Below are 72,089 nucleotides of genomic sequence, written 5' to 3'. Positions count from 1 at the left end.
GCAGCAGACAGCAGCCTCGGACCCCTGAAAGGCCTCCCATGGAACCATGCAACCTCGACATACAACGGGATGCATCCAGCCCCTAAGCTGCCGTCGCTGCGGAGACCGGGCCGTTCTCCGCGGGAGGAGGACAGCAGCACTGTGGGAGGCCAAAGAGGTCATTTCCGCAGCATCGTCCGCGGCGTGGCTCGGTGTCATCAGCACGGCTCAGGGAGCCGGGAGTGTGGGAGGTGGTCCAGGAGGGGCTTCAGAGCTTCTCCTAGTGACACACAGCCCACATCTGCCGCCTGACCGCTGGCCCTGGCCGGTGCGCACAGCCAAGGTGCACTGTCCTCTCACTGGATGTTGTTCCCTCTCCTCGTGGTACTAAATTGACCCATAGTGACTGTGGCAAGTTCATTTTACACACATTTGTCTCCAGGATGTGTGGAAATGCTGCATTTCTCTTTGGAGCTGCCTAATGTAAGAACCTTTGGCAGGTATGACCTCTGGTTTCAAGATGTGGTTGATAAATGAAGGCGGCAACTCCTTTTATCTTTTAGGTTGATTACCCCTGATCTTTAAGATAAACGGATTCAATTATCACCACTGACTTTCAGCGCTCAGCCACAAGCCACACCAGTCCATCTCTGACGCTGCTTTGGGATCAGATGCTCCTGTATACTGGCCCTTTATCCATGTAGGCTGTGGCTCCAGAGAGGTTTCCAAAACCCAAGGCTGCGTCCTTTTTAGAGTCACTCTTTCCTTCTCGGCCTCTACTTGGTCCACGGCAGGAATACCCAACTGAATAAATGGAGTGTGTCGGCCACATTTTTTAGAAGACGTGCGCCTGCATAGCTGTCCTTCGTTTGTGATCTAGTCCTTCCAGACACTGAATGACATACCACTGTGCTCAGCTCAGAGACCCTCTCGACTGGGACATTTCGGATGAATGACAAGGAGGAGGTGGCGCCTCATTATCAAAGGCAGCACGGCCATCCCTCCCCAGATTCCGCCCCAGCTCCTCTCCGCCACTCAGCCTCCTCCTGAGCCCCGCTTCCCAGATCCAAGTCCAGGATTCATCCTTACTTTTGACTTGTTTGTATCCCGCGTAACATACTGGGAGTCGGGACATCTTTTAATGACATAAAGATGAGACCCTGGTCTCAAGGAATTTTCATTAAAAAAAAAAAGCAGCTTAAATGCAAAGAAATTAATTTCAAACACATGAAACATAGGTTAAGGATTTTAAAACAAAAGATACGGTTTCATCTATAAACATGTCTTTAGGTCTCTTTTGAGGTAAAACGCCTATTGCTTTTCTGGATTGACTTCAAAATCATCCTGTTTTCTCCAAAAGCTCTGTTTAAGAGAAGCTCTATGTTGGTCTGAGCTCTTGCACTTTTCAGATTCAAACTTAAGCAGACTGGCATATGGTGCATACACCATGCGTATAAATTTCTTATAAATTTCTAAGCGTGACACTTTCTTGAAAATTGACCTCAAAAAAAAAAAAAAAAAGGCATGGGAATGGGCCTGGTACCATGGCTAGCAAATAAAAACAACAAGTGCTTGACACATATGAAAGACGAATTCAAACCATTTTGTCATAAATCGTAATTTACATTTTTCTATGAAAGACTGTACAAGAGGGAATGATTTTTTTTCTCGCATTAATTATAGAAATTCTAGCTCCAGGAAAAAAAAAAAAAAAAAGGAACCTAGAGTCAGGGACACTTACAAATGTACCAAGAGGAGAACAGAAATACGGGCAAATTCTGTAAGAACAACCTGCAAGGGTGAACCTGTTACAACCCCCTTTTCTTCAGAATTTCTATAGCACTTAGAGACCTATTTTCACCGAGCAAAAATAAAAAATCATAGAAATTGCCTCTAAAAACATAAAATCCTCTCAAGAGAAAAAAATTAAGACAGAGTCTTCCTCCAAGACCCTCTGGCGGCCATCTTGTTTGCCGGGCCAGCGCATACAGTTGGCAAACAGTTGGCACTTCTCGAACAATAGAGATGGGACGGGGAAACTCCGGACTAGTGAAACACTTTAAATGAGCTCCCTAAATACTGGAACGAGCCTTTAATTTCTTTTTAATCAGGTGCTTATCATTTGTTAAATAAATTCCAAAGGCCCCAGGACTCCACCGCCCTTAAGACAGGCGAATCTCCCATTGCGAAGCAACACATATTAAATAGTTGCTAAACCTTGGTAAATACACTTTTAATAATTAATTCTAGAAGTATTTAACTTGTAGTGATATACCGGATATTTCAGCAATACTGTAATCCATGGGATATTGCCGAGGGATTTCTCAGATTAACACATTTGGGTCCCCGAGTCCCATCTGTATACCTCTCTCTGAATTAACAGCAGGTGATTCAACACATGGCCACCAGGCTCGGCGCGTCTGAGTGGCCAGTGATTGTATTACCCTATCAGTGAGATCAAATCAGCGAAATGCATCAGCCGAGGAAACGCTTAGTAAGGGATGAGACAGACGGGGGCTTACAAGTCAACTCGGGTTTTCGAAAGTGATAACTACGGCGAAGAAAAATTACTTTTCCTGTTGAGATGTGTAAATATTATGGAGATATTCTAACTCAATCTCTATGATGGATGGTGCTCAATTTTAAACATATTTCAGTAATGCCTTAATTTAATAGAAGGGAAGATGCGCAAGATGTTGAAGGACCAAGGTGAGAAGAAATTTCCTTGCACAGATGGTTTCGCCTTGTTCTAAAAATCCCTGGGATTCTTACACGTCTCACTCCGTAACAAGAAGGCTTTGCTTTCTCTCCGTCTTTTAAGAAAACGTGAAAGGCCAGCTGCGTAGCTATTCGATGTGGCCCGTCCAGTTCCGTGTAGCGTTGTTCCCCGACGGGCCTCTAGCTTCCCCCTCCCCTGACTGGAGGTCAACTGCAAGAGGCCGAGGGTCCAGCTGACGTCAGGCAGTGACCTCTGCCTGGAGCACCGTCCGCTTCCCCGCGCAGACGAGAGCGAGCGCGCGCCGACCAGCAGATGGTGCTAGAGAGCAGGCAGCCGCCGGGGCTGAACCTGGCGCTCCGGCCGCGGCCCGACTCTCCCCCCGGGGGTCTTCCAGCCGGTCATGCAGCCCCTGAGGAAGGGCGTCTCTTTCCCCATCTCCTTCTCCTCCGTTATGTTTTCAGTTTCATAAATGTGTTCTCCGCAGTCTTAAAACACAACCACGGCCTGTCCCCGGCCCCTGCTCCCCCGGGCGTGGAGGAATACCTGTGTCAATGCGCCTTTTCCCTGAAAAAGAGGCACCTGCTTTCCGCCCTGGCTAACGCAAGCACGCACCGCGACGATGCTGCAGGAGTGATAAAAAGCAAACATTTTCTGGAGCCAATACAGTGTAAAACGTTAATGCGGTTTACTTTTAAAAATGTGATCGATCGATGGGGGGAAGTGCCCATAAATTACTAAAGGCAAAAAAAAAATGCTCTATTAACACGCCGTGGATTTTGCAATATCTGTCAGCCTGTGTTTTCCTCGGGGGGGGGGGATTTTTTTTTAATTTACTGGAATCCTGAGTTTTGTGTTGTTTCAAATACCTGTCTTTGTCTTCCTCTGTTCCGGGGGGATATTTTTACCATGAGGCGTTTAGGAAATGTAATTCCAATGCGGTGTAGCCATAGGTTTCAATTAACGATCTACCTTTTTCTGACAGCTTTTACATTCCATGCTTTATGAAATCATTAACTATTGTCATATTTCTATTATGATACTATTAGGAACTAAAGAGACTTATGTAAATGGAGACGTGAGAGAAATGTATGACAGTTACTCGGAGCAACATCTGTGCACCAGCGTACACGCGCACACTAATTTTCTAAAGATTGTTCCATTCATTATACAGCATTGTTAGCTGCCGTGGCACAACCCTTATCTGCACGCATTTAGGGAAGGAGGCCGAGAGTGGGTAAATGAGAGCCTAATCAATACCACTTTTCATTTTGCTTCTAACGTGCTGCCTTTCCCTTTCTTCTCCTCATGTGCACAAATCCAAAAAAGATCCTGACGTTACAGTCATAAAATGTAATTCTTCTGCAGAAACACAGACAATAATGCTTTCTGTATTCAGGCGTATTGCATATTCTAATGGCATTTGGCTAAATTGAGTATGGATTTAACATCAAAGGCTTCATGAATTTTTCAAATGAGATATTAAAGTCAATATTTCAAGTGAAAGATATTTCAATTTAGTTGCATACACAACAATAAAAAACTTCTACAAGGTGGAGGGTCCTAGTGGCTGTAGCAGTATTAGTTCATTCAAGAAATTATTAGTTTATAAGAAAATCAAACACAAGGTTGTGATATGGCCCCGGCTCTGAATAAATTAGACCGCCGCTCTGCGCTGGTGTGCTTCATCTCCTGCAGGCTGAAGCCGCCCACTTGCCACGGGCATGTTCAGGGCTCCTGGCTGGTGTTTTCTAAAAACTCTGTTGACGAGCGGGAAGATCTGTATGGCCACCTCATTTATCTCCTGCTGTTCATGTGCATGAGTGGGAGACGAGACCGAGAAGAAAGAGCAGCCTTTCACCTTGCCGTGAGGTGGATCTTGCGCCAAGGGGCCCGGCCCTGAAGTGGCGCTGCGCCCGGATGCTGCCCGGCGTCTCCCGGGCAGGTCGGAGGGTCTCAGACGCGGCGCCCTGCGGGCCCGCAGCCCTCCGCGCCCTGGCAGGCCGCCCGAACACCACCTGCCGGCTGGGCTCTCTCCGGCATCTTTGCCGGGAAGGACTCGAAGCTCACCCCCACGCCTTCTCCTCGCTGTCGCCACATCCCCGGCGAGGAAGGGAACCGCAGCGGAGGCGGCCGTCCCCGTCTCCCCGTCTCCCGCGGGGCAGACGGAAGGCGCGAACCGTGAAAGCCACCTGCTTTCCTGCTGACCTGCGGCTTGGGGGACATGCTGTACCAGAGAGGTCAGCTCCGCAGCTAGAACCGGAACCCCGTCTCCTCCTTTCCAGACCAGAGAGCTCAGTTCTGGACCGACCCACGCAGGCCTCTTGGGCCGTGACGCCCGCAGGCCGGTTCCCTGGGGGTTGTTGCACTGCCTGCGGCCTTGCTGGAGGCACACAGAAAGGCCACCGCTTGAAATTTCTGCAGAATGGTCCCCGTCTCCCTTCTTTGTTTGGACTCTTGCAAACTTACAGTGCCGTTTATTCAGTATTTTCAAGCCCGTCATCAGTTTAACCATGATGGAACTCCCAACCTCAGATAAACACTCGGTATTCTGACGCTCTGGGTACCAGAGTAGAGCCCCTCACCCCCGCCCCCCACCGGAGAAGAAATGACCGCTTCTGGATGATGACAGGCAGCCACCCAGCGGACCTGTACGGAAACATCCCTTCCTAGAGCTCGTGGCTGAGGCAGACACCCCACACTGCACGGGCACTCAGCCCTGCTCCCTGCCTGTTAACCCGGCTGCTACCAGAGCATTCCTGAAACCAGCCTCAGTGTCAGAAGCCCTCATTTTATGGAGGTCTCTTAGACGAGATGGCGTTTTAAAGACCCAGCAACCCTGAAGTGCATGAAAATTTCATTCTGTAATTTGAAAGATGATGGCCCATCTTTAAAGCAGGAACAACTCTAACTCCATAAATAGTCTGGAATGAGGAAGACGCACACCCACTACAAATGCTGCCTTTTTTTTTTTTTTTTCCCAAGAGCAAACTATTAGAGCCATTGCTTCTTGCTGTTTCAAATGACACAGAGTCCCCTAGGAGAGGGTCTTCCTTCATTGACCTACCACACACTGTACCCGCAAAACGCTTCCTTCACCTGTTGAAGTTAATACAGACGCCCAAGACCCGGCGGCTTGTGCCACTGGACCGCACAGAGCTATTTTTTAACACGTCTCTTCTCTCCCCATAACAACAAAAAGCCTGCAGAACGGGCGGTTGTTTCTTTGCTTCATTACGTCTAAATGATCAGACTCATTTCGGCCTCAATTCTCAAACTTCCCTCCCTCCTTTCAAGCCCCTTTCTTTTGAAGGGACCCTATTACAGGAAGGAAAAACAAACGGGAACAAAGCTACAATTCACTGCTCCTTGCAAGGTTTTCAGTTATAACAGTGCTCCTGGGCATGACCATTCCACATTGGCTTCTTTGGAAAACTGTTGATCTTTTGATGTTTATCATTTCTTTCTTTAAACCGTAAAAGGGAGCTTTGTGGAGAACTAGGCTTGTCTCTAACCGAGGTCTGTGTTAAAGCTCAGCCCAGGCCATGAAGGAAAGTGGCGAGGCTGTGGACCCAAACGACTCCCTCATCAGCCCCTGCCCACATCATAAACCGAGGAAGCGACCTGGCACAGGCGGGAAGAGAGGCGAAAACATGAGAACCAGAGCCGGGGCCGACCACAGACCTAAAATCCAGGGACATAAACGCAGAAGGAAGTGTTAGCGTAGCTCTAGAAGGTGGCAAGGGGGACATCAGAGGTTTATGTGATAGTCAGTGTTCATATTCCTAAAAGAAAGTGCGCATGTTAAAATTTTCACTGCACATCTGTGCATTGCTCCATTTTTAAGGGCCTGCTAGGACGGGAATTACAGGAGATTTGAAGCCCACAACTGAGCCGCTCTGGCAAAGCTGCATGGGGGAGGAAGGCTACTGAAAATCATGGGGGGAGAGGCAGAGCCTGTGCCAAAGAGGGACATTAAAAAGGGTTCTAGCCGAGGAGACTGTCAGCTTTATATATGGGAACTTGAAATGGAAAAATTGGTAGAGCCGCTGAACCGAACAGCAGCTGTGAAATCAGAATTTACTCCCTCATCTGAATTAACTCATCAAAACCAGGTCACTCCTCCGCTTCCCTGCCCTACCCGGCACATCGCCCCCGGGTTATTGCTCATGACCAATCGCCTTGGGCAGCAAAATAAATAAAGAGCAACAAAACCAGAAATACGAAAGGTCAAAGTTTCCCCGCAAGACCCAATGCACTTGAGATTTATCAATGGAGGAAAAAACCTAAGTTTTCTCCCTTTTGTCTCTTCACCTTTTGTGGTGCATGGGCTTCGGAGAAAAAGAGCAAGGCTACAATCTCATCACCGACGGGCTCAAACGGAAAAAAAGCAGGAAGGATTTTTAAATGATGACTTCTGCGATCTAGGCTCCAAAGAAAACCAAAGGGAAGGGCTGCACGAGCCAAAGAGACCACGGTGCTGGTCATTTTTTTTTAAATTCAGATTTGCGGCTAATTTCATACACAAGTACTTTTTGATCAGGCATAAGCATTAAATAAAATTGTACTGGTAAATTATCCAAAGAAATACATTAAAGGGTGTACACTAGCCAAAGCACGATTTGAAGCTCTTATTAACTGGTGATTATCTTCACGGATTCGCATTACCATTCCACGGCAGATGGTACTGACATTAAGATGTATGATGCGGAGGCTGGAGAAAAAGCCCATTTAAGACAGGTGAATACTTAATAGTAATTCAACATACGCGGCACAAAATGTCTTTCACGGGAGTTCAAGGATTTTCCCTGTTTTCTCCTTGCAATTTTATGTGCATGTTTATAAATAAAATGAGAAATGAAACTCCACTTGGTGGCCATTTGACTTGCTCAAGTTTAACTGCCATCTAAGACTTCGCAATTTATCACTGCAGGCTTCTTTTTCATCTGGCTTTATTTATTTGCTTGCTCGTTTGCTGGTTTGTTTTTAAACTCTTTCTCTCCTCCTAATTCTCTTGGAGGAGCCACACTGGAAGCAGGCAGAGAGCAGCTGCTTAGCTTTCAGTTTGGTAACTCCACAGCCTCGGTCCATGGACGCAAAACCTGGAGAACCTGTCTGCGCGTCAGCGGCTCAGGGTCCAGAAGGACCCGCCTTCGTGCCCCTGGCCCAAAGCAGGCGGAGAAACCGGTCTCTCCTACGTTTCTGGGTGCAACAGAACAGCCAATAGATTATTAGGGATGCTTTCCTCAAATGACTTTTGGGAACGAGAACCCAGATATCTCAGTAAGAAGTAAAGACACGGAAAGTACAGAGGTTTGAGGGGAGAAGTCCACACAGGTGGAAAAGTGCAAGCGCAACTCAGGCCAACAGCGCACAACCTTCCGCAGATACAGACGCCCACAGATCACTCATGTTCTATGCAGGCTCCCCTCAGACAGACCCCAAGCCGTTAGCAAACTGCAAAGCAACCACGGCTTCCTCAGCAGCCTCTCCTTCCTGGACAGATCTGACTTTTAAATGCACAGCTGTCCAGGACAAGCGGTGTCACACCGCACCTGGTCCGTCTCTTCCTTCCGAATCCAACCTAAACAACAGTCCCCCAGACCCAGCATCTCCTCTCTATCTTTTATCCTCACTGAATCGTTTTGGTCCTGCACTTCCCAGGGTGCCCTGATCTGCCTCTCTGCAGGCTTGGTTAAAAATAAAATACTAAAAGTCCATAATGGCAAACTATTCGCCATAACCCAGTAGATATTTCTTTTTCGACAATCTCCTTTACCCAAAGGAGTAAGTAATGGGGGACCCAACATTTGCAACAAGGCCAGTGGAAAGTATATTTTGTCTGAGGAGGTTTTTTCCTAATCACACAGCATAAGCATCTACTTATTCTGCATAAGCATAATTCTGATCCTATAAACAAACATACACATATGTGTATTCATAGTTTTCCTTCCCGTATTTGGAAATATATGTGTGTTGCTAGTTATTGTTGTATATAAACAGAAATTCTACTGTCTTTAGGGGAATCTGTATTATAAAATATCTTGCGCCTTCAAACGTGGAGTTTCCAATATTTCTCTTTGATTCCATCGGCCAAAATAAAAGCAGAGTGACTTCTTTTCAGGCTGAGGGAAAGGAGTCCCCAGGATTCTGAGTCACCGCTGTGCAGACTAGACTGAGAGAGTCTGTGCGGGTCCGCTGAGGCGTCCGGGCAGAGACCCGGGGAGAGGGATGGAGAGCAGGTGTGGAGAAGGTCCCGTCCTCTGACCCCCCTTCTTAGCCAAGGCAATGCCACGTGTATCGATTTCACGTAAAAGAAACGTGTGAAAGGTTAGCGATGGGTCTCCCCTGGTTAAAGGCAGAGGATTAGCCTCATTCGAGAAAGAAGGCACCAGTGAGGTGAAGACTGACTCCACAGCCAGAGACAGGAGACCTCCTGCCCCGCCAATCACCTCTGCCTTCAGGCTTCCGCACACTTCCCCGCGCTGGCTGAGGATTCCGCCAGGGACCTTCCAGATACGAGGCCCCACCTGACCGTCTCTTTCTAGGGCTCTGCCCAAAGGCCTTCAACAGACCTGATATATCCTCGGACTCCTTCTCAGGAATAGCAATGAATATACAAACAACCTGTGCTTATTTTATTTCCAAAAGGACTGAATACCTGGTGGGTAACGTCTAATTTGTTTTCAAAATCAGTGAACCAAGATGTAATCTAAACATCCTGCAAAAATACCACGAACGAGACGGTGGTTCTTAGCCCAAGCTGGTAAATGTCACATTGCCAAGTTCTACCTGACTCGAAAGGGCCCTTGCCGGCAGCGTTAGACACGCCTTGTTCGGTTGTGGCAAAGGCCATGACAGGTTTTCTAGGTTCCTTTCCTAGAAGACAGCCTGTTAGCTGGGTGGGAACGTACACACAGCTGGGCTCAAGAGAACACAAGACCCCGAACTCATGGCAAGTACATCCAGCAAGCCAGGGTCATCTCCCGCTGTATGGTCCGTCGCCACTTCAGCGTTTTGTTTTTTTTTTTTGGTTTTTTTTTTTTTTTTTGTCTTTTTGGCATTTCTTGGGCCGCTTCTGTGGCATATGGAGGTTCCCAGGCTAGGGGTTGAATCGGAGCTGTAGCCACCGGCCTACACCACAGCCACAGCAACGCAGGATCCAAGCCGCGTCTGCAACCTACACCACAGCTCACGGCAACGCCGGATCCCTAACCCACTGAGCAAGGGCAGGGATGGAACCCGCAACCTCATGGTTCCTAGTCGGATTCGTTAACCACTGAGCCATGATGGGAACTCCCACTTCAGCGTATTTTGCCTTCCTCATCGGACGGTTATTAAAATAATTACCTCAAATTCTGAAAGTAGGGGTTAAAGAGACAATGAAAACATAAAATAATAGTAATGAGGATTAAATAATAATAATAAAAAACAGGTCCTCCCTTTGTCAGAATCTGAGCAGTTTCCATTTAGCAAAAGCTGCCATACGTCCTACATCCCTACGTAACATATGGTGTCTGTCCAAGTGCAAGTTCATGTGTGACTGTTGAGTCTCCCTCTTTCAGAGGCTGGTGGCAGGAAAAGGTGCACACGCAGGTCTGAAGCTACCAGGGCACTGTCAGTCCTTCATTTAAACTGATATGCCATCCATTAAGTTCAAATTTGAAATTGCATCAAAAGTACAGGAAGAGGAGTTCCTATCGTGGCTCGGTGGAAATGAACCCAACTAGGATCCATGAGGACACAGGTTCAATCCCTGGCCTTGCTCAGTGGGTTAAGGATCCAGCATTGCCATGAGCTGTGGTATAGGTTGCAGATGCGGCTTGGATCCTGTATTGCTGTGGTTGTGGTGTAGGTTGGTGGCTACAGCCCTGATTCGACCCCTAGCCTGGGAACCTCCATATACCACAGGTGTGGCCCTAAAAAGCAAAAGAAAAAAAAGAAAAAAAAATGTACAGAAAGAAAACGCTACCCTTGGGTTACTGAACTATGCACGCTCTACAAAATGCTCCCTTGGGGTCTCTATTTGATGAGAAGGCCTGTTGTCCCTTTTCCTACCACAGGAAGGCAAAGGGCTGGTGGAATATGCAGGACACAGTGTTTCCCTTGTGAAGGCGGGTCCCTGGTACAGGAGGAACTCTGTGTCACCAGGCTGCTGTATCACCACCCAAGAACGCTCTTGTAGAGGAAAGCACTGCTTACATGCAGTAATTACTGTTACCGTGTGTGCACAGCAACGTAAAACCATATCTAGAGCTCTACGTGGTACCCAGAGTCGAGAAACAGCTGTAATTTTGGCTTTAAATATGTTTATGAGCATTTTGAACGGTTTCAGCTTGCTGTGCAGCATATGATTTTAATTTTCTTTATGGATATAGGGGGGCCATGAAATGCTGACTTTTGATGTACTAATCTTTCAGGTTTCAGAGCAACTGTAGGAGGCCAGTCAGTCCGCATGCTTGCCCTCTTAAATCTCAACTTATAAATTTCTCGGTGGCGGAGGTAAGTTTAAAAAATTACGCTGCACATTACCTAGTGCATCTTATGTCTCTGATTTGAATGAATACTTTCCATTGACCACTTAGGCCTGGGAACTCAAAGAAGACCAGTAAATGGAGGCACATACCTTATTTACCGAATCGTGACTCCTTCCTTTGAAACAGAAGAAATCGAGTATTCCAAAGGAAAATCCAATTTCCTTATTTACCATATACAAAACTCAAGGAATAGTTGTTTTTATACTGAAACTCATATTTAAACACACTTCAAAGCAAGTGTTAAATCGGTCACTTCTTAGGAACTGCTAGAGCAGACTTGCTTACAATTAAAAAAAGAAAAACATTTGAATTGCCTCTAGTTATTGTAAGTTAATTATGCCTCCTTTGGTTTGTTTCATTTAAAAGGACACATCCCAGACCAGTTCGTAGTTGAAAGATTAGTGATGGTGAAGAAATGGATCCTACAAAAAAGATGCACTTAATGAAAAAGGAATGATGTGACTTCCCTCAAATGATTTCTATTCTGAGAGCCTTAAAAATACCCATTTGACTAAAACTCGAGAAAATAAGCCTTGATAGACAAGTATTACTAGCCAAGACATGGACTCAGGCAGGTAATTTCATCTGCTCTTTAAAAATATTTTTCTGCATTGTAATTTTTTCAGCAACATGTCTTATTTCTGTCATTGATGGACCAAGTTACTTCTCAAATAAAAAAAAAATACATTTGTCAATCAAATATCCCTACCAGCGTCTGTTCACGTCAAGAGAGTATATAATAAATGACACACTAAGAGCCCAAGAACATGTTGACAATTAAGTCCCAAGTAGCTAATAGCCAAATTGTCAAGATTTTTTAGATATTTATGTTCTATAACCCATTGTATGACAGGAGCTGCTAGAGTCTATGTTTCCTGGATGGCAATGTGGTGGTTGCCAGGCTGGGTTAACCCTGCATTTTACTATTCTCATGGCATGAAACTAGATGACATTTCCAAATCTTCCTTCCAACTAGTTGGAGCCATGGGACTAGGCTCTGGCTAATAAAATATGGTTGAAGGTACATGCGAAACTTCAGGCTTTCTCATTCTTTCTCATTTCCCACACCCTTGAGGAGATGGCAGGGCCACATGAAAAAGCACCTCTGGTCCTGAATGACTGCATGGAGCCCAGGTATGGAAGAAATCTGCCCTTATTATGTAAAACCCCAGAGATTCTGACTAATGAAAGCGGGGACATTGTTGTGTTTCCCACGTATTAGGACTCAACTGAAAATCACAATAATAATGGAAATCCTAGGTCTTCTTAAGACCCCCCTCAGAGACATAGTGAGTATATTCATTTGAAATCCTCTATTTCAAACTTACTCCAGGCACAGGATAGAGTTGAAAGATGCAGGCTCTTCTCTCATGATTCTTAAACTGTAGTGGTAGGGAGGAAAATGTTCCTGGGATTATAAAGTAGCCCAATAAAAGGATATATTGTATCAGGTGCTGCCCTATGCACATAGAAGAAGCTTCTAACACGGGCTATAGAGGGATCAGTGAAGAGCCACATCAGCGGTTACAGTTCAAAAGAAAGGGCTAGTGGGGTGAGCAAATGGGGGGGGGGGGCCTAAGGATGTACTTGGTTCTGTGCCATGCTGAGGTCCAACTTAAGGAATTTAGAGTCTAGTGGAATTCTAACACATCAGAGTTACATTACAGGTTCCATCAACCAGCTTCATCACAGAAATACCTATTTTGCTACATATAAACATATAAAATCTCTCCAGGAAAAAAGCTATAAACAAACAAACAAAAAGTCTATAGGAAGGTGGTATGATTTTCCTGAATGTGCTAAGTCTGACCAATTCCCTGAAAGGAATGAAGATGAGGCAGCGTGTGAGCCTTCAGTTCTAGAAGAAACATCTTACGGCCTGCCTAGAGTACATGAAGTCTTATTTACTACTTCTGAAAGTAGCAAAAGGGTTATTTCTGTGTTCTTAAAATCTACGCTAACATTTGTATGTAATTATAGAGATATTGCTGAAAGACGTTCAGTTGCATTCCTTTTTGAGTCCCATAGGTATGAAATTCAGATACATTAATTATCAATTAAGTGTGCTGCAGGGTTCGTTTAGTTATTTATTTATTTATTTTCAGTTTGGGAAGGAGAGGCTACTTTTCAGTTATGCATGTACTCTCTTGACCAGAAGATGAAGGGAAGCAAAATGGTACAGTTCAATTCCGGGTTTAAAGAAAATGGTTTAGAGAAGGGATCTCCTGCAAACACTGAGAATGGAAGTTCCTCTGAATCAGAGAAATAGACAGAGAAAGAGAATTTTTAAAAATAAGAAAACTCTCTGTTTAGACATGCCAGCAGATGAACGTGGCCAAGGGAACATAAATAAGCAGACAGTACATCGCAAGACATTAGTCGCCAGCTTTAGGAAACACACCAGCTTCAGACAAATGCAGCTAACGAGATGTGCTTCAGCCAATGCTATGTTGCTTATGTGCAGAAATTTTCATAAGCTTTGGGCATCATGGAAAATAGCAAAGGAGACAGTAACACCCCAGGACACAACGGTAGGCCTTGTATATCATCCCCAAGCCACCTGCAGTGCTCCTCATCTAAACCTAAGATAGAAAGGCCTCGATTATTCTGATCACGTGGAAAGGCTTATATAACATTCTGAGCAACAGAAAGACCACAGTTGCATGAAACATAAAAGAAAGTTTTCTTAATGTAAAGAATCTCAGTCTGAATCTTGTCTACGTTGGGTTTTAAGGCTCTGAAAGTGGAAGGCATTGTGGGAGAATGGAACAGGTACCTGTCAAATCCACAGACAATGAGTAAAATAAGAACAGAAAATCCAAAGCTCTGATCAGACGTAATACCAAGGTTAGGTCTTTTGAGCTCCAAAAGGAGCAAAAATGCAAAGCTGCGTGCTGAGCTGAAGCTATGCATTTACTCGCTTGCAGGTCTGGAAGCAGCAATGGGGTTTGGGAGCCCAACTCTGGAGGGTAAGTGGGAATTAAAGTGCTTCAAACGAGATTGGGGTTTGGGGATGAGGCGTGGAAGATACTATGAGATGAGAAATAGCAGGAGGGGAAACTAGCTACTGTGCCTGATAAGGATGACTTAAAGCATAACAAATAGCACAGCATAGGTTAACATTACAAGCAAAAATATATTGCTAACCACTGCGGTCAGGTATTGAATCAAGTCATCCACTGGCTCAGTGAATACATCTGAGATCCCCAGCCTCACTGTAGAACATAAAAACAGAAATAGCATGAGGAGTTCCTGTCATGGCGCAGTGGTTAACGAACCCGACTAGGAACCATGAGGTTGCAGGTTCGGTCCCTGCCCTTGCTCAGTGGGTTAACGATCTGGCTTTGCCATGAGCTGTGGTGTAGGTTGCAGACGCGGCTCAGATCCCGAGTTGCTGTGGCTCTGGCGTAGGCCGGCAGCTACAGCTCCGAATGGACCCCTAGCCTGGGAACCTCCATATGCCATGGGAGCGGCCCAAAGAAACAGCAAAAAGACAAAAAGTAAATAAAGAAAAAGAAAAATAGTTTTTTTAAAAAAATAAATAAAATAAAAATAAAAGGTAAAATGATTTCTATAGAATACATACAAAGGCTAGTGACAACCACATAATCATAAAAAAAAAAAAAAAAAGAAAAGAAATAGCATGAGAAGACATGGATCTGGAAAAGGTTAGAAGTGACAGTCACAAAAACAAAAAACAAAAAGCAAAAACAAAAACAAAAAACAGGCAGATAGAGGAAGAGAGAAAAAATTAAAACAGAGAGACAAAAACAACAACCAAAGCTCTCTTTCAGGTTTGAGTTATTAAACCAAAACTACAAAACCCATTAAGAATCACAATGGAAAGAAAGAAAGCTAACAAAATAAACATTCAGAATAGTCATTCTAAAGAAATTATTATATGGAGAAGTCTGAAAAAAACTTTAATAATGTGTATTTTGAGGATCCTCAGAGAGAGAAATGAAATAATTGATTAAAAATAAACAAGTTATTTTTTAAAGATAAAACAAAAACAGATGGACTTGTAAAAGAACAAATTAGGAATCTGAGAAGGAAGAAAATTTTACACACAAAAAATTAATAGCAGATAAACTCTGCACTGAAAATAGTTGAAGAAACAGTTAGAAAACTGGAGAACAGAACTGAGAGATTACTCTAAACGAAGCATACAAAGAAAAAAAGTTTTTTAATATAAAATATTAGATACAAGACATAAACAATAAATAACAAGACCTAACTTATGTCTACTAAACATCACAGAAAATGGAAATATTATGAAGAAGCATTATTTAAAGAATTGATAATAACTAATTTTGCAAAACTAAAGAAATCCAAGCATTTGAGGATTTCTCTGGGTATTGAGCAGGGTAAATAAAGATAAATCTAGCCAAAAAGCGTCTTATCAAATCTGTAGGACATTGACTATGTTTTTTTTAACAAAAAAAGAAGGAATGATAAACCTATAGCAAAAAAGAAGAGATTACCGTGAAAATTATACTGAAAATAAACCTGTCTGTAGTAAATAAATGCCAAAAAAAGAATTAACTAATATCTTAAAAGTGCTCGGGGAAATTTTGTGTCAATTCTCTAGTTTTTACCCAGTTAAGCTATTTTTCAGGAAGGAAAGCAAAATGGAAGAATTTTCAGATATACAAAAGCAAAAGGAGTTCACTACTCATATGCTTTCTTTTTTTGTTGTTTGTTTTACTGTGATAACTTCTGCGGTACAAAATGACCCAGTCTTACATATACACACATCCATTCTCTCGCAGATTCTTTTCCCGCATCGATGGTCACAGAATAGTGGGTAGAATTCTCCGTGCTAGACAGCAGGTCCCCACTGGCCAACAGTCCATATGCCAACCCGAACCTTCGGTTATACTTTCACTAAAAGATCTACCAACGAATGTAATTCAGGGGAGTTCCTGTTGTGGCTCAGTGAGTTAAGAACCCTACATGGTGTTCATGAGGATGTAGGTTCAATTCCTGACCTCGTTCATCGAGTTAAGGATCTGGTGTGACCACAAGCTTCAGCGTAGGTTGTAGATGCAGCTCAGATCTCGCATTGCTGTGGCTGTGGCGTAGGCCAGCAACTGCAGCTCTGATTCGACCCCTGGCCTAGGAACTTCCATATGCCACAAGTGTGGCCGCAAAAAGGAAAAAAAAAAAAAAAAAAAAGAAGATTATAATACAGGAAACGGCAACACAGAAGAAAGTTGCAGAAATGAAGGAACAATGTTGAGACGAGAAATTGATAAAAGTATATCAATAAATTGTAATCAATGACTATCTTTGAAAGCACTATTTGTGTATACACGCGTAAAACAAAGCAAATGAAAAACTGCCATGATAACAAGGAGTAGTGTTGCATGTCTGTTGGAGGGCAGGAGAGAGGGTGATCAGTGAATGCTGAAAACTTCATCAGCCCAAAAGTTAACAGAAAAAGGAAAACACAAACAGAAATCCACAATGCGATTACAGACATAGGCCCAAATATAGCAGCCGTCTCAAAAAACGAAAATGGAGAAGAGAGAATGTCTGAAGAGACTGAAAAAAAACAACAGGACTGCACTGCTTACTAGACACATCGAAGATAAGAGCACCCAGAATGGTTAAAATAAAGAAACTGGAAGATGTCAGAAAAACATGAATTAATACACAAGGAAGTCATGGGGATTAAGGGACAAGGCTGAGACCACAAATCAAAATACACTGGTCTATCTATACTTTTTTTTAATCATAAGCACATATGGCAACGTGTTAACATTTGATCAAGCCAATTATTATTTTATTTTATTGCTCTCTAGAACTTCCCATACAGTAGTAATAGTCTCTAATAAAAACGTTGCTTAAAAAATGTTGTTTAAAAAAAGTATATTGGATCCAGGGAGCCAGGAGCTTTACAATAAATTCTCAGCGATGTCACTAATTTTGGCACCGCTATAGCCTTGAGGGGGTACATATTCTAAATGAGAATTCTGGATTTTCAGTAGTTCATGCATCTACTGCATCAATATCATTGTCACATATCAAAAAACACCTTCCAAGTCAGAATCTTCAGATGCTGCTCAGATTGCTGGAGGGCAGCATGTCTGTTTTGAAAAGCCCACTCCCATCCCATGAAGGACACATGGATTTGGAACCAGTGACAGACAACCTCTCATTTCAAAGGAAACTCTGGCTGTAATTTGTCATCAGCTCCAAAGCAGACTGTGAGTAATCTTCCTTTTATTGGGAAAAGATTCAAAAAGAAACCAAATTAAAGGCTAAAGACATGAGATTTACACGTATTAGCAAAAAATCAGAGCAAACTAATTATTTGTAGTAAATAATGCTTCAAAAGCTTTCTTTCTATCACTTACTGCAGAGGTTTTAACCAGAGTAGAAACGAGTTCAGAGGGTCCATTGAACCCCCTAAAATGTGGGCAATTTTGTGTGTATATGTGCATTTTCAGGGGGACAGTGTCATTAGCTTTCATTTACATTTAGGTTTGTAATTCTAAGTAGATTAGAAAAAACCACTGATTTAAGAAATGACGTAAGAAACTAAAAGGACGAGAAAGAACCCTCCCCACATCTTGAGGCATTTCAGAGTTAGAAGTCATGACTAGGTGTAGGGTTAAGGTCAGCACCAATTTAATAGGTGGCAGTGACCAAGGATCCAGTAGAGGTAATTTACCATGAGGTGCCCTGAGACCTTGAAATGCCATGAATGCAGGAGCAGCTTCTTTAAGCAGGTGCTGTGCAGAAAAGCACAGCCAGGAGTTCCCGTCGTGGCTCGGCTCGAATCGGACTGGGAACCATGAGTTGCAGGTTTGATCCCTGGCCTCACTCAGCAGGTTAAGGATCTGGCGTTGCCATGAGCTGTGGTGTAGGTCGCAGATGCGGCTCGGATCTGGCATTGCTGTGGCTGTGGTGGAGGCCGGCAGCTACAGCTCTGATTGGACCTCCTAGCCTGGGAACCTCCATATGCCACAGGTGTGGCCCTGAAAAGACCAAAAAAAAGACAAAAAAAAAAGAAAAAAAGAAAAGAAAAGCACAGTCAAATAGGATAGTGTTGTAGGAGGCTAGGAATTGGGTTTCAGCCCTGCCTCGCCCCACAGTAAAGAAGGGCCTGGGCAAAGCCACCTGGCCTCTCATGAAAATGAGAAGGTAGTAGCACGTTACTTAAACATTCCTTCCTGTTCTAGATTCCAAAATTCTAGCAGGAACAGCATTCTCTCCTCCAAAATAGAAGATAAACCAACATCACACCCCAAGTACAGACCTAAATGCAACCCAGAAGCTACAATAAAAGATCAGAGATAGAAAAAATAATCTAATTTTAGAAAAAAAATTAATTTTCCTAATCCAGTCATCAGAGCATTAATTCCATGCAAATCTAGCACAATACATCGTACCCCTTTGAGCAAATAATTTAGTTTCACAAGCAAATAAAGGCCATTAGGATGACTAAAAGTAAAGGCTGTGATTCTCCTTTCAAGGTGTTCTCATTTCTCTTGAAAGTTCCGAATCAACAAATTAGATAAGCTTGGGCAGACTTCAGTTCACTGGCAGCCAGCCCAAACCACCATTTATCCTAAAAGTCCCACACTCAAAGCACAGTCCTATGAGTCTATGCCCCCTGGAGCCCTTGAGCCCTTCCTGACCCAGGCTCTTAGCGTGTGTTATTCCTAAAGGTCTCTCTAGTTATAGTCCCATGATTTCCAAACTGTGTGCCAAGCCACCACAGAATACCTGCAACAAAGTCACAGCGCACAGGGATATTTTAAAATTTCAAGGGACACACATCCATATTCCACCAAGCTCCCTCACCCTGGTAGCATGGTTTCAGCTTTAAGTGTTGCCACGTTCCTTGCATTGACTATGAATATTTGCAAAGGTAGGTTTTTGATGATGGCTATGAAAAAAAAACTAAGTAACACACACAATTCATTGCGGAATAAGAAATGAGATGGAGTTCCCAACATGGCTCAGTGGCTAACGCATCCGACTAGGAACCATGAGGTTGTGGGTTCGATCTCTGGCCTCACTCAGTGGGTTATGGACCCGGCGCTGCCATGAGTTGTGGTGTAGTCCCAGATGCGGCAAATGACAGAGGCAATGTCCATCCTGATTCCCACGTCTGAGAAGTTGTAGGGTATCCCCCACATTCCACTACTAAGTAGTTGTGGTTATTAAAGAATAAAATGAAAATATGATTTGCATTTTAATTACTGCATATTACTCCTTTTCAAATGTTCTGCAAGGACATAAATACTACGTTATTTGGATGTACCTACTGAAAAGGCCAGTAGAAGGAAAATCCCCCTCGTCCGGACTCGGAAGAGGCGACACCCCAAATCACTCACGAGAAGCGGTCTTGATGCAAACAGCAAGAGGATTTTTATTCCAAGCGCGCTGGGGCCCACAGTCGCACGCCACGCAGGGGTAGAGGACTGCGGCCCCGAGTGCGGAATCGGGACAGCTTTTATGGGGTTCACAACAAAGCCGGCGCTTCGCAAACCAATCATTTTAAAGCATCGAGAGCCCGCGCTCCGTGGGCCAATCATTTGAAAACATCGAGAGCCCGCGCTCCGTGGGCCAATCATTTTAAAACAGCTCCGGAGGTCCGCATTTGCGCGGGCTCCTGGGCAGAGGGACAGATTGCAGTTGAGACGGGTCACCAGGGCTTTCGATGTGTAATCATTTCTTCTACGGCGCCAGCAGTCTCACAGGATCCAGATGAGCGATGAGTCAGCTCATTTCCTGTTATCTTACTTAGGCCAGGATCACGCACTCAAGGGCCTATTTTACGTCCTTTCACCTAGTTTCATACAGAGAGCAGGCCCTGGAACAGCAAGAAGTGTGACCTTCTACCTATTTATTGGCAGGGAGCAGGGTCTGGAATTCGGGGGCATCTAGGGCTTTTTAGGAAGCTGGAGTTAGGGCTTTTTACTACCTTCTTGGGGTCTTGGAGGGTTAGGCTGCATTTTCATCCTTTCACTACTTAATGAGCAGAAAAATCACTGGTACCAAGGGTCCTGGGCAAGTTTGGGAAGAACAAGAACTACTTCCAAGAGGGGTTCCAAAACTTCGATGGGAAAGAAGTATCACATTTGCAGTTGGAGGGACTATATGTGTTCTTGGATTATAGCGCATACGGCAGCGGGGAGGGAGAAGGAGGAGGGAGGAGGCGGAGGAGGGGGAGGGAGGAGGGGGAGGGAGGAGGGGCAACACCGTGAGGCAGGGGCTTTGCGCTCAGATTTGATGTTGATCTTGGCTCAGGCCTCTGGGCGTCCCGGGTCTGCCTTCTCGCCACCGAGTGCAGGTCGCGAGGCGGCGCGGTCTAGCCAGACGGCCCACATTTCCATCACAAGCTTGACCCACGACGCCTCAGTTCCAGCGCCTGGAACGCCTTGGACCTGCAGTTGCTTCGCCTTCCTCTTGACGTGAAGGCCAGTCTTAAACATAAGGGACTCTTTGTGCTGAAGCTCTTGATTAGCAGCTATCAACTTTCCAACTTGCAAGCAGACTTTTTAATATTCTATAGCAGAATTTTAAAAATCACTAAACATCATCTCTTCTGCAAGAGGCAAACCACATGGTATAAATCTCACAGTTTCCCGCTTTTCCACAGGAAGCGGAAAGAACCATCCTAGCGGCGGGTTTTGCTGGCAGGAGCAGCTCCCACAGTCAGCTGTACCTTCCCGGGGGGCGGGGGGGCAGGGGTGCTGGCAGAAAGGCCCTCTCCTGGCCCCAGGGGACCCACTGTCCCAGGGGACACACCATGTTACTAGAGGGAAGTTTCTGATGCGACACAGGAGGACAGCGTCTCCAGAAGACGGCTTATCCACCCATTGAGAACCGTGTCCAGCAGGGCCTCCTGCCTTCAAGGAATGAGGGCTGGATCCCCCGACACTGAGATCAGTGGGAGGAGCTGTCAAGAGCGAGTCCCCTGTTTTTAAATCAACTATACTTCAACTCAAAAGAGCAGTGGCTCTGCTTTTAACTAAGGACAGATGAGGCCCCAGCCCACCACAGAGCCGCTGGCCACCAAGCAGGGGACAATGCCTTCCTCCCTCCCCTCACCCGCCCTTCCTTCAGACAGGCCTCAATGTGCTCCTATTAATACCCCGAGGTTCTGGAGGCAACAAAAGCAGCCCTGCCCTCCTGGGGGCAGGTCTTCACTCTTCCTTTGGTATTTGTTCCCACCCATCCTAGCCCTAATGTAAATCTGAATCCTTCTTTAAAACTGAAGTGGTTATAAAACGAGCAGAGTAAAACACAAAGCATCAGGCTGGATTTTGTGTGAATAAGCACCTTTCTGGAAACACAATGCCCTTCACCTCCCCAGGCACTATTAAGGACAATTCCTCTTCCAGGGCTCTAATCAGCATCCTAAAAGGGCAAATTCATCTCCTATGGGTAATGATTTGCTTCCACCGAATAGTTTAATTACTTCAGCTCACCAAAGGTGCAGGTCCAGCGTAATTAGAATTCCATAAACTCCAAGTGGGTGTAGCAAGGACAGTCGCTTGTATCTTTAATCTGCCCTAATTTTACAAGTTCTCAAGGTACGGTTTCAAAACTCTGGATATTCGGAGCCAGATACTCAGAGGACATTTGCTTGAGGCAATCCGGGAAGGCCTCGCCAGGCTGGGAAAACGGGAGAGCGGCTTTGTTGATCAGGAGAGTATGTGGTGTCCAAAGGTAGGGATGAATCGATACCTTTGTATTTTGGGGTAGCCAACACACGTACACATTAGTCCTTGCGTAAGAGTAAAATAAATATTCAAATGATCATATTTTAGAGCTAACAGGCTCTAATCAGCTTCCACATCCTCAGTTTGAAGTGAAAACAAATTAAGGTTGGTGGAGGTCGTCGAAGGCACAGAGCTAGTTAACGGTTCAAACCCACGTCTCCTGCGTCTCAGGTTCCCGTTATTTCCCATACACGCAAATGATCTAAAAAGAAAAGCTACACTTTTTAACTTAACTCTTTGTATATTTTTTAATGTAAGAACAAACAACCAAGTCCAAACATCCAATTTCACTCAAAATCAACTTACGAAACAATTTCCATGTGCAGGATATTATGCAAGATACTAAAAAGGGTCTGGAACATTAACCAAGACCTGTCCTCTGCCATCAAGGAACATACAATTCAACAGTAATCTAAGAGTGTTGCCCTTTTTACTGGAGCTAAATAGTTAAATTACCCAGCCTTATCCTAGGTTAGTGGCTAACTTTTTACCATGTTTTGCAAACAGGTTTATGTATGTATTTATTTATTTGCTATCTGACAGCTTTTAGCAGGCTATGCTCCTTCCTGATGCGTACTTTTATTCTTGGACAGATCTTGTCCTTAGAATGAAGCAGTCCCCTTCCCGTTTTGCAAATGTGGAAGTCAATGTACAGGAGCCACACCTGAATGAATTGCTAACAGCCTATTTAACTATTGCGACTTTGCCTTAGGTCGTGTGATGAACCTCCAGGATAAGATCTTTTCCTAAATACAGAGCAGAGACTCTGGAATGGCAAGAAGCCAGCTGGATGCCAACGTTCTCCTCAGTTCAGGAGGACAGGGCCGGGAACACACAGATGTCATGCAGCAAAACTGCTCAGGATTTTAACGAGCTCTCAAACAACCCCGTCCACTCCCTGCAAAAGGATGAATGGGTTTCTTGGTGGAGATGGGAAACAAAGAGCTTCCACTGATGACAAAGCTCCCCTTCCCCAACGTTTTGGGTATTTATGAATTTTATAGATAGAAACGATGTGAGAAAGAAGATAGGCAAAAATCATCAGAACTCCAAGAAGGAGTATGCATATTTTTAATTCCGTCATTAACTTAGTGAAACTGAGTGGGAGTCCAGCACCCCACCTGACTGTAACACAGACAGATGCATCCTATGCCTGCTAAGAGTCAAAGAATAAGAGAAGCAATTAAGGACAATGATGTCTATGCTGGAGCCTTCGCAGGACAGCTTAAAGACTGGGAAGCTTAAGAAGGTGAAAATCAAGAGCACACGATGTCAGCAGAGCTATAAAAATCAAAGGAGCTGAGAGTACGAGCAAGTTCAGGACAGAGCTGACCCTTCTTATTCACAAACTTCAAATGATGTGTCGAGACCTATTGGAGACGCACAGGCCAACAGCTCTGACTCCCTGTGTGGCCTAAGAGCATCTGGCATGACACTGCGACGGCTCTGGCTCAGACGGTCTAATGTTGAATCACACCCTCAGGGACTCAGATTAGGCCAGGATCGTGTCTCATGGTGCTTTATCTTCTGTGCAGCCAGCCCAGGGTATCTATTTTCTCCTTCCACCGCCATGAGCTTTCTCATGTCAGGAAGTGCCGGTCCTGCCCGGCTCACACTGAGCAGAAGGACCGGGAGTCAGACCTTCGATCATGTGGTGCATATTCGGTGAGCACCTGTACTCGGATGTGGAGCGCAGGACACTGAGAAAGCGGATAAATGAGACCATCTCACGCCTCTGCCACCCACCGCGGTAACGATCCCACCCGCGGGACGCCGAGACACGCCCCCTTCCAAATATTCTGTTCCAAGGTCAGGCAACATGTCCTGCCTCCTCATTCATTAAATACAGTCGCCGCACAGCTCCTAAAGAGTCAGTAAAAGCGGAGATGTTCTGGGATTTAGAGATTTGAAGCAGGGGACGAATCCTTGTACCTTTAAAAGGTAAGATGGCCTGGAATTGAAAAGCCCTTGGTGGTGGTTAAAGGCAACCAAGATCCGTGACATTTCAGACGATGTTAAATAAACTTCTTCCCCCCACCCGCTGGACCAAATCAATTAGAAAACATGTAACAAGGCCAACTCATCACACCCCTTCGGGATGTCCTTTACACCATAGTCTAAATCAACGGCACCCTTGAAGTCCTGCGGCGCACACATGCGTGGGCGGTGTGCGGAAGGTCTCCATTACCAACTAGCAAAGCGCCTTTGGACCTGCGCCCCTTTCTCAGGTCCATCTAATGTTCTCCAAGCTGCTTTCTCACTGCCCATCGCAGGGCCAGACCCAATAGGATGGGATGCGAAGGTCCTTCTTGCCATTGCCTCATATCGGAGCACCACGCTGCCTCCAAGAGGAGAGCCCAGCACCGCAGGAGTCTTGCTGTACGCCAGGGACTTACCGAGTACTTCACCTCTGATATTCAATTCTCATAACCATGAGGCAGCTTCTATTAATATTCCCATTCTATTAGAGAGAAAATTTGTCCAAGATGACGAAAGAAGGAAAGCCTGAACTCAAAACCGAGTCAGCTTGATCCAAAGTCTGGGTTTATGACCCTTACCCTTCAGGCAAGGGTGTCTTATTCATGCAACGATGTGAGATCATCAGTAAGTATCAACTGCATACTTACCATGGACCAGGCGCTGTTCTACAGTGAACAAGGCGGAAGCCCCATCCTTGCGGATCTGACATTATAATGGATCAGACAGGCAATAAGCCAGCAAACAAGCATACTTAGAAGAAAAAAGATCATTTCTCAGGGAGTGGCAAAGCCCTGTGAACAAAATGAAATGCATAACGAACTACGAAATGACTGTTAACACAGGTGATAACAAAAGGTGACGTTTACACGAGAGCTGAGTGAAAAGAAAGAGCCGGCCCTGCACGAGTATGGGGGGAAATACCATGGACGTTCAAAGGCCATGAGGTGAGAACAAGCTGGCACGCTTGAGAAAAAACCAGAAGGTCGCGTGGTCAGAACACGTGAGCAACAGTAAAGGCGGTAAAAAAATCAGGTCACCGAGGAAGGCAGGGACAAATTGTGGTGTCCTGGAAAGACGTATGGATTTTTTTCCTAAATACAATGGACAGTGACTGGAAGGTTTTAAGTGAGAGTTTTATATACTATGGCTCATGAGATACAAATAACACCATCTTGGTCACAAGACGGAATAAATTATACCCATGGAAAAAGTGACAACAGGGAACGATTAGGTGAACATGGCTGCTCCACAGTGCGAGCTCACGAGGATTTGCCCAGGACACGGGGGTGTGGGCCATGAGAAGAGTCTGGATTCAGTGGCAAGGCTGTGGGAGCGGGGAAGGCTTGGAGAGTGAGGCAAAGAGAAGGATGAAGAATGTCTCCCGCTTCTGCCCGGAGCAATTAGAGGACCGAGCTGCCTCTTCCTGAGTCAGGAGAGAATGCGGAGTCTGGGTTTGGGCAGATCTTTGGAAAAACAATCATGTGGTCTTGCTCATGTTAAGTCAGAGACGCCTTAAAGACCTTCCAGTAAAGAAGCTGAGCAGCTGTCTTAAACTTAGACAAAGTCATCAATGTAGAGATTTGAAAGGTATCCATTTAAAAGTCATAAGAGGAGAGATTTTGGAGCTCCCATTGAAGTGCCACAGGATGGGCGGAGTCTCTGGAGCCCTGGGACGCAGGTTTGATCCCCGGCCCCAGACAGTGGGTTAAGGATCCGGCATGCCACAGCTGTGGCATAGGTCACAACTGTGGCTCGGATCTGACCCCTGGCCCAGGAACTCCATATGCCGTGGGGTGGCCAAAAAAGAAAAAAACAGAGTAGAGATTTAAAAATCATCAATGTGGAGTCATCAACGCATCCAGGAAGGGACTAGCGGGTTCCCTTGGGGGAGATACGGAGGAGAAAGTCAAAAGAGAGAAGAGGCTTGGAGACAAGCCTTCAACTTTGAAAGGAACAGCCAGGGATGTGGATGAGAAACCAGCAAGCAGGAGAAACCCAGAGTGATGCCCTGAAAGTCCTGCTCCTTTTACCCTTAAAATGGAAGAAAAACCACCAGCCTTGATTAGCACCCAGGAGGGTTATAAACGTCAAATAAGACACCACAGGTTAAAGAAAAAAACTGTAGCTTACAAAAAAGCAGCATAATTGGTGAATATTGTTAAAATGAGCTCATCTCTGCCATGTATTAAATTTATGAATTTGAACAAGTCACTTTTCCTCTCATCCTCAGTTTATGATTATGTGAAATGATTGCAGCCTCACAGCATTTCTGTGTTTTTCTATAGATTAAGTGAAATAATACAGAAGTACTTAGATTGACTGACTTATAGAAAGTGCTTAAAATATGATGACTCGGAAATGCCTTATTGGCCTCATGGTCTAACAGAAAATGCCTGGACTTTGGCCTTGAGCAGATCTTATTTTAAATCCCAGTCTGCCAAAGGACCTCTAGAAAGTTACTGACCCTGAGTCTGAGCCTACTTCTCCATCTGTAATACAGAGAAAATAATACCTGCCACGTGGTGGCATAGCGAGGACTACCTGGTGACTAGAACCCACTTCAGAGCACACAGCTCCTGCTGGATTTATGGCCATTGCTCTGGCCTCCGTCACATGGCCGGCGTATAGCAGGGCTCCGAGCATTAGGCTCCAGAATCCAGCCTTTGAACTCTAAGTTCAGTGCTTCTCCAAAGGATCCCGTCGCTCTCCAAACAACCTCTTTGTCACCTTTAAATAGATGGATAACACCTTTCCTAGAATCCAAGTGCCCCACCCCCCCCAGACCCTAAGTCCACAGTTATAACATCTGGGAGCCAGTGGTGCCACAATGCCTCCGTGCTCAAAATGGACTTTCCCTTGGAAGGAGAAACATCCTCCTGGCTTCTCCATGGGGCTGTGAAGGTGAATAGCAAAACTCTTTCTCTAACTGCACTGAGTACTAGCTAGAAATGGCGAGAGACTGGAACTTCCACATTTACCCGTAATGAGGGCGCCCACTCACACCTACCTTTAAAGAAAAGTGGAGACCTCAGACAAAAACGCAGTTGCACATGTGACCCATCTCTGTTGTGACATTAAAAACTGGTGAGAAAGGAAGGGTTATTATGAATACATATTATAATTATCTCCAGTAAAAATTCTTCTAGTTCCTCAGATGAAAGGCGTTTGCATAGAGTACAGACAACGACGCTTCAGGATTCGCTACGTGCTATCCCAGACATGCTCAGGAAAGTGCGTGAATAACACTACTCACCATGGATGCTGTATTTTATTTTTACATTTTCAAGGTTTTATTGCTATATGGATATTATTCAAATAGTTTTCCCGAGCCAAGCTCTGTGTTTACTTTGAATAAAGACCTTCACTTGAAACTAATACTATTAAAATGGCTCCATACAAGGAAATAAAAAGAAGTGAGATGAAGTTGACTGGTTATCCACATATATACTGACCGTGAAATGAAACATGAGAATGAACTAGAAAGCTTTTGAAGGAGATAAACCAGAGTTTGAGTGGTGGATATAATAAAGTGAGGGATCAGAAGCAAATTCTCTCTGACTTCAACTAGGCTACATTTATGCTCTTACTAGAGCTTAAATCCATCTGCTAGGCACTATGAGTGAGTTCAAAAAGACGTAATTTTTAGCCTCAAGGAGTTTGTAGGCTAGGCAAGAAAGCAGTGCACGCACACACACACACAGGGACACAAGGACACACCCATACATACCTAAAATACAAAGCAATATAAGAAAATGCGTAAATCATGCAGAAAAAAAAATACTCAATTTAGGACTAGCTTTGTAATAAACCCCAGAAAGCAATCTATATATGAGTGTGTGTCACCACATTGTATTTATTTTATTTTATTTTATTTTATTTTATTTTATTTTATTTTATTTTATTTTATTTTATTTTTGGCTGTACTCACAGCATGTGGAAATTCCCAGGTCAGGGATCGAACTCATGCCACAGCAGCAACCCAAGCCAAGGCAGCTAACACTGGATCCGTAACCCACTCCATCCCATGAACACTCCAATTTATTGATTCTTTTGTGCAAAACAGTTGTTTGGGACAGTCAAAACGACACTGCTGTGGAGCACTCGGGTCAATATAATGCCATCATTCTACCGCCTTGATTCTCTGTCCTGAAGCCTCGTGATGTACTAGAGAGGGGACAAGCTGCCAAGCCTCCCTGCCGCTCAGTCAAACTCACGGAGTCGCCACAGCTGATAAGCTGCAGCAAGTACCCGAGCCTCTTTAGGTTGGTGTATATATCACCAAATAGCCTCTGAGAAAGATAGGCCTTTGGAAATCGCAGTATCCTAGAGGAAAGTCAGAATTGTAGAATCAGTAGTTTAACAGCCAATGAATATGACGGGGCAAAGGGAGTGATGGAGCCAAGGACCACACTGCTGGGAGGCTGGGCAGCCTGGCGCCTCGGCAAAGACGGGGAGGAAAGGGCTCTCGTTCTGGCCATGAAACGCCAGGCGAGCTTGTGAAGGCTGCTTCTCCTGGACTCCTCTGCACCACATGGACAGCAGAACTGCCATTGACCACCCTCTCTCTAGGCCTCAATGGAAACCCTCCCACCAGGGACACCCTCCGCCTTGGAATGTTGCGGGGGGCACCGGAGCTCCTCCACAGAGAGAGGGCCCGTCCCCATGTCACGGCCTGGGGCGATCAGCCACGGACCTCTGAATAACACATTTCCCCTCTCGCTCCATCCAAGTTCTGCTCCCTTGTCAACGCCCAGACCAAGCCCCAACTTCTCCAGGTAACCCCCTCCTCCTCCCTCTCCTCTGGTTTCCAATGACACTTCCTGCACCCCACGATTTGCTCTTTGCATAGTAAATACCATAATTTACATACTTTTCAAATTTGGTCTGTTCTTTTCCCTAGAATGGTAGCCGATTCTAAAACACGGACTGTATTTCGTACTTCTGTTTATTTCCTGGGGAACCTAAGATGGTCCTTTGTGCCTTTGAGATTTCTTCACGGTGCCTATTGAGTGAACCATGAATAGTTATTGAGTGGAAGCTGTTACACCTCGAATCTTTAACAGGTCACCAGAGGCAACCTCCAACCCAGGACCAAGGACCACTGTGAACACCAAGCCTGTCCAGCGACAAGCACGACACAAGGCGATGCAAACACCACCGGGGAGGACACTGACTGGCCGTTCAAAACATGACAGAGCGTCTTCTGAGTTTGGCACTAGGGATATCATGCAACGCCAGCTCATCATTCCAAAGCTCTGGGTTCCTGCAGACACGCTGGTTCTGACAGCTGAAGTCAAAGCATGTCTGACCACACATAACCTGGGAAATGTGGTGAAACTGGTGACACAAAGCAGCCAAAAATACATAGACAGAAACTACCCTGGCCCCATCTGTGAAACTCGTGCAGTATTGCCCGGCCACCCAGATCTTCAAGATGCTTGAGCTAATTCTCTAGTTGAGTAGCTATTTCTATGCCTAAAACCTTTGTCACTTCGAAGGAACAAACGGAAACAGACACCAAGGAGGGTCTCGTCTGTTCCACACGGGCCCTGCTTTTAACGCTACAAAGAGGACCCGTGTTTAGCCTATAAACTTTCTTAAATACGTTATCTAGGACTAGAAATCATTTTTAATTAAGGAATTGTACCACTGCATTTGTACAGTCGACATTTGCTCATTTAGGAAGTTTGTTTAAAATCGATGCAGTTTTGTTGAACTCTGCGTAATGTTACAAACCTCGGAGTCAAGTTTTGGGTGCTCCCGGGATAAACCTTGAGTGAATGGGTCCCACCAAGACCGGGACTTCATAAGACATTCCCACCTTCATCCAGAAACTATTCAACACCTGACGATTTCTTTTGATTTCACTTGAAATAAAATCCTCCTTGAACAAGTTGGTATGTTTGGGCTGAGACTCCAAGAAACATATGGATGCAAATGCATTCCGCCTGAGCCCAACCAAAAGATTTTCTGAACGTGCAAACTGGGTCCTGGGCACCCATTTCTCAAATTTTCTGTTATCTCTGTGATAAACCAGCCCAATGAATCAAGTGCATCATACGTGTGAAGCAGCACATAAAATACACTGAAAAATATCATCTAACTATATGAATAATTTTGTTTATAAATTCAGCCCCACCAGTTAGAGAGGAATAAAAAGATACCACATTTTACGGGGAAGAAGCTATACAGGAGAAGACAGATTATCCCTGATTCCTCAGGAATGATTCATTGTTTACCAGCTAACCGTCCGCTGGACCGAGGAAGCCGTGTCCCCTATGATCCCCCCTGCCGCCCTCCGCTACTCCCGCGCTGCTCTGGGCGTCAGGCCTTGAGCTGAGAGCCTCATGATATATGAAACCGAAGGTAGAGCTCTGTGTTGGAGAGAAAGCCTGAGCAATTAAACCAAGTCCCTTCCTTAAAGGCAGAGATGAGGAAAGCCGGAGCTCCTCTGGCTTCGTCGGTGGATGTGCGACCCCATCTAAGCGATCACACTTCCGTTCTGTTTGGATTCCTAAGTAACGGTGCACATACTGGGCCAGGTCCTGTGCAGGCACAGGAGACACAAAGGCGACGCAGACAGGAGCCCATTCTTGAGACAAAGGTCAGCCTGACCACGTTCACGCAGCCCATCTCTCACAGTCAGCCCTTGCCTCCAGGCTCCGCAGGGCTCCCGCTGCAGGGACCCCCCCCTCCTCCCCCCCCACCCAGCTCAGACACGTCACCCATCCCCACCTTTCCGTTCTCAGGGTCACTCTGACATTCTCGGAAGTGACTGAACATTCGGCGGCTGGTCATGGATCCTCCTGGACAAATAAGTGCCAGGGACTAGCCTCGGCTCTGTCCCAGCACTGTCTTTTCAACGCCTCGCAATAATCCAGCCAGGGACGAGTCAACCCATTTCAGAGAACCTGAGAACCTGCGGCTGAGCGATCCATACTGGCGAGTCAGCGATGGAGCAAAGATTTGGACCTCGAGCCGTGAGACTCCCAAAATCGATTCTCCACGAAGCTCGAGGTCTGACTGCAAAGCCCAGCACGGGCCACGTCAGTTTCACCAGCGCTGACCCTGCATCCCCACCTCCTGTTCAGACTCCCAGGGCTGCCCGCCCTCTCCTGCCCTCTCCTCCGCCACCCGGCCACCAGAACCAGCCACGCACCTGACGAGCCGGACCACAGCTCCCACAGCTCCTGTCCTTGCTGCTGAGGAGCTCAGGGCCGGGGCCCCACCTCACCCCGCGGGCTGACGGGCCCTGGCTCAGCAGCCACGATCCTACCATTTGCACAGGCACAGCTTTGAAGACAAGACTTTCCTCTTCCTTTTGTTGTTGCTGCTGCTGCTGCTGCTGCTGCTGCTGCTGTGTAAGAATGAAGAATACAGCGGGGAGCTTGTTCTGGGCTCAGAAAGTGGCAAAAAGCACACGAAGTAGCAGCCACAACGTCCCCACGTGTTTTCTGAAGCATAAAGCCAGACCTGAGGTTTTGCGAGGGTTCTGGACGTCTCCTAGCCTATCGTGTCAGGGGGAGCATAAATTCTACTTACTATTTGATAAGATGCAATCCTGCCTCTGGAAGTAAAAATAATTGTTCCGGCATATTCAGTTCTTCCTTCCCCCTTTCTCCCCCACGCCCATCCCAGAATATCAATCAAAGTAACAATATCACCAACACAGAACAAAGTAAACCCATGATCTAAAATAGTTCTAACCTGGATTAGCGGTCTCACAAATGAAATCTCTAGAATGTCCCTTGTAGGTTTTAGGTAGGTCCATGGTGATTTCTTATACTATTTACATTTAAAAAGCTCCTCTTATTTAAGGATTCTTGAGAGCTGTGTGGACATTGGCATTTATTAGTTCCATTTTATGGGGGAAAAAAAAAAGCAAATGCCCAGAGAGGTTACGGCATCAGCAGAGAGCCACCGAGTGATGTGTCGGAAGTCCTGTGGGGAGCCTTCCAGAAGCCTAATTTTTAAAGCAGCATTCTAGCCACTCAACCACGCTGTTGCTTATGAAGATGGCCCCTCCCATTAACACGAACATAATCATTAAAAATCCTTTAGCTTTCTCACATTAACTACCTTTGTGCATCTCAGGTCTAATGCTTCACAAAGGCGCAGAAGTGAATTAGACATTTTATTTAAGTGCTACTTAACTAAAAGTTAAATAGTATAATTTTCTATTTCAGAGTAAGAACCAGAGAGACTAATTTGGTGGAGTAGTTAAATTTTACAAAGCCTGAGTCTCAATTTTCAAAAAATATTGTACATTTATTTATTGAAGTGAATGAAACATTGGCTATAAAACTATTCAACGGAAAGTTTTTTAACAAAGCATAATTTACTTTTCATTTACAGAACAATGGAAAGGAGAAGGAAATCTCCTCCAAGGTATTAGAATCATGTACAGCTTCATATTTGACTAAAAAATTATTTCCCCAGCCTGTTTTCTCAACACGAAGGATATGCAGAAAAGCATCACTTGCATTCATCATGAAAATTACCGAAAAGTGACTGAAACCTGAGAACATTATTAAATAAAACATATACTTATTATCTCTCTTTTTGTCTTTGTCTTTTATTCTAGGGTTTATGGAACACTGACTCTTCCTTGCCGGTCCTCCTAGTCCGAAATTAAATTTCACTCTGCTCCCAAATGTGGGAAGCCAAAGAACTCCCACACGCCTTCTCCTGGGGCACCTGAGGGTGAAAGCCACCCCTGGCTGTGGAGCAAGCTCCCGACCGCCGGCTGGGAGTGCACCCTTCAGTTTCGGTGTGGAAACAGGGCAGAGGGAGCCCGTCTCTTCCCCCAGCAGGTGGGAAGCAGAAGCGGAGGGCCTTTGTTCCAGGCGCATTGAGTTGCAAAAGGAGAACGGAGCCCATTTCTCCCCATGGGATGATGCGTGTGCACAGCCCCTCCACCCAGGAGGCCGCGGCGATGAAAATGCACCCGGTGGCTTCCGTGTGATAACACAGAATTAGGAAGAAAAGAAAAAAATTATGTCCTTGTTACCACCCATTGTTCACATTCGACAGAGAATCAGTGAGCTGGGCCTGGAGGTGGACACCTGTCGCCATACGTTCCGGGAAACCCCAGGAGACCCGGGCCACCTAGCCGGTCAAGTGTAAATGTTTGTAGCAGGAAGTCTTGGGGTCAAAGCGGTAACTAGATGCTCCTAAAATCCTCTTTTCTCCTGGAGCCCAAGAGAGTCGACATCATGAACACTCTCACGTGTCTGTGTGTGTGCCTGTGTGTGTGTGTGTGTGCACGTGCTGGTTGGTCATAACAGGAGGTACGACGACACCCCTGCAGGATCACAGGCAGCCACAGAAGCTCACTGCTGACCTCAGCAGGCATGGGCTCCTGGGGAGGCTCCCAGCGGTCAGATAGGGACCTAGGCAGCAGCAGTGGGAGGTATTAAGGGGGGGACAGGATGGGGCCAGGCCCAAGGGAACAGACGGACTCGGCAAGAACCAGGGGAAACTCTCCAGAACCTTTCCAGCAGCAGATGAGAGACAAAGGCATTCACAGGAAAGTGGGGCGCCGTTAGGCCCTGCGCCTCCTGAGAAAAGACCAGCATTTTCTCCATGGTTGTTTTCTCGGCAATAGAGGAAGCATGGAGTAGATGTTCGCTCTGTGAATGAGTGAGTGACCAGAACAAGAGGATGAATGAAGCCAAGGCAATGAGCCGCGGCTAGAGATCCACCCGCAGGCAGCAGGGCTCGGAGCGGAAGTTCTCCTGCTCAGAATTTGCTGGGACAGGAAACCGGGACAGACAGAGCAGGGGAGGCAAGAAAGAAGACTTGGGTTTTGCAAGTGGAAGCAACAGACTCAGGCCCTGAGAACAGCCCAGAGCTCCGGTCCCGCAAGCGGCACCGCCTCAGAGGGTCGGCGGGGAGCGGACACAGCTCAGGACTCTGAGCCGGTTCGGGGGGCAGGTAATGCAGGATCTTGGCGCACGAGTGGACCCTCCCGAGCAGGTGCGGGTATGTGAAAAAGAGACAGGCCCACAGCGACACCGAGATAAAGACAGGAAAGAGGAGAGAATGACTTTGGGGATTTTCCCGGTTTACCGCTTTATTCCATCACCAACTATTTACTGAACGTCTGTTCTGTATCAGTCACTGTGTGGACACCTGGGAGAGAAAAGTCTGCTTCATCTGGAAGGATGTGCACATTCACAAGGAGAACGTGGCCAACACCCAGAAACAGGCGTGTGGGAACCCAGGAAGGAAGGCCAGGCAGGACGCCAGGAGCCCTGGGCACAGCTCCTCGCTGGGGCTGAGGGGGCAGAAGGGTCGCCTCGGAGAGTGTGCAGGTCACCACCAAGTGACCCTTCTTTTTCCAAACACAGCCAGGATTCGGTCCCTCAGGAATCGGAGATGTGTCTCACAGCAAAGACCAAGTCCTGCCCCAGGCCCAGCATAGCAGCGAAACAAGCAAGCTGAGGATGAGGGAGCAAAGGAAATGTACCTTCCTCTGCAGCACTGAGAGACCCTCTCACAGAAGTCCTGACTCTGGAAGGTTGGGGGAAATTTTTCAAGAGGAGAAAAACAGTTTCTGCAGGGTAACAGATAAAAAGGTTTACCATTTTTAGTACTAAAACAAAGTGATCAATGCATCCTGAAAAGACAGCATATAATATGAAAATAAAAAACTCAGCAAAGACATGAGGTCTGTCTTCAGATCCTTGAAGACATGAGGTCTGCCACGTGGAGGAGAAATTAATCTTATTCCGTGACACCCCCAAGGAGCAGAATGAGGACCACTGATTGAAAAGTTCTGCCTCCGTATTATAAACACACCCACTCAGAGCTACGCATGGAAGACACAGGCCATCACAACGTGGATTGGTTCAAACGCACGAAGCGTGCCTGGACCGCTCCAAGCAGGGAATGACATGGCCAACTGCGAGGTGAATACCTGGGGAAACGGACCAGCGGCCGTCAGGACTGAGAACTGGAGTCCAAAGTGCCAACTCAGACCCAAGGACAGTGAGCACGGGAGCAGGAAGATGACACCAGTGACTCTCCCAGTTCAGGTCAATAGCTTGACACCCTCAAGCGATCAGTCACCAGGAGCAGGACTCCGGCCGATAGCTGGATGACAGAAAGTGAGGTGGGAGTCGGTCCTCCCACAAGCTGGTACCGGAGCAGGAGCTCTAGAGGCGTAGCTCACAAAGCTCATCGGGACACGAAGGTAGGAAAGGAGCCTGTGTGCTCACCACGTGGTCTTACTGCTAATTTGACCTCCCAGTTGCCCACGACCTTCCCTGCTTGCAGCGGTCCAGGCACGCTTTGTGTGTTTGAACCAACCTATGTTGTGACGGCCCATTTCTTCCAGCTCTGAGTGGGCCATTTATTTATAACATTCAGGCAGAACTTATTCATCAATGGTCCTAAGCCTGCTCCTTGGGGGTGTCATGGAATAAGATACATCACGAAGCCCTTCTGGTCTAACAAGGTGCCTCGCTGAAGCCTCGAAGAGGAGAAAGCTGAGAAATTAAGTCTTCCGATCTCCACATCCCATTTCAAAGACTAGCTGATGTGTTTGACGTATGGACAGTTTCTTGGAAGAAATGTCAGTCTCCTTGACACCAAGCAGAATGTCCCACACAGCGCTCCACTCAAGTTTGAAACCCAGAGCTGGGTTAAAGTTCTAAGCCCTTCATAGCTCGTTCCACCTCCAAGAAGGACAACCCAAGGACTTGAGGAAGTCCTCCTAGATGCACAGCTGGGCTGTGACAACTGGGGGAGGAGCTCTGGGTACGAGCAGTCAAAAGTTCAAGAGCTACTCTTGCTTCTCGGCCTTGCCTCAGAGGCCTTATTTCAGTGCATTTGTATCACTCTCCTCTTGTCCACCTGCCTCCAGTGTTACTGTTCTGTGGCTCTAGTAGCAAAGCCCAGGAGGACCAGGAAGGCAACGGGAAACGGAGCGTCGCCTTAGCAAGGTCTGTGCCGAACCCCAGAGGGCCGCCACCTTTGTCCTTCTCTCACAGGGAAAGTGAGCATTTCCTGAAGACCAGGGTGATCGTAGGCGGCCTGGGGAAGGGGACTTCAGGTTAGAATAACAAAAGAGTTCTCACGGCCTCGGTGAGGTCCGGCCTCATTGACAAGGGCAGGACAAAATAGGCATTAGCGCTAAACCAAAATTTAAACGCAGCTGGATCTATCAAGAAGGTGGAGTAGGAAGACATGGAAATCAACCCCCCAACACACCCAAACCCGTCAAAGTACATCTTCAAGTGAAACAAGTCTTACTGACAACCATCAGGGAGCTGGTGGAAAGACTCTTGCACAGCCAAGGTTGTAAGAAAGAGCCAGATGGAATAGGGTAGGAAGGGAAGAGAGGAGGTAAGATCAGGACCTGTGCCCCTGAGAGGGGACGCAGAGGAAAAGGGAGAGGACATGGGCACAGATCCACCTACCCTGGGGAATGCGTGGCTCAAGCCTCATATTGGGAACCCTAATATCCTGGGGTCCAACACAGGGAAGATATGCCCCCCTGACTGTTGGAGGACCCCTGGGACTAACGGCAGGGCTGTGGGAAGCCTGGACTCTGCTTATGAGGAGAAGGAACCTGCTGACTTGCCCCCACACAGGGTGGAGAGGGCAGACCAGCCTTCTCCACGACCACCCTGGCAGCAGACCCCAACCTAAGCCAAGCAAACGCCACAGCCCTGCTTACTTCACCTTGCATTTCCTCACTGCAGCAAAGGATGTCACCACCAGGGAGAGAGCTCAGCCATGGGACACACAAGTGACATGGACCTGGGTGGCATCTAAGCACAGTGGTGGTGACCATTATTTGCCCTTACACAGGACGTGCTTCAGAGGCGGTCCAAATCCCTGGAGAAGGCCAGACCAAAACAGTTCCACCCAGACAAACACCAAGAGCTCATGCAGGCCCTCCCTGCCCAGCAACACAGTTCCACGACAGGGCAAAGACAGCAGAGGCTGGGAGAAATGTCCTTCTATAAGGGACAAAGGAGTCTTAGATGCACTGGGGGCTGCCATTGCTGGTGCTTGCACAAGCAGCACATCAGACGCAGCCCAGAATTCCATCTTTGGCTTGCCCACTTACGTCCATGCCCCCTCACAAGCTGAGAGCCCATATAGGCCCCTCTTGCTCCAGGACTGCTGCTCTCTGGGGCAAGGGTACCAGTGCTAGGAGAGAGGAGAGAACATACTCAAAAGAAAGAAATCCATCTCAGGCCTGATCCTCACAGTTTCTTTTCCATCAACTTAGGGTCCAACACCTCCACTGATATGGCAGTGACGGCCACTGAGCAGAGGGGAAGCCCTGGATCACTCATGGCTCTGGCCCCAGCCCCTCCATCTCCAGCCCCACCTCCTACCAAGGTGACAGATTTGACTTCAGTGCACGTCAAACCCAGCTCTCCCATCAAAGGAGAGGGGCACACACAGACTGTCCAGGGACACGCTCACATAAGGACATCCTTTCAAGACAGCAATAGGTCACTGTGAAACCTAAAGCCATAGCGACAGAAAAAGTTAAGCAAAATAAAAAGACAAGAATTACAGTGTCTCATCTGAAGGAGAAGGAAACAAAAGCCTGAAAAAATGAATAATGAAACATAAATAACTTATAAGATAAAAGAATTCGAAACATTAGTAATAAGAATACCAACTAAATTTGGGAAAAGAATATGTGAACACAGTAAAAATTTTAACAAGGAGCTAGAAAATATAAAAAACTGAACGATAAAATAACTAATGAAAAACACACTAGAAAGAATGAACAAGTGCAAAAGAAAAAGCATAAATGATGTGGATGATAGACTAAAGGAAATCACCCAATCAGAATAGAAAAAAGAAAAACAAGCTTTAAAAAATGAGAATCGGAAGTTCCCATTGTTGCTCAGCAGGTTAGGACCCAACTAGTATCCATAAGGATGCAGGTTTGATCCCCGGCCTTGCTCAGTGGGTTAAGCATCTGGCATTGCCACAAGCTGGGGAATAGGTCATAGATGTGGCTCAAATCCAGCATTGCTGTGGCTGTGGCATAGGCTGGCAGCTATAGCTCTGATTTGACCCCTACCCTAGGAACTTCCATACGCCATGAGAGTGGCCATAAAATAAACAAGCATGACAATAACTACTACAAAAACACAGAAATAGAGAGAGAACAGCTTAAGAGATCTCTGTAATAACATCCAACATTCACATTCTAGGGGTCACAGAAGGAGAAGGGAGGGAGGAAGTCAAAAATGTATTTGATAAGATTACGGCTAAAAATTTCTCAAACCTAAAGATGGAAAAAGATATTCAGGTAGATGAAGAACAGAGGACCCAAATAAGATGAACCAAACAGACCCACACAAATACATACATATATATATATATATATATATATATATGTATATATATAATAATTAAAACAGGAAAAGTTAAAGATATATAATACTAAATATAGCAAGAGAAAAACAAAGAATTATATAAAAGGAATCATCATAAAACTATCAGTTGATTTTTCTGCAGAAACTTTGCAGGCCATAAAAGAGTGGAACAATATATTCAAAGTATTGAAAAGGAAAAACTTTCAGCTTAGCATATTCTACCCAGCAAAATTATCATTTAGATTTGAAGAAGAGAAAAAGAACTTCTTAGATAAGCAAAAACTAAAGGGCTCATTAGTACTAAACCTAGCCTAAAAGAAATGTTAAAAGGTCTTCTTTTTTAGTTGAAAAGAAAAGGCTGTTATAAGAAGTGAAAATCTATAGGAAAGGAAAAATCCCAATAGAAAAGACAAATAGTAAAGGCTGAGGACAAACCACTTAAATAGGCTAGTGTGAAGATTAAAAGACAAGAATTATAAAAGCAACTAGAGCTACAATAAACACTGAAGAAATAAACACGAAGATGTAAAATGTGAACCCAAAAACACAAAATGTGGAGGAGTGGTGTAAAAAAGGCAAATCTTTTAGAATATTATTAAACTTAAATGACTACTAGTTTAAAACAAGTAGATACAGTTATAGGTCAACAAATATGAACCCCAAGGTAATGACAAAGCAAAAACCTATATACAGGAGTTCCCGTCGTGGCGCAGTGGTTAACAAATCCGACTAGGAACCATGAGGTTTCAGGTTCAGTCCCTGCCCTTGCTCAGTGGGTTAACGATCCGGCGTTGCCCTGAGCAGTGGTGTAGGTTGCAGACGCGGCTTGGATCCCGCGTTGCTGTGGCTCTGGCGTAGGCTAGTGGCTACGGCTCCGATTCGACCCCTAGCCTGGGAACCTCCATATGCCGTGGGAGCGGCCCAAGAAATAGCAAAAAGATCAAAAAAAAAAAAAAAAACCTATATACAGATACATAAAACTAGAAAGAAATGAACAAAGAAAACTCCTAAAAATAACCATCAAACAGCAAGATAAAATACAGAAAGAAAAAGAAATGAGCATAGAACTACAGAAACAACTGGAAAACAAATAATAAAATGGCAGTAAGTACATACCTATCAATGATCACTTTTATTTATTTATTTATTTAGTCTTTTTGCCATTTCTAGGGCCACTTCTGCAGCATATGGAGGTTCCTGGGCTAGGGGTCTAATTGGAGCTATAGCCGCAGGCCTACACCAGAGCCACAGCAACGAGGGATCCAAGCTGCGTCTGCAACCTATACCACAGCTTACAGCAACTCCGGATCCTTAACCCACTGAGCAAGGCCAGGGATCGAACCCACAACTTCATGGTTCCTAGTTGGACCCATTAACCACTGAGCCATGAAGGGAACTCCTCGATAATTACGTTTAAATGTCAAAATACTAAATGCTGCAATCTAAAGATATAGGATAGCTGATTGGATTAAAAACAACAACAAAACCCAACTGTATATTGCTTACAAAAGACTAACTTAAAAATAAGAGAGAGAGACTCACTTCAGGACAAAGACACACACAGACTGAAGATGAGGAAATGAAAAAAGCCATTTTATGCAAACTAAATGACAAGAAAACAGACAAAGCAGACTTTAATACAAAGGTTATAACAAAAGATGAAGAAGGGAATTATGTAGTGATAAAAGGATCAATACAAGAAGAGGATATTACACTTGTTAGTATATATACATCCAATATAGGAGCACCTAAACATTTAAAAGAAATATTAACAAGATGTAAAGGGAGAACTTGAAAATAATACAACAATAGTTGGAAATGTAATACCTCTCTTATAACAAAGGACAGATCATCCAGATATAAAATAAAAAAGTCAACAGTGGTCTTAAATAACACAAGAGACCATTTGGATTTAATAAGTACCTACAGGACATTCCATCCAAAAACAGTAGAATAAACATTCTTTTTAAGTGCACACAGAACATTCCCCAGGAAAGATCACATGCTAGATGACAAAACAAGTTTCAAGAAATATAAGAAAATATAAACTGTATCAAGCAAAAAATTTCTGACCACAACACTGTTAAAGCAGAAATCAATTATAGAAAGAAAAATGGGAAAAGTGCAAACATATGAAGACTAAACAATACGCTACTAAAAAAAAAAAAATTGATCAATGAAGAAATTTTAAAAAAAAACCTTGAGACAAATGAAATGATAATACAACTTTCCAAAACCTACAGAATTCAGCAGAAGTAGATCAAAGAGGGAATTTTATAATGATACAAGCCTTCCTTATGAAAAAAGCAAAATATCAAATAAACCACCTAACTTAACATCTAAAGGAATTAGACAAAGAAGAACAAAGTTGAAAGTCAGCAGAAGGAAAGAAATAACGAAGATGAGAGAGGAAGTAAATAAAATGGACCAAAAATAATAGTCATAATAGAAAAGATCAATAAAACATAGAGCTGGATTTTTTGAAAAGATAATCAAAATTTATAAACCTTTAGCCATGCTCATTGAGAAGAAAAGAGAAAGGACCCAAATAAAATAATAAATGAAAGAGGAGAAATAACAACCAATATCACAAAGATGCAGAAAATCATAAGAGAATGTTATAAACAGTAATATGCCAACGAACTGGACAACCTAGAATAAATAGACAAATTTCCAGAAACATACAACCTATCAGGACTGAATCAGGAAGAAAGAGACAATCTGAATAGACTTATCACTCGTAGTGAAAATGAATTTTTAATTAAAAATATTCCTGGCAAACAAAAGCTCAGGACTTTAAATGGCTTCAAAGGGAAATTCCACGTATAGAATAAAAAGAGCTCATAGCTATCTTTCTCAAAATATTCCAAAAAATTGGAGAGGATGGAACACTTCAAAATGCATTCTTAGAGGTTGCCATTACCCTGATGCCAAAACCAGACTATTATAGAAGAAAGAAAGAAAACTGCAGTGACTATGATCAAGATGGCAGAGAAGCACATGGAACTCACCTTCTCCCGAAAACACATTAAAAAAAAATCTACTTGTAGAATTATTCTCACAGAACATCTACTGAACACTGACAGAAGACCTTAGAGTCCAAAAAAAGGCAAGCAAACCTCCACATAACTGGATAGAACAAAAGGAAAAAGAGAGAAAGGAAAAGGAGAAGGAAAAAGGGATCAGGATGGGATAAGTACTTCTGAGAAGGATCTGTGAAAGAGGAAAGGAATCTACACAGTGGAGGCCCTCAACTGGCAGGGAGATCAGCTGGGATGGAGGGGCAGCTTCAAAGACTCAGAGCTCAGCACAGGAGCCGGCCTGAGGAGCAAAGCAGAGAGAGAGCCACACAGATGGCTGGTACCACCACCCAACACATCCCAGCTTGAGAGAGCTAGCGGGGGCTGAGGGCTTAGGAAGTCAGTCCTGTGGAGAGGACTAGGTTTGGCTGCATGGGAACAATCTGAGGGGCCTAGAAGGTGCTGTGCCACAGAGAACATGGGAGGAGAAGTGGGCCTGCAAGAGAAGCCAGATGCCATTGTTGGGGAGTGCAGGGGAGTGGGGTGGGACCCCCAGAGGAACTTCTTTCTCTGCAGTCCCTAACATGGTCTCTCAGGCAGCAGGCACCTCTTGTGTGGATTTTGGGGTGGGTATAAACTGCCACAGCCATCTCAGATTCCAGAGGTGGGAGCAGCCTGACACTGCCTGCCTCTCCCACCTCCCCAGGGATCAACACCACTATGGAAAGCCCTATGACTAAGTGCTCCTCATTGCCACCACCTCCCTGGAAAACATGAAACCTGCCATCACTGCCACTGCCTAGAGTCCTGCAACCAGGTGCACCCTTCGCCCTCACCTCCCTGGGAATTCATGGGCCCTGCCATTGCTGCTGCTTAGTGCCCTGTGACTGGGTGCCATCTGTGCTTCCCTGGAGGTGCGACCACTGCCAAGGGCTCAGGGACCAGGCATCACCTACCCACACTGCCCATTGCCCCAGCTCCCAGGAACTAAGCAGGGATTGGATGGATCTGAACACCTCCTCTCAAGGAGATAACAGCCTGCACACTCTGGAGAAAGAGATGGCAAGCATTAAACCAAAGCAGCCCTCATGCCAAAAAATTAATAAACCCACACAAGCTACCCAAGGACACGTCCACATTTAAACAGCCCTCTAGGACTACAGTAGATTATTTCCCCTAAACTCACAGAATAATAAAAATATAAGCAAAATGAAGCTCAGGAACCATTCCCAGTCAAAATAACATGAGAATTTCCATGAAGGAGCAAATAATGAAACAGACCTCCTCAGTCTAACAGACACCGAGTTCAAAAAAGAGATAACGAAAATACTTAAGGAGTTAAGAACACAATTTAATGATAAAAGGATCAATTCAACAAGAGGATATTATTCTTCAACATACATACACCTAATATTCTATAGAAGCGCCCAAATATATAAAACATATACTAACAGACATAAAAGAAGAAATTGATGGGAATACAATTGTAGGAGAATTTACCACCCACTCACATTAATGGACAGATGTTTTTGACAGAAAAATCAATGAGGAAACAGAGATCCTAAATAACACAATAGAACAATTAGACTTAATTGATATTTTCAATATATTACATCAAAAAAAAAAAACAGGGTATACATTCTTTTCAAGTGCATATGGGACAGTCTCTAGAATTGACCACATACTGTGGCACAGAACTAATCTCAACAAATTTAAAAGTATATAAATTATTCCAAGCACGTCTCTGACCACAGTGACATGAAACTAGAAATCAACCACAGGAAAAGAAATAAGAAAAAAAATGACTACATGGAGACTAAACAATATACTACCAAAAAAAAAACAAAAAAAAAAACCATTGGGTTAACAAGGAAATCAAAAAGGAAATTTAGGAGTTCCTGATGTGATGCAGTGGAAACAAATCCAACCAGAAACCATGAGGTTCCCGGTTCGATCCCTGGCCTCGCTCAGTGGATTAAGGATCTGGTGTTGCTGTGGCTGTGGTGTAGGCTGGCAGCTACAGCTCCGATTCAACCCCTAGCCTGGGAATCTCCATGTACTGCCACTGCGGCCCTAGAAAGACAAAAGACAAGTGACAACACACACTCAAGAAATTTAAAAAATACTTAGAGACAAATGACAAAAACAGAACCATACAAGATCTATGGAAAGGCATAAATCAATTCTTAGAGGAAAGTTCATAATGATAGCCTTCCTCAAAAAACAAGAAAAATCTGAAATCTACAACCTAAAAGAATTAGAAAAAGAACAAACAAAATCTAAAATCAGCAGAAGGCAGGTAATCATAAAGATCAGAGAACAAGTAAAATAGATTGAAAAAAAATAGAAAAAAATAGATAAAACCAAGATCTGATACTTTAAAAGGGTAAACAAAATTGATAAACCTCTGGCCAGGTTCACCAAGATGAAAATAGAACTAAAATAAACAAAATCAGAAATGAAAAAGGGGAACTCTTAACTGACAAGGCAGAAACACACACAAAAAAAGAGAGAGAGAATATTATGAACAATTACATGCTAATAAATTTGATAACCTAGAAAAAATGGACAACTTTCTAGAAACATACAGCCAACCAACACTGAATCAAGAAGAAACAGATACTTTGAACAGAGTCTTAGAAGCGAAATTCAATATGTAATTTAAAAAAAAAATTTAAAAAACTCCTACAAACAAAAGTCTAGGAATAGATGGCTTCATAGGTAAATTCTACCAAACATACAATGAACTTGTACCTCTCCTTCTTAAATTCTTCCAAATGAATGAAGAGGAGGGAACACTCCCAAAGACATTACCTGAAGCCTAATACCAAAACCAGATAGATTCCACCAAAAACAAAAGTTATAATCCAATATCTTTGATAAATATAGATTCAAAAATTCTCAACAAAATTTTAACAAACTGAATTTAATAATACACACAAAAAAAATCCTGCACCACAATCAAATTCACAAGGATATTTCAGCATATGCAAATAAATCAATGCCATAGACCACATTAACAAAAGAAAAGTTAAAAACCACATGATCATCTCAATAGATGCAGAAAATTCATTTGACAAAATTCAACTTCCATTCATGATAAAAATTATTACCAAAGTGGGTCTAGAGGGAACATATCTCAATATAATAAAAGCCATTTATGATAAGCCCACAGCCAATATAATGCTCAACAGAGAAAAGCTGAAAGAAAGCCTTCCCACTAAATCTGGAACAAGACAAGGATGCCCACTCTCACCACTTTTATTCAATGTAGTATTGGAAGTCCTGGCCAGAGCAATCAGACGAGTAAGTAATTAATGGAATGGAAGAAGTAAAATTGTCACCATGTGCAGATGACATGATACCATACATAGAAAATCCTAAGGACACCACACAAAAAAATATCTCAACTGATAAACAAATTCAACAAAATACTAGGATACAAGATTAACATACAGAAATTGGTTGCATTTTTGAATACTAACAATGGAATATCAAAAAAGAAATGTAAAAAAAACAATATCTTTTAAAATTGCACACACATACATACAAAAACCCTAGGAATAAACCTGACCAAGAAGGAGAAAGACTTATACAATGAGAACTATAAAATTTTAATAAAGGAAATTAAAGAGGATTCAATGAAATAGAAAGATATCCCATGCTCTTGGATTGAAAGAATTAATATTGTTAAAATGGCCATACCACCTGAAGCAATCTACGGATTTAATTTGATAGCTACCTAATTACCCATGACATTTTTCACAAAACTAGAAACAAATAATCCAAAAATTTACATGGAATTATAAAAGACCCCGAATTGCCAAAGCATCTTGAGGCAACGAAATCAAATCAGGAGGCATAACTCTCCCAGAATTCAGTCAATACTACAAAGTCACAGAAATTAAAACAATATGGTATTGGTACAAAAACAGATATATGGCTCAACAGAATGCAATAGAGAGCCCAGAAATGAACCCAGACACCTACAGTCAATTAACCTTTGACAAAGGAAGTAAGATATAAAATGGGGAAAATACAGTCTCTTCAGCAAGCGGTGCTGGGAAAACTGGACAGCTGCTTGTAAATCAAGGAAATTAGAACACACCCTCACACCATGAACAAAAAGAAACTCAAAATGGCTTAAAGACTTAAACAAAACATGACACCATAAAACTCCTAAAAGAGAACATAGGCAAAATATTTTCTGATGTAAACTGTACAAATGTTTTATTGGTCTCCCAAGGCAAGAGAAATGAAAATAAAAATAAACAACTGGGACTTAATTCAACTTAAAAGGTTGGGTTTTGTTTCTTTCTTTCTTTCTTTCTTTTTCAGCTGTAACCAAAGCATATGGAAGTTCCCAGGTCGGGGTCAAATCTGAACTGAAGCTGCAACCTACACCACATCCACTTATACATACTGGATCCTTAACGCGCTGCGGTGGGATTAAACCTGCACCTCCACAGAGAAAAGCCAGATCATTAACCCACTGTGCCACAGTGGGAACTCCCAAACTTACAAATTTTTGCACAGCAAAGAAAACCACAACCAAAACAAAAAGACAACCTACGGAATGGGAGAATTCAGTTGCAAACAATGCAATGGACAAGAGCTTAAACTTCAAACTATACAAACAACTCATATGACTCAAAAACAAAAAAACAGCCCAATTAAAAAATGGGCAGAAGACCTAAACAGAAATGTCTTCAAAGAAGACATATAAATGGATGGCTAGTAGGCACATGAAAAGATGCTCAACATCTTTAATAACTATTAGAGAAATGCAGATCAAAACTACCATGAGGTGGAGTCCCTGTGGTGGCTCAGTGGTTAATGAACCCAACTAACATCCATGAGGACATGGGTTTGATCCCTGGCCTCACTCACTGGGTTAAGGATCTGGTGTTGCCATGAGCTGAGGTGTAGGTTGCAGATGTAGCTCGGATCTGGCATTACCGTGGCTGTGGCATAGGCTGGCAGCTGTAGCTCCAATTTGACCCCTAGCTGGGAACTTCCATATGCTGCAGGCACAGCGCTAAAAAAAAAAAAAAAAAAAAAAACCTACACTGAGGTACCACCTCACACCAGTGAGAATGGCCATCATTAACAGGTTTCCAATATTATGGGGAGGGTGTGGAGAACAAGGGAACCCTCCTACATTGTTTGTGGGAATGTAAATTGGTACAACAGCTATGGAAAATAGTATGGAGGTTCCTCAAAAAGCTAAAAATATAACTACCATATGATCCAGCAACCCCACTTCTGGGTATATATCAGGACAAAACTTTCATTCAAAAAGATACATGAACTGCTATGTTCACTGCAGCACTACTGACAATAGCCAAAATATGGAAATAACCTAAATGTCCATCAACAGATGAATAGGTTAAGGGGTGAAAAAAGGTACATATGCACAAAGGAATACTACTCAGCCACAAAAAGGACAAAATAATACCATTTGCAGCAACATGGATGCAACTAGAGATTCTCATACCAAGTGAAGTAGGTTAGAAAGAGAAGGACAAATATCATGTGATATCACTTATATGTGGAATCTAAAATATGGCACAGATGAACCTGTCTTCAAAACAGACTCACAAGACAGAGAACAGACTTGTGGTTACCATGGGGGAGGGGAGGAGAGTGGGATGGACTGTAAGTTCGTAGTTAGTAGATGCAAACTATTACATTTTGAATGGATAAACAACAATGTCTTACTGTATAGCACAGAGAATTATATATAATCTTTTGAAATACACCAGGATGGAAAATAATATTTTTTAAAAAGAATGTACATATATATATGTATATATATGTGTGTGTGTGTGTGTGTGTGTGTGTATATATATATGAATGAGTCACTTTGCTGTATAGCAGAAATTGTACAGCACAATATTGTAAATCAATATACTGTAATTAAAGAAAAAAAGAAATTTGATAGGGATTTTATTGAATTTGTAGATTGCTTTGGGTACGAGAGTTATTTTGATAATATTGATTCCTCCAATCCAAGAGCATCGTATATTTTTCCAACTGTATTGTCTTTGATTTCTTTCATCAACATCTTATAGTTTCATTTTCAGAGTACAGGTCTTCTGCCTCTTCAGGTTGGTTTATTCCTCAGCATTTTACTCTTTTTGATGTAATAGTAAATGGGATGGTTTCCCTAATTTCTCTTTCTGATCTTTCATTGTTAGTATATAGAAATAAAATCAATTGCTGTGTATTAATTTTGTATCCTGCAGCTTTACCAAATGCACTGACGAGCTCTAAATGTTTTCTGTTGGTGTCTTTAGGACTTTCTAGGTATGGTATTAGATGATCTACAAACAGTAATAGTTTTATTCTTTTCCAATTTGGATTCCTTTCATTTATTTGTTTTTCTTCTCTGATTGCCTTTGCTAGGACTTCCAAAACTATGTTGAATAACATTGGCGAAAGTGAACATCCTTGTCTTGTTCGTGATCTCAGCAATCCAGAGATTCAATGCAATACTATCAAATTACCAAAGATATGCTTCACAGAGCTAGAAAAAAAATTTTTAAATTTGTATGAAAACACAAAAGACCCCAAATAGCCAAAGCAATATTGAAAAAGAAATACAGAAATGGAGGAAACCAGCTCTGTGACTCCAGACAATACTACAAAGCTACAATCATCAAACGAAAAAGTATGGTATGGGCACAAAAACAGAAATATAGATCAATGGAACAGGACAGAAAGCCCAGAAACAAACCCAAGCACCTATGGTCAACTAATCTATGACAAGGGAAGTAAGAACACACAGTAGAGGAAAGATAGTCTCTTCAATAAGTGCTGCTGGGAAAACCAGACAGCTACATGTAAAAGAATGAAATTAGAACATTCTCTAACAGCATATACCAAAATAAACTCAAAATGGACTAAAGGCCTAAATGTAAGGTCATATAATATAAAACTCCTAGGGGAAAACATAGGTAGAACACTCTTCAACATAAATCACAGCAACATCTTGTTGGATCCACCTTCTAGAATAAGGACAATAAAAACAAAAATAAACCAATGGGACTTAATTAAACTCAAAAGCTTTTGCATAGCAAAGGAAACCATTAACAAACGAAGAGACAACCCACAGAATTGGAGAAAATCTTTGCAAACGATGCAACAGACAAGGGCCTAATCTCCAAAATATACAGATAGTTCATACAACTCAACAACAAAAAACAAACAGCCCAAATCAAAAATGGGCAAAAGACCTAAATAGAAATTTCTCTAAAGAAGACATATAGTTAGCCAGTAAGTGCATGAATAAAAGCTCATCATCACTAATTATTAGAGAAATGCAAATCAAAACTACAATGAAGTACCACCTCACACTGGTCAGAATGGCCACCATTAACATGACAACAAATAATAAATGCTGGATATGGTGTGGAGAAAAAGGAACCCTCCTTCACTGTTGGTGAGAATGTAAATTGGTATAACCACAATGGAAAACACTATGGCAGTACCTCAGAAAACTAAATATAGAACTACCATATGATTCAGCAATCCCACTCCTGGGCATATATCCAGACAAAACTTTCATTCAAAAAGATACATGCACCCCTATGTTCATCACAGTACTATTCACAATAGCCAAGACATGGAAACGACCTAAATGTCCATCAATAGACAAATGGACTAAGAAGATATGGTACATATATGCAATGGAATACTACTCAACCATAAAAAAGGAAATAATGCCATTTGCAGCAACATGAATGCAACTAGAGACTCTCATACTAAGTGAAGTAAGTCAGAAAGAGAAAGACAAACACCATATCATTTATATGTGGACTCTAGAATATAGCATAAATGATCCTATCTGCAAAACAAAGACAGATCACAGAGATGGAGAGCAGACTTGAGGTTGCCGGCGTGGGTGGAAGGGAGAGTGGGATGGATGGGGAGTTTGGGGTTGGTAGATGTAACATATTACATTTAGAATTGATAAGTAATGAGATCCTGCTGTATAGCACAAGGAACTATGTCCAATCTCTTGGGTGAGAAAATGATGGAAGATAGTATGAAAAGAGAGTGTATATATGTGTATGATTAGGTCACTCTGTTGTACAGCAGAAAATGATAAAACATTGTAGATCAACCATACTTTAATAACAAATTTTTAAAAATAAAAATAAAAATTCAAAAAGAAAGAAAAGAAAATTACAGGCCAATATATTTGATGAATATAGATACAAAAGTCCTCAACAAAATATTAGCATGTTGAATCCAACAATATATGAAAAAAATCACACATTGTGATCAAATGAGATTTATTCCAGGGATGCAAGCATTGTTCAATATTCACAAATCTATCAATGTGATTGATACACCACATCAACCAAAGGAAAGATAAAGATTGAATGGTCTTCTCAATCCATGCAGAAAAAGAATTTGACAAAATTCTATAGCCATTCTTGATTAAAAACACATTATAGTTGCTATGGAGGGATCATATCTCCAAATTATAAATGCCATTTATGACAAACTCACAGCTAACATTCTCATAAGTGAAAAGCTAAAAGCCTTTCCTCCATATTCAGGAAAAAGACAAAAGATGCCCACTCTCGCCACTTCTATTTCACATAATAATGGAAGTCCTAGCCACAGCAATCAGACAAGAAAAAATAAAATAAAATGTATCCAAATTAGTATGGAAAATCGAAACTGCCACTATGTGTAGATGACATGATACTATATAGAGAATGCCCAGAAAACCTAAAGCAATATACAAATTTAACAAAATCTTTATCAAAATACCTATGATATTTTTTAGATAACTAGAATAAATAATTCTAAAATTTATACGGAACCACAAAGGACCCTTAATTGCCAAAGAAATCTTGAGAAAAATGAACAGAGCTGAAGGTATAATATGCCTTGACTTCAGACTATACTAAAAAGCTACAGTAATCAAAAGAGCTTGATACTACCACAAAAATAGACACAGAGATCAACGGAACCTAATAGAGAGCCCAGAAATAAACCCACATGCCAGTGGCAAATTAATCTACAACTAAAAAGGCAAGAATACACAGTGGAGAAAAGATAGTCTCTTCAATAAGTGGTACTGGGATAACTGGATAACTATATGTAGAAGAATAATATTAGAATATTTACTCGAACCATTTACAAAAATAAACTCAGAAAGGAGTAAATACCTAAATGTAAAACCTGAAGCCGTACAATTTCCAGAACAGACATAGGCAGAACACTCATTGACAGAAATTATAAAAATATATTTTTGGATCTGTCTCCTAAGACAAAAGAAATAAAAGCAAAATTAAACAAGGCCTAGTTAAACATAAAAGTTTTGCACAGCAAAGGAACAATAAACAAAACAAAAATATAATGGGAGAAAATATTTTCAAATAATATGATGAACAAGAGGTCACTGTCCAAAATAGAAGCAGTTCCTACAACTCAATAACAACAACAACAAAAACCCCAAAAACAACCCAATCCAAAAAATGGGCAGAAAACCTGAATAAACATTTTTCCAAAGAAAATATACAAATGGCCAACATGAAAAAAATGCTCAACATCATTAATCACTTGAGAAATTACCAATCAAAATCACAATGAGATATTATCTCCCTCTTGTCAGAATGGGTAACATCAAAAGTATGCAAATAACAAATGCTGGTGAGGATTTAGAGAAAAGGGAATCCTTGTTTACTGTTTGTGGGAATGTAAACTGGTCCATCCACTGTGCAAAACAGTATGGAGTTTCCTCATAAAACCAAAAATAAAACTACCATATGATCCAGCAATTCCAATCCTAGGTATATATCCCAAAAATGCAAACACTAACTGAAAAATATACATGCACCCCAATGTTCATAGCAGCATTATTTACAACACCAAAGGTATGGAAGCAACCCTAGTCCATCAACAGACAAATGGATAAAAAATACGTGGTAATATACCATGTGTGTATTACTGAACATTACACAACCATAAAAAAGAATGAAATTCTGCCATTTATAACAATGTGGGTGGACCTAAAGAGTATTACACTTAGTGAAAGAGTCAGATAGAGAAAGATAAATACTGTATGTTATCACTTACCTGTGGGACCTAAAAAAATAAATGAAATGATTATATATAACACAAGTGAAACAAACTAGCAGATATAAACTAGTGGATACCAATGGGGGGAGGGGAAAGAGTGGGGCAAGATAGGGGTATGGGATTAAGAGAAAAAACACTTATGTATAAAATAGACAAGCGAGAAGGACATACTGTACAGCACAGGGAAATAGAGCCATTGCTTTGAAGTAACTTTAAATGGAGTATAATTTATAAAAACATTGAATCATTCTGTGGTATACTTGAAACCGATATAATATTGTAAATCAACTGTACTTCAATTAAAAAAAAAACTTGTTTGCTCAAGGTGACACTGCTTTAAACTGCATTCAAGTAAGAGGGACACAATGGATGCCTGGGGTGGATTCAGGTTCTTGGTTCTGTTGGGGCTGGATTTCGATCTATATAATTACATAACATGGCAAAGGAATATAGAAGGCTTCCATCTCTTAGAGATGTGTTTACATATGACTTCTTATTGGGAAACTGGACACCAGGCCTATGGCAGCGAAATTAATTCCTGCTTCTGCCTGCTGGTAGGGCTAAACCCATACCAGGATTGTGTTTGAATTGTTCAAAGATATCACTGCAAATCAAAAGTAAAAATGCCTAGGGAAGAGAATCAATCTTCTTTAGATGAGTTTAAACTTGAGCTGGAAGTCTGCTTGTCGTGGAACTTAAGAAGGAATTCGGACATTGGAACTCATCCACTTTTTTCAAGTCCCAATTCTTCCCCTCCCATCTCCAACTTGCATTGCCAAAGGAGATCTCGCTGATCCTATGCAATCTAGTAAGTACCAGAATGACTCTTACGTATGTAAACACGATACAATTGCATTCCTTGTCTGATGGTGTTCTGGTTGATAAGTAGATTTCTAGTTTTAGGAAAACGTATTTTTTTCCTATTCCAGGCTGTAACTTACCACAGTTAACTTGTTTCTATGTTTTATCACTCCTAGTGAAGTATAGGAATATTATTCCCATTTAGATCATTTTACTTTCCCTATTTTTAACATAATTTTATTAAGTGTTTCTTCTACATATGTTAAGCAATACATCAGTTGTATTGGTTTTTGCTTAACCATCAAATATAATTTATGAAATTCATGAGAACAGACTATTTTAGCTGAACCCATTCTGAGGTTCTTTCCTTTCTAAAGTTCTACACCTTCTTCTGTTTCTGTTTTTATTTTTTCTGTTTAGAGCACTTACTTTGGCCATTCTTTGAGGGTGACTTTATTTTTAGTGACAAAGTCTTAGTTTTACTTTGAGAATGCCTTGATTTTGACTTCCCTCCTGAAGGATAATTTTGCTGGATATTAAATTCTGCATTGACTATTTTTTCTTTCATCACTTGAAAAAATCCTGTGCCACTTTTTTTCTGGCTTTCTGTGTTTCAGATGAGAAATTCATTATCATTTGAATAGATGTTCAGTTAAAATTGGTGTTAAGTTCAATTGATAAGTAATGGTTATTTCTCTCTGACTGCTTTCAATCTCTTTTCTTTGAATTTAGTTTTCGAAGTCTAATTTTAACATATAGTAGATATTGAGAGGGTGATATCCCACTTCAAGTTTGCTCAGATTCTTGAATTTACAGGTTTAAATATTTCATCACATTTAGAAAGTTTTCAAACATTTCTTCAAATCATGGTTTTTTTAATTACAACTCTTTCATCTCCTATTTTTGAGTCTATTTTCTCTATTGTTCAAACTGTGCAAAAATCTTATTGCTCTGTCCTCAAGCTTACTGATTTTTGTTCTCTGTCATCCCTATTCTACTACTGAGCCCATTCAGTATTTTATTTTGCTTTAAATGATCTTCAATTTTTATAATTTTCATTTGGCTCTTTTTCTTAATTTCTATTTCTTTGCTGAGATTTTCAATTTTTTAATTTGATTCAAGAGAATTTTTTCTCATTGAAGTATTTTTATGATGGCCGCTTTGAAATTCCTATCAGATAATTTCAACATCTGATTCATCTTGGTGTCTGTTGACTATCATTTCTTTTTCAAGGTGTAACATTTTGGTTCTTGATAATGAATCAGTTTTTAACTATATCTAGGCACTTTGTATACTGTATTAGTCTGCTTTAGATCTTATTTGATCTTTTTTGTACACAGTCCCCTGTTGAGATATAAAATAAATGCTAAGTAAGTATGTATGTTTGACCTCCCACTGGGCCCTACTGGCATCCCCCAGGCAAAAATGGAGTGCTGGATTTCCCGGTGTGGCTCAGTGTGTTAAGAACCTGACATAGTGTCCATGAGGAAGAACCTGACATAGTGTCCATGAGGATGCAGGTTTGATCCCTGGCCTCACTCAGTGGGTTGGGGATCCAGCATTGCTGCAAGCTGAAGTACAGGTCACAGATGTGGTCAGATCTGGTGTTGCTGAGGCTGCAGCATAGGTCAGCAGCTGTACCTCTGATTTGACTCCTAGCCCAAGAACTTCCATGTGCTGCCAGTGCAGCTGTAAAAAGAAAAAAAAAAAAAAAAAAAAAAACTAGATTGCTGACTTAAACTGTCTCACTGCAGATGGATGGAGTGGAAGTTTAGCTTTGGCCTCTAAGACACTTTCCTACATAAAGTGGGGCAATGACTCACACCATTTTATTGCCTTTGAGTAGGAGGCAAGAGCTCAGTTCAGCTCTCCATTGTGTCCAACTGGTACCAAGGTCAGAAGCTTAGGGCTGACTAATACCAACTCACTCCACCTTGTTCAGTCTCTTGATTCCAAGTTGGGGGTGGGAGGCCAATCTTGCAGCAGGACCGCACTTTTCTGCTGTTTCCTGGAGTAAAGTGTGAGCTCCAGAATGACAGGGCTGTGTTGGGTCAATTCCTAGAACCTCGCAAATCATGACGCAGCTATCCTGGATCATTAAATGAATAAATAAAATAATGAATTTGAATTATAGGGTTAAATGAACTTTGGGTCAAAGTTCCTGAGGTTCTCTAGTCTACAGTTCTAAATTAAGCATCACTGGAGGCTAAATTTTGCAGTTCAGCAATACAGACATTTAAGAAAAATTTCCCACATCAGTGGTAGAGAAGGAAGAGCCTAGATAATAGTTTATAAATACATTTAATATTTTAAAGACAAGATTAAGAATTGTCTCTAAAATATAGTGATCTCCCACTTTGCTGGGAAGGAAATTGACTTTTTTCAAAAATTCCACAAAGTTTATGCTGACACAATTTGAGTTTTTCAGAACTATGTATGTGACTCCCCTTTTCCCACATAAATCTACCAGGAGGCCAGAAAGTCACAAGCTATAGCTTTGATAGCTGTTTCCCAGTGGCCTGCTCTCAATGTTAAAGAAGCATTATCTGGAGTCATTAAATTAACAACACTCACCAGTGCACCCACCCTGCCATCCATCTGCTTAAGATGCTTGTCAGGCGATACCCTCCTGCATCTGCAGTCTTCATCTGGTATTCCCAGCTATCAAACCTGGCTCCAAGGTAGCCCACCTTCTGTTCCTAGCTACAAAACCAACTCTCATCTTTCAATTCTAATGACTATGTGATGACTAATAACCCTCCCCTCATCATTCCCCATTAAGGATTTGGGGTCTTTGGCGTACATTTATACTTGGAGGATGGTAAATGCAAAACATTTTAGAGATCAGAATACACAGAAATACGCTTCTCAAAGAGGCTCAGATTTTCATGCTCCCTCTCCATCAAGAGGATCTGAACCCTGGGTTATTTTTGCCCCTTTCCCATATGTCAGTTCATTTCTTACAACTTTAAAACTTTTTTCTTCTTCATCCCCAATAATAAAAATGTTTTGCCATCATTAGAATCTAGTCAAGCCTTTGACTTTGCTAAAAGTAAATTAAACCATACCCCTCAAATGCAGAGAAATTCATTGAGTAAATGGGGTAAAGGGAATGAAAGTGAACTGCTTTTTTAAACATAATCATTCCCCATTTTTCCAGTGTTTTCCCTTCATTTCAACTCCTTCACCTGGCAGTCAAAGCCCTTCATATTAATATAATCCCAGCCTCTCCCCTTCTCCAATAACTCATTTCAATTATACGCTGAAAGGCCAATTACAGGTTTCCCATGTTCAAATCTCTGCTCACATCTTCTATCCTGCTGGGAAAGTCTGAAGTGCCACGTTTCTCCGCGAACATCCCTGCAGTCATCCCATCTTCAGTCTTCCATAGTTCCTCACTAGGAATTCCTAGAACACCTGTTTTCTACATCACTCACCTGACAACTCACATTCACTGCTGTTCTGGTAGCCTGCTAAGCCAGGAGTTCTCAAAGTTTACTACTCATCAGAATCACTCGGAGTGGTGTTCCAAAGAAGCACTTCTCTGGCTCCACTGAAAAGACACTGATTTAGTAGGTATGCCAGGCAGAATGCTAAAAATAACCCCCACCCCGAGATCTCTGTACCCTGTTTATTCAATCAAACACTCATCGAAGGACTGTCATGAAGGGTTTTGCAGACGTAACTAGTCTCAACTGGGTGCACCTTAAAATATGGAGATGATCTGGTTGAGTCTACTGCAATCATCCGAGCCCTTCAGAAGCAGAGTTTACTCTGACATGTAACAGCGAAGACATCAGAAGATTCAAAGCGGGAGAAGGCCTCCACGTGCCTCTGCTGGTCTGAACGTGGAAGGGGCCGTGAGGGAGGGGAGGCGGGTGGCCTCGGGGTCAGAGGGCCACCCCCACTGACAGCTAACAAGAGCCTGAACTGTGCCAACAACCCGAGGGAGCTTGAAAAGGGATTTTTTTCCCCACAGACTTCAAAATGAACGTGGACTAGCGAGACTCAAATCTTAGCCTTGTGACACCCTAAACAAAGCACCCGGCCTTGCCACCTGGACTCGTGACTTCTGGAACCAGGAGATCATAAACAGTTGCTGTCTTTCACTAAGTTAGTGGTGATTTGTTACCTAAAAAAACAAATATAAAAGCTAGGGGGCTGGGTCCAGGAACCTGAGCCTCAGCAAGTGGGCGGTCCCCGATCACGATTTCAGAAGCCTCACTGGAAAATGTTATAACTGTCATTTCATCTTCCATCCCACAGATGAGGTTCAGTGCTGATTTCCTACCTGGGAAGATACTATGATTGTCCCTTGAATTTGTAATTAATTCCACCTCACAGAAATATACATTTAAATATCTTCTAAGATTCTAAAATTCTCCAACGTGGATACACTATTTACATCCAGAATGTGATACCCAAAGTCTGAGTTCGGACAAGTGCTCATTCATGGAAATGCTGGAGAGCCAAAGATGACCCCTGGACAGGCCTTATCCTCTCTGTGGCTGTGCTTTGGCTGCACGGCAGTGACCGGAATCCCTCAGGCTGCCAGTCGGGGTTCCGCATGACATCTTGATGAGGGTGCCCCCAAACCAGAGGCGGAAGTGCCACACCTTCCACTGGTCTGCCAGCCTGACCACCACCCTAGCCAGTCACGGAACATTTCCCGTCCACATCTGGCAGGGAGCCTGCTTCACGGGCTCCAGAAAATGTGAGACACACAAGAGAACAGACTTCAGATTCCTGAATATTTTAAAATTCTGCCATTATGGGAATTCTCCCAGTTCACTTGATGGAGGCAACTGGGCACAGCATCTCCGAAAAACGAAAATCATCAGTGAAAAATGTCCTGGGTAATTTGATAGAGATGGCATTGAATCTGTAGATTGCTTTGGGTAGCATGGCCATTTTTACAATATTGATTTTTCCAATCCATGAACATGGAATATCTTTCAATTTCTTCACATCTTCTTTGATTTCTTTGATTAAAGTTTTCTAGTTCTCAACATATAAGTCCTTTACCTCCTTGGTCAGGTGTATTCTGAGGTATTTGATTTTGTGAGGTGCAATTTTTGTATTCCTTTTCTAATGTTTCATTGCTGGTATTCAGAAATGCGACTGACTTCTGAATGTTAATCTTATATCCTGCTACTTTGCTGAATTTATTAATCAGTTCAAGTAGTTTTGGGGTTGAGTCCTTAGGGTTTTCTATGTATAGTATCATGTCATCTGCATACAGTGACAGTTTTATCTCTTCTCTTCCTATATGGATGCCTTTTATTTCTTTTGTTTGTCTAATTGCTGTGGCTAGGACTTCCAAAACTATGTTGAAGAGCAGTGGTGAGAGTGGGCATCCCTGTCTTGTTCCAGATTTGAGTGAGAAGGCTTTCAGTTTTTCCCCATTGAGTATTATATTTGCTGTGGGTTTATCATAAATGACTTTGATTATGTTCAGGAATGTTCCCTGTATACCCACTTTGGCGAGGGTCTTGATCATGAATGGATGTTGGACTTTGTCAAATGCTTTTTCTGCGTCTATTGAGATGATCATATGATTTTTGACCTTTCTTCTGTTAATGTGGTGTATGATGTTGATTGATTTGCATTTGTTGAACCATCCTTGTGAACCTGGGATGAACCCTACCTGGTCATGGTGTATGATTTTTTTGATATGTTGTTGGATTCAGTTGGCTAAGATTTTGTTGAGAATTTTTGCATCTATATTCATCAAAGATATTGGCCGATAGTTTTCTTTTTTGGTGTTACCTTTGTCTGGTTTTGGAATTACATAATGCCATTTGCAGCAACATGGATGGAACTAGAGAATCTCATACTGAGTGAAATGAGTCAGAAAGACAAAGACAAATACCATATGATATCACTTACAACTGGAATCTAATATCCAACACAAATGAACATCTCCACAGAAAAGAAAATCATGAACTTGGAAAATAGACTTGTGGCTGCCCCATGGGAGAGGGAGGGAGTGGGAGGGTTCGGGAGCTTGGGGTTATCAGACACAACTTAGAATAGATTTATAAGGAAATCCTGCTGAGTAGCATTAAGAACTATGTCTAGATACTCATATTACAACAGAACAAACGGTGGGAAAAAAATGTACACATGTAAGGATAACTTGACCCCCTTGCTGTACAGTGGGAAAAAAATAAATAAAATAAATTAATTAATTAATTTAAAAAAAAAAGAAAAAGAAAATCATCATCGTGAGTGATGGAAAGGAACACGGAGCTCCCGGACGGACCCAACTCTGCTTTCCTACTTCTGGTGACGGGGAGCTCACCACATGTGGAGCCAGCCTGTTCCTTGACGGGACAGCTCAGATAGAGGGTGTGTCCTCAGGACGAGCCATGATCTACCTCCGGGCAGCTCCCCACCCCCAGCTTTGGAGCCGCTTCTGCAGCCTCTCCAGTGTCCATGGGGCCCTGAGCACCGGGGTGACATCCACGGACCACCGTTGTCCCTCAGCCCTTTGCGATGTGTGTGTTTCCGGTTCCTGTCCCCTGTCCTCTCCAACACTGTCCGGGTGGATGTTTTTCTCACACTACACCACAGGAGCCGCCTCTCAGAAAAGCAGCCACATCAGAAGAGGTAGGAAGAAAGGCATGGGAAAGGCGGTGTTTACACACTCAGGAGGCGCTGGTGAACCAACAAATGGGAACAGACAAAAAAGGAGAGAGAGATACACAGGCCACACAGGTGGATGCAGTCCTCCAAGGCTCCAAGTTCCAGAAGAACACACGGGATTTGAAGCAGCATACTGAAGGGCACTGCTACCTTAAAAAAAAAATTATTTCCTATCATCTTGCCACTATTTTTTAGACCCTATTGCATTCACGTCTCTGCGTCTGCCAGAATCATAAAGCAGCTCCAGTCAGAAGCCCTAATGGAGTCTCTAACCTGAGCTAGAGAACAAAGAAGATTTTAAAGACCAAACGAATGGACTGCAGAGGAGGAAAAGCAGCCCCAACCCCCTTTTGTCCAGAGAATATAAGGTAATCTTTGTCTTATCTGCCAGTATCTCTACGTCTGAAAAGCTAAATATGCACAGTGCTCATGTGTCTAGACAGACAGACAGTTCTAGACAAATCATCGAGCTGAACCTTATGCTTTGGAAATATTAGAAACAAAGGCGATTTCAAGTCGCACGTGCCAGCAGCAGCGAGCGCCCATGCAGCAGGAACTCGAGCAAGCTTCTCGGGCTCTGATGGAAGGAGAAAGACCTGACGTTACAGAAAAGTTGCCTTTCCGTCTCCCTCTCCCTCCCAGCAGCCCCGTGCAACACCTGTCTCATCAGCGGGGGCGCTCGGAAGGGATGGGCCTCAAGGCACTTCAGTCCCAAGATTCTCCATGCCTCATCCTTCATCCACGCTGCTCGTAATGTTCCATCACTGGCACAGTTACACCTGAACACTCCGGTGCTGCCAAACACCTGGCTTGATTTTCCACTGTCCAAATGAAAAATAAGCATAATCTGCTTTTTGAGGATACAGCAAATGAGGGAGTTCATGACAAATTGTGTTGGTTTATGCAGAATAGTGATAATAAGATACAAATGAGAATTTTTTGCTTAATGAATAATACTAATCACGTTTCAACAAATGCTGTGCCCTTCGAATTAGAGAGACTGCATAAAATCAGCTTAATTTATTTGTGACTAGTTACGCAGAGTTTAAATATTTACTAGAGGTTTACTCAAATGTTCGAGAGGATTTTAAATATTTCCTACAGTGGAAGCGGCCCGCCTAGTTCTGTGAGGTGTAGTGACAGCTCTAACTTGTGGAAGCGCTCTCATTTTGCAGTGTGTCATGAAAATCCTGGTTTCAAGAGGAAGAAGGAAGGGTATTATTGATTTACATACTAATTCTCCAACTGTTACTCATTTTCTTGATTCCGCTTCCAAAGTTGCTCTCCCGGCGTTCATCGCTGGAGTATACTGGAGAGCGAGCATCTTTTTCAATACATTATAGGAACTATGACTAATTACAGCGATATTAGCTATGCAAAGTAATGTGTAACTTAAAATGGATACGTTCATCATTTCAAATTATGCCTTTGACTTTTGATGGTCTGATACAGGCATGCTCTTGTTATGCTGACTGTGTACTCGATTTTCTAAGACTCCCTCTCTGCAATTCTAGGTTCTGCTTGGGCACATACTGACCTACCAGAAATAAGCTCGTAGAGCCTCTTTTACGACCCAGAGCAATTAAAAGGAGGACAAGCAGATGACCACGGATGACAAGAGGTAGGCAGACAGATGTCATGGCTCCCTGGCATGGAATTGGATATAAAACTCCTGGTCAGGAGAAGCTTTGCTGAAATGCCTCTGACGGGTATTTGTCATAACCATTTTCACGAGGAACCTCTTGTGTTCGATCCCAGTGGCAACCCTGGGGGTTTCAGATAGCTGTCCCCTTATCTTCTGGATGAGCCCACGGAGGCACCGATAGGTAAGGTCACCTGTCCAAAGTCAGAGGACTGGTTAGACCCCAGACTCCGAACCGTCTAATTCCTGTCATGTGCTCTACACCAACCAAACCGACATCTAAGCGAGCTCATTAAAGAAACAGAAAAAACTTCCCAAATTGTCCCTGTACTTGAGTGACATGGTGTGTCCCATCACTCATGTGTCCATTCATTGCACAATCCACACTCATTTATTGAGCACATCTTCCGCGTGTTCCCAGACACATCTGCCGCGTTAGATTCAGCGGAGAGAAGATGCAGACTCAGTTCTTACCTCGCAGGGCCCTCCCTCCGGGAGGGAAGATGGACACGGAGTCCAAGAATTACAAAGGGGAGGGCTGTCACGAAGGAGGGACCAAGTGCTGTGCAGGCCCAGAGGTGACAGACGATTTTGATGAAGGGATTCCTAAGAAGATGGTTAAAGGCGGACTCTCCCCAGAGGCAATGGTTAATTTGAGTCTGAAAGGACTCCCTGGATCTCTCCCAACAGACAGGGGCAGAAGAGGCACCTTCAGTGCTTGAGAGGGGGAAGCATGAAGGGCCCAAGAAGAGCTGGAGAAGCAGGCAGGGGACCTCCGGCGGAGCTTCCACGTCATGCTCAGGGGCGCAGGCTTGATTCGGGGCTGCTCACAAGGTGGGGGAGCGTTCTGGGCACAGCAGCACTGGCTCAGTGTTCTGTTTCAACACCGTCCCCCAGAGCAGGTGTAGAAAACGAATTGGAAACAAAGCCAGGGGAGGAAGAGAGGCCAGGCCGGAGGCCGTGGCACTGCTGTAGGAGGAAGAGAGCAGGACCCGGGGAGGAAGTGGCAGCCACTGCGGAGGGAAGACGGGTGCAAGGCACGCTCAGGCAGAGGAGGCTTTACTAGAGCACACGCACGGTGCACAGGCACACCCTGCCCAGTCCTGTTCCTTTTTCCTTCACTGTTTAAGGGACAGCTCGCATTTGAGCCCTTAAGTTCCTAGAAGACAGGCATGATGTCTGTCAAACAGAAATTCTTGTCATTCTCCTGAAATTACACCTTGTGCCACGCTCACCAGGCAACAGGGGTATTCATAGGTAAGGATTTTGACGTACAGTTGGCTGACATGTAACTTTTCTCCAACTTTCACAAAGAAACCAAACAGCTACATCACAATAAAAGTATTGCGCCCATAAACCTACATGCTTAACGGAAGGATATATTAAATTCCTAAGTGTATCTTCCTCTAGAGGCCAATGGCAAACAACATTGCAAACGTCAAGGAAAATATTTTTTCAAAACTATAATATATAGCCCAGATTTTATGTATTGAAGGCGGTGTATTTTGTTTCAAGATGGCTCTGACCACAGTGAGCCCACAGTGAGGAAAATGATTGTAAACAGGGAGTTAAGTGCAGACTCTGGAGCCAGCTGATTTTCTTCAAGTTCTGCCTCTACCACTAAGATGCGTGATCTTGGATTAGCCATTGAAACTTGTGTGTATCCGTTTCCTCATCTATGAAAGACAGCAAGAAACGGCAGAGACCTCAAGGGCCATTAGGAGTATTAATGAGTTATCACCTATGCAGAGCTTAGGACAATTTTTTTTTGTCTTTTGTCTTTTTGTTGTTGTTGTTGTTGTTGTTGTTGTTGCTATTTCTTGGGCCGCTCCCGCGGCATATGGAGGTTCCCAGGCTAGGGGTTGAATCGGAGCTGCAGCCACCGGCCTACGCCAGAGCCACAGCAACGAGGGATCCGAGCTGCGTCTGCAACCTACACCACAGCTCACGGGGATCATTAACCCACTGAGCAAGGGCAGGGACCGAACCCGCAACCTCATGGTTCCTAGTCGGATTCATTAACCACTGCGCCACGACGGGAACTCCATCTTAGGACAATTTTGATACTGTTACTACCATTGCCGCTGGAATTGTCCGGTTACAGGAGGGCCTGGGTCTTCACAATTTGACGTGGTTCTAATGTTCTCAATTACAGCAATAACAGAGAGCATATCACTGTTAATTACAATGAGAACAAAGGAAGGGTCTTTCAAGCACGGCCAGGTTCCTGACTCTGAGGGTCAGATGTGCTTGACCTTGAGAACAGCCATCGCAAGATATTAGACCTCTTCCAAGTTTTGTTTCCCAATTTTTTCCTCTAAAGCCTACAAACATAGAGCATCTTTTCATATATAAAAACTTTTCTGAACATAGTTATATTTTCAAACTCGGTGTGGAAAAAAAAAAATCCATTCTTTTTCCAGCCAGGATTGTTTTTTATGGGTCCTATGTCTATTTCTTCAATATTCAGAAGATTTTAAACCCATTTTTACTCCTGGGATTGGACAGCTACATCTGTGCTTTAAAATGAAGAAAACATGGTAGGTACTGGATAAATGTTTGTCAGGCTAGCCTCTCCACGTGAGCAGAAGGTGTGCTCATCATGAGACCGCATTCTTACTCGGTCTTTGTAATATCAGGTCAGATAGCAGTGTTGATCTCTGCTGCGAAGGCAAGAAATCTGAGACACGCAGGGCCTGGCCCAGGGTCACACCATTGACAGGTGGCCCAGAGGCGATCTGCCCTGAAGTCCCCTGACTAAAGTCCCTGCGCCCAGCCCCAGCGGTCAGGTGATTCCTGGACTTGAGTTCTTCATGGTTAAGAATCTTAATTCTCCGAGACGAAGTTGGCGTCTCCAATGGGCTAAGTATTTTATTAGGACTTTCTCAAATTATTCAGCTTCGTTATGTCTTTTTCTTCTGAGGTCAACTCAGTAGGCTGAACAACAGGCAGCTGCATCACGGAGGAAGAGAATATTTTAAACGACCCTCCAACATGTAGCATCCTCATCTAAAAATCGACGCACCGAATGTCGGTGGAAAGTCAGAAACTAGCATGATTTTAGACCTTGGCCATCTCAAGCACCTGTCAGCAACTGCATGGACTCACATTTTATTACTGCTATAGAATAAAGATTGGTTGATTAAATGGAATTTAAAAGATCACTGAACATTTTCTATAGTGTTTAATGAAATGACCCTTTGGAAACAACATATTAGCTATGAGTTGCCTTTCAAAAACATGTAACATCCTAATGAGAACATAACAAACAAACAGCCAAGGCCTCTGGGATCTCTGAGAGCGCAAAACTTCCCGCCTCTTTGCCGACACCAACAGCCTTCAGCCCCACTTCACCCCTGGACAGTTGGGCTGGAGGCTGCAGCCTTTCTGAAAAGCAGCCGTCAGAAGCTCCGACTGAAGTTCAGACAGCAGAGGGAGGCCCCCAAAGCATCTGATTATTTTAAAATGTGCCTTCATTGTGCTGCTGGCAGCTGTGAGTTAATTTTGTTTAAAAAAAAAAAAAAAGACCATTTGCTTTTTTAAAATCCCGGTTTTTTTTCCCTCTGTAAACAGCTGCAAGGAGCTGTCAACTCCCCCAGCCCCCTGCTGCCCTGAGAGCATCACCGTGGGAGGGGAGGCAGCAGGCAGCACGGTGCTCTGAGACCACAGACTCCCAGGGCTCCTCATTGGCTAACTGTGCGGGCGGAGAGATGGATGGACCAATCGTGGAACTGCAGAGTTTCAAAGCAGGCAGAGTCCCTAGAAGTACTAGAAGTACTCCGTCTGACTCCCAGCCCTTTTACAGATGAGAAAACTCAAGGACAGAGAGGTTAAGTGCCTGGTCTGAGATTTCACATCTAGCTAATGGCAGCCCCACAGTACACAGAATCTGGAACCAGGGGTAACGTGCCATGGGGAAATAGAGACGGGATGCCATCATTAGCCACTTTCTGCCAGCAAGCATTCTTACTCTTCTTCCCCAAGGCAATGTTTGTGATGGCTGTCTATTTCAAATGGTAAATATGCCTGGCCACTAGCTCCCCATTCCTCTCTGGTTCCACCTCTGAATCACCTTCTCAGGACAATTTTGGAACGACTTCTCTCCAATCTCGCCCTTGCCAAGGCTCACCTCCCTCAAAAAGACCCTCTCTCCAGTGCATGGGGCCTTACCAGTTAGACATAACTGTACCTCATTAGATGTGAATATGTGCCTGGTTTAAATTCACTTTTAGCTTTTGCAATCCGCACTGCTCATGTGGTTTCTTCCTTTGAGCGCACTGCCCGGTTAGGGAGGTTCAGATCCTAGCTTTGGAGCGTCCTCGGTCAGCATATGGGAACCAGTGTCTCTGAATCCTCCCAAGTTTCTGTGTGTTTCAAATGAGCCACATGGTGATAAACAGTGATCAATCCTGTTTCTGCCACTGCCCCTTTAGCAAGAGGGTAGCTCTGCCAGTCACTTGCCAATCAATTTCACAGAATGTAGGTTGTGCCTCACCCAATTCGAGTCTCCTAATTAATGGAGTGACAAAATTTTGACATTTTGTTGGCTTCTTTGGCTCTTGTGGGAATTGGGGGACGAGAACTGAAGGAGGTTCAGGCAAAGAGGGAGAGTGAGCAAGGACAGAAAAACACACACTGACTTAACGGGTCTTTGCCAACTTTTCCCTAATAATAATTTTGTAAATAAGTAATCCTTTTAAATTATAAAAGCAACATGTGTTCAGGGCAGAAAATCCTTTAAAAATACTGGAAGGTATAAAGAACAAAATGTAAACCACTTTATTTAAGTTTGATCTTTTTTAAGGAATGAAAGCTTCAGTGCCATCTAGCTTAAATGATTAGGTAATATATTAGCTCCTTCTTAAGTGAGGGTACTTACCCATCAAGGAAAAAAAAAAGGAGAGGGCTCAAATCAATAAAATTAGAAATGAAAAGGGAGAAGTTACTGCTGACACCACAAAAATAGGAAAGATCATGAGAAACAACTATATGGCAAAAAAAATGGACAATCTAGAAGACATGAATAAAATCTTATAAAGGTACAAGCTTCCAAGACTGAATCAGGAAGAAATAGAAAAGATAAACAGACAAATAACAAGTACTGAAATTGAAACTGTGATTTAAAAAACTTCCAACAAACCAAAGTCCAAGACCAGAAGCCTCCATAGGTAAACTCTACCAAACATTCAGAGAAAAGTTAACACCTATCCCACTGAAACTCTTCGAAAAAATGGCAGAGGAAGGAATACGCCCAAGCTCTTTCTATGAGGCCAGCATCACCCTGACACCAAAAGCAAAGATACCACACACACACAAAATACAGGCCAATATCACTGATGAACATAGATACAAAAATCCTCAACAAAATACTAGCAAACAAAATCCAATAATATGTTAAAAGGATCATACACCCTGATCAAGGAGGATTTATCCCAGGGAAGCAAGGATTCTTCAATAACTGAGAAACAATCAGTGTAACACACATTAACAAACTGAAAAATAAAAAACCACACGGTCATCTCAGTAGATGCAGAAAAAGCTTTTGACAAAATTCAACACTAGTTTTTAATTAAAAAATTGTCCAGAAAGTGAGCATAGAGGAAACACACCTCAACATAATAAAGGCCAGATATTGCAGCCCCACAGCTAATATTCTCAACAGTGAAAAGATGAAAGCATTTCTGTTAAGATCAGGAACAAGACAAGGATGCTCGCTCTCACCACTTTTATTCAATATAGTTTTGGAAATCCTGGCTGTGACAATGAGAGAAGAAAAAGAAATAAAAGGAAATCCAAATTGGAAAAAGAAGTAAAACTGTCATTGTTTGGCGATAACATAATACTATTCCCAGAAAATTCTAAAGACGCTACCAGAAAACTGTTAGAGCTCCTCCATGAATTCAGAAAAGTTGAAGGACACAAAATTAATACACAGAAATCTCTTGTATTCCTATATACTAACAATGAAAGATCAGAAAGAAAACTTAAGGAAACAATTTACCATCACATCGTAAAGAATAAAATACCTAGGAATAAATCTACCTAAGGAAGCAAAAGACTCTGAAAACTATTAGACACTGATGAAAAAAAATCAAAGATGAGAAAAACAGATGGAAAGATATACCATGCTCTTGGATTGGAAGAGTCAAAATAACTATACTACCCAAGGCAATCTACAGATTCAATCCCTTTCAAATTACCAATGGCATTTTTCACAAAACCAGAACAAAAAAAAATTCGAATTTGTACGAACATACAATTTGAATTTGAACATAAAAGATCCTGAATAGCCAAAGCAATCTTGAAACAGAAAAATAGGAGTCCCCTTTGTGGCTCAGCAGTAATGAATCTGACTAGTGTCTATGAGGATGTGGGTTCGATCCCTGGCCTTGCTCAGTTGGTTAAGGATCCAGTGTTGCCATGAGCTACGGTGCAGGTTGCAGATGCAGCTCAGATCTGGCATTGCTGTGGCTGTGGTGTAGGCCAGCAGCTACAGCTCCAATCTGACAGCTGGGAACTTCCATATGCTGTGGGTGTGGCCCTAAAAAAGACAAAAGAAAAAAGAAAAAGAAAAACAGAACTGGAGGAATTAGGCTCCTTGACTTCACACCACACTACATACAAAGACACAGTCATTCAAACCGTTCGGCACTGGCACAAGAAAAGAAACGTAGATAATTAAACAGGATAGAAAGCCCAGAGATTACCCCCACACACCTATGGTCAACCAATCTACGGCAAGGGAGGCAAGAATACACAGTGGCCAAGAGACAGTCTCTTCAATAAATGGTGCTGGGAAAACTAGACAGATGCATGTAAAAGAATGGAATTAGAACATTCTCTAACAGCATACACCAAAATAAACTCAAAATGGATTAAAGACCTAATCATAAGGCTGGATACTATACAACTCGTAGAGGAAAATAGAGGCAGAACACTCTTTGACATAAGTTACAGCAATATCTTCTTGAATCCACCTCCTAGAGTAATAAAAACAAACCAATGAAACCTAATTAAACTTAAAAGCTTTTGCACAGCAAAGGAAATCAGAAAAACAAAAAATGAAGAGACAACCCACAGAACAGGAGAAAATCTTTGCAAATGAAGAGACCAACAAGGGATTAATATCCAAAATACACAAACATCTATGCAGCCCTATGTTAAGAAAACAACCCAATCAAAAAACGGGCAGAAGATCTAAAGAGACATTTTTCCAAGGAAGACAGATAGATGGTCAAAAAGCACATGACAAGATCTTGGACACCACCAATTATGAGAGAAATGCAAATTAAAATTATAATTAGGTCTCAGACTGGCCAGAATGGCCATCATCACAAAGTGTCCAAACAGTAAAGGCTGCAGAGAGCAGGGAACCCTCCTACACTGTAGGTGGCAATGTAACTCCTTACAACCCTATAGAAAACGCTATGGAGGTTCCTTAAAAAGCTAAATATAGGACCACCACATGATCCAGCAATCCCACTCCAGGACACATATCTGGAGAAAAACCATAATTCGAAAAGATACACGTACCCCCATGTTCACTGCAGCACTCCTGACAATAGCCAAGACATAGAACCAGCCTAAGTGTCTATGGACAGAGGAATGAATAAAGAATATGTACATACATACAATGCACTATTACCCAGCCATAAAAAAGCATGAATAATGCCATTTGCAGCAACATGGAGGGGTCTCAAGATTATCATACTAAGTGAAGTAAGTCAGAGAAAGGTAAATATCATATGATATCACTTGCATGCGGAATAGAATAAAAATAATACAAAAGAACTTATTTACAAAACAGAAACAGACACACGAATTTCAAAACCAAACTCATGCTTACCAAAGGGGAAACATGGTGGGGGGATATATTAGGGGGTTGGATTAGCACATACACAGTAGCATATATAAAATAGATGACTAACACAGACCTACTGTAGAGCACAGGGAAATCCACTCAATATTCTGTAATAGCTTTTATGGGAAAAGAATCTGAGAAAGTATGACTGTGTGTACATATAACTGATTCGCTTTGCTGTACAACTGAAACTAACAAAACATTGTAAGTCAACTATGCTCCAATAAAATGTTTTTAAAAAGAAAATGAAATAAAATTAGGGCAGACTTCATTGTTGTTTTAAATCGGAAACGCGACAATGCCACCAGATACAAGGTCTCATGACAGCTCTGCTCCATTTTTCCATATGTCAGTTCCACTTCAAGGCCAGCTTCCTCCTACAGTCACAAAATCTCCTCCAATATACCTAGGGGTTCATGTTTTGTCATCCATGGTCAGCGAGAATGGGTATCTCCCACCAACTAAGTCTTTCAGCTGCTTCTCATTGGATCCAATGAAACTATAGGCCCATCTCTGAATCAGACATTAATGCCAAGGTAAGGCTTACACTAAATAAATGACTGGATTATGTGTCTACCTCTAACCTAACAGCCGTAACTAGAAGGATGGGATCATGCTGACTGGCCTCATTCAATTACGGGCCACCTATGGCACTCAAGGTGAAACTCAAGGTGAAGGCCAACCTCATCAAATTGCAGGGCTCTGGCACCTGCTGCGGAGGAAGAAGGATATAGGTGGGGGTGGATGCTGGGGAAGCTGTCCCAACGTCTTTCATACGCCACAAATCCAATTTCCTAGGGAAGAACCATTGTCGGCATTTTTACCATACAGCTGTGAATACACACATGTACTCTGTGTGTGTGTGTGTGTGTGTGTGTGTGTGTGTGTGTGTGTGTTGCAAATTAGAAATATACCATATATACTGTTTTAGATACTCGATTTTTCACTGAAAAACATATCGGAGTTTTATCAACAAATATTCTAAAATTTATTTTAAAGGCTACATGGAATTTAAGTAACTCCTAAAATCTGAATATGTACTGAGCTGTTTCATTTTCCAAGCTCACCAATTAAGCTACAATAAATAGATCTGCACATATACCATTGTTCATATCCAAGACTGTTTTCACAGGCTAGAGTACAAGAAGCAGAATTGGAGAGTAGAAGACTATAAACAAAGCCTTTGGATACTTACTACAAAATCACCACCTAGAAATTCTGGCAGTAGTATACCTTAGCATATTTAAGTATCCACACCTGTTATATTTCCAAAGCCTCAAAGTATAAAAAAAAATATTGTTTGCATTAGTATTACATCCCTGGGGGAAAGTAAAAGGAAAGATCGATGATTTATTAAAAACTTGGAATTCAGAATATAGAAACTCCTGATTTTTCAACCCATGATGCCCAGGCCTAGACTAAGAAGAAACACCAAGTAAGATTTTCTTTGTGTGAAGAAGAAACTTCCCCCAGAGCCTATGAGGTGCTGCTCTGCTGGTCCTGACCCTGCGATTTGTGGATCACCGGCCTGGGGGTTGAGGGCCGAGGCAGAAAGGTGCATTACGGACTCCTAACAAGGAAGAGCAGAGTGAGACTCGGAACGACTAGACCCACAGATGGAGCGCCCAGGGCCGTTCCTCTGCCGCCTGCCCTCACCTCTATCCACGTCTTCTACGGCAGGTTGGGGTTGGATCCTCTGAGAAGGTAGGACCCCACGGCCAAAAGCTCCTGGGTCTGCGTTTTCTCACCTTGGCCACCAGAAAGTCCCACCGAAGCCTCCATCTCAAACACCCAGGCCTACATCCCAACTGGTCAGGCTCAGTTCCTCTGCAGATTCCCTGCTCTGGGCAGAGGGAGGGTGGACACCTGCAGCGCAACTGCTGCTACCAGCTTGGCAGCCCCCTGCATCCCGCACAGGACCAAGTAGGGAAGAGCAGCTTCCCCAGGGGAGAGTGGTGTTATCCGAAGAAGAGGGAAGAAAAAGGACACCGACAGCGCATCGTAGAAATGTGATCTTCTAAAATCCGTACACACCGCGACACGGTTACTATCCTAAGCGTGGAGAGGAGGGAACGGAGATTCATCGGAACCAAATTAATGGCCTTGGGTCTCTCTCTCTCTCTCTCTCTCTCTCTCTCTCGCTCGCTCCTCTCCCCTTCTCTCTCTCTCTCTGCCCGTCCCCCTCTTAGACACACACACCCAAAGTGATGGAGCTGTAATTTAAATCCCTGTCCGTCTAATTCTAAATCTTATGCTCTTTCACTAATTATACACTATTAAACCCTCTTTAGCAATGTGGCTATTACATAAATACAGATACGGTGATTAGATGGCAGGCAATAACAATCATTCCATCACCCCCACCACCGCCACACACACACACACACACACACACACACAAACAACCTCCACGTGTCCACCCCCCTCCTGGCCTGCCCAGTCCTATGAGAGAATGCTTCCTGCGTCTCCCCTGTCAGCTCATCAGCTCTATGAGTCCCTAAGGCCCAGGGCTGCTGTGCAGCACAGAGGAACAGGGAGAAGGAGGAAACAGGCAGCCTACCCTTGGCCCTCTTCATGTCAAAATGCAACTTCCACTCGAGGAGGAAGAGATGCCGAATTTCCCTCTGACTGCCCTCCCATCATTTTCTCGTCTGCACTCCAGGAAGTGCACAAAGGGCTTCTCAGCACCACGAGGAGCCTGTGGGAGTCTGGTCTGCTCACCTCAAGTTGTGGCCTCAGGGAGTAACAGCCAGCGAGGCCACGACCAGCCCAAGCTAAAACCGAGCTAATATCGTGGGCAAATTCAAACTCACGCCTCTGTCTCCAGGGCTCCTGATCTCCCACTTACATGGGGCCGGTTCCGGCGCCCGAGAGAGGCGTTAGCTCTGAGAGTGAACATCGCCCTCAGAGATCAGCTCCAGAGACGAATGAGAAAGGAGCACACACTCTCCAAAGAGCGTCCACCGTCCGCTTGGGAAGAGGCGGACGCGCATCTGCGGACGGGGGAGGACAGCAGCGGAGTCGGCACTCAAGGCAGGTCAGCAACCGTCTATCCCAAACCCGTGAGGAGTGCGACCACCTCTCCTGTGCCAGGTGCTGGGGACAGTGCAATAGCTACCACAGCTCCGGCCAGTGGCCTCACGAAGACAGCAATCTAGTGGAGAAGATGGGCGGTAATAAGTCACGGCTGCGACGCATATTTTGATAGACTACGTGCAGGACCCTGCGGGAATGCAAAGCCCATCCGTGGCTGCGGGAACGGCCGCTCAGCACAGGGGAGTTTAAGCTGAGACTTGAAGGCTGAGCATCAGATTCGTCATCTGGGCTCGGTTGTGCGGACCTGAAGTCCAGGAACTGGACAGTCATCTCAAGGACACGCCGACCACCCTCGTGGCCGGGGCCAAGCAGTGGTGCAGAAAGGCCTGGGGGTGAACAAAGGCGACGATGCGGGGGTCGCAGAACACGTCCCTGTGGTCACAGCAACGGCGGTCTGGAGGGCAAGGAGGGCCCAGGGCACGCAGAGCTCCGTGACCTACGGCCACGTGTGGTTTTTATCCTAATGACAATAAGAGGGGTTTCAAGCGGGGAGAGGCAGCATCGTGTCTGCATTTTAAAAGACCAGTCAGTCTAACCGCCGCTTCGAGAGCCGGGGAGGGACTGAAAGTGACCATGGTGAAAACCGCTTCTGCGCCTGCGCAGGTC

This window comes from Phacochoerus africanus, chromosome 6 (genome assembly GCF_016906955.1).
Source record: "Phacochoerus africanus isolate WHEZ1 chromosome 6, ROS_Pafr_v1, whole genome shotgun sequence".
NCBI lineage: Eukaryota > Metazoa > Chordata > Mammalia > Artiodactyla > Suidae > Phacochoerus > Phacochoerus africanus.
This window is presented reverse-complemented; position numbering follows the sequence as displayed.